This window comes from Panicum virgatum, chromosome 8K, assembly GCF_016808335.1.
Source record: "Panicum virgatum strain AP13 chromosome 8K, P.virgatum_v5, whole genome shotgun sequence".
NCBI lineage: Eukaryota > Viridiplantae > Streptophyta > Magnoliopsida > Poales > Poaceae > Panicum > Panicum virgatum.
Window position 1 is genome coordinate 38,184,287 of NC_053143.1, and position 72,089 is coordinate 38,256,375.

General features: G+C 45.2%; 2 protein-coding genes, 2 long non-coding RNA genes and 1 pseudogene across 4 annotated transcripts; 4 read left to right on the forward strand and 1 right to left on the reverse strand.

Annotated features, from left to right (window-relative positions):
- The first annotated feature begins 1,642 nt into the window (after positions 1-1,642).
- Positions 1,643-3,279, forward strand: LOC120645691. The gene is made up of 2 exons (XM_039922452.1): positions 1,643-2,153; positions 2,236-3,279. Exon 2 carries the CDS (start codon positions 2,401-2,403, stop codon positions 3,277-3,279), a length of 879 nt encoding a protein of 292 aa, XP_039778386.1. The 5' UTR covers positions 1,643-2,153; positions 2,236-2,400.
- An 11,736-nt stretch (positions 3,280-15,015) lies between these two features.
- On the reverse strand, positions 15,016-18,502 carry LOC120644563 (annotated as a pseudogene).
- Positions 18,503-22,353: 3,851 nt separating this feature from the next.
- Positions 22,354-23,254, forward strand: LOC120646296. Its single transcript, XR_005664365.1, has 3 exons — positions 22,354-22,444; positions 22,581-23,054; positions 23,135-23,254. It is a non-coding gene; the product is annotated as an uncharacterized LOC120646296 (long non-coding RNA).
- Positions 23,255-23,945: 691 nt separating this feature from the next.
- Positions 23,946-24,575, forward strand: LOC120646297. The gene is made up of 2 exons (XR_005664366.1): positions 23,946-24,057; positions 24,502-24,575. It is a non-coding gene; the product is annotated as an uncharacterized LOC120646297 (long non-coding RNA).
- A 7,482-nt stretch (positions 24,576-32,057) lies between these two features.
- Positions 32,058-35,443, forward strand: LOC120646298. The gene has a single exon (XM_039922931.1). It carries the CDS (start codon positions 32,070-32,072, stop codon positions 35,400-35,402), a length of 3,333 nt encoding a protein of 1,110 aa, XP_039778865.1. The 5' UTR covers positions 32,058-32,069; the 3' UTR covers positions 35,403-35,443.
- The last annotated feature ends 36,646 nt before the right edge of the window (positions 35,444-72,089 follow it).

Below are 72,089 nucleotides of genomic sequence, written 5' to 3' on the forward strand. Positions count from 1 at the left end.
TCGGCTAGGGACAGAGCAATTCAGGACCGTCCCAGGGCTGGCCAACTCCTGCCCGGTGCGAAGAGCGTCCTTAACGTGTCCACAGCCCAAGAGCTCATGCGACGTAGCCGCGGCCTGGGCCCCGAGAAGAGTACAATGGCTTCCGTAGGAATCCATGACTTCGGGAAAGGCCTAAGCTTCTCCCAAAACCCAGTCCAGGACCCCGCCAGGCTCACCATTAGTGAAGTCTTGATCGGCTGTCTTCGCTCCAACATGGGCCGAAGCAGCCTGAAAGGCATTGGCGCATGCCACAGCCTTCGCATGAAGGCTCAGCTTTAACGCCTACATTTCCTTTTCAAGGGCCTTCATAGCTTTCTCCTTATCGTCCAAGGCCTTCGCCCGGTCCCGAGTAGCCTGATTGGCTTCGACAAGCGAAGCCTCTGGGTTCTCCGCCCTGGCCGTCGGCGTGGACTTCTCCTATTTTAGATCTTCCAGGGACCACCGAAGGGCTGAGTTTTCCTTCTCAAGGTCCACCATGGCTGTCCGTTGCCTAACGATCTCATCCTCGAGAGCAGTCGCGTCCTCGGCTTTTTTCGAATTCCCACGGTCAATGTTAGCTAGCTGCTCCTTCAAGACGCGGGCTTCCTCGATCTGGCTCACCATTTCTGTGGCGTGGCGATCTCGAAGCACCTTCATCAAAAGAAAATGCTGCATAGTCAAAGTATCACAGTTCAGTACATAACTCAAAATATCCGGGCATCAAATCAGAGGGAACAGTCAAGCTAGCGAAGCTACCTTCGTGCTCAGGACATTCAAGCTCTCTACAAGGACCTCAAGAGACGAGGACCGAAGCTTGGCCTCCACGTCAGGCACACACACGCCTCGCCCAAAGCGGTGAGCAACATCAGCATCATCATCGGACACAAAGGCACTCAAATGACCTCGAGGGGCTCCCCCCGAAGCACGCGAAGTTATCCGCATAGCCGAGGTCGGACGTTGAAGCCAGCAAGCGAGTGTTTTCCCCTCCGCCAAGGGGCCCCTCCCAAAGGTTCACGGTGACAACACCACTGGGCCTTTGCGAAGGACGAGACCCACTGGCACCCGCGCTCACCATAGTGAGGGCCGACGAAGTCGCCCCTGGAGCTCGCACAGCCGCCAGCTTCTCTAGCGAAGCCGCCTTCGAGGCCTCCCAGACCGGAGACTTCTCTGGAGGTGTTGCAATGGCTTCGCGACCTGAAGCATACATCCGCCGGATCAGCGCTATCCTTCTCGGGCTATGAGGAGGGGGACTCCTACCTGAGAGAAACGTATCCACCTCCTCCTCTTCGTCATTGCTGATGTTATGCACAGCAGACGGCATGCGCTTAGGGGCAGGTGCAGCAACCTATCAAAACCAGAAGCAAGTCAACTCAGCAAGGTCTCACGCATGGCAAAAACAACAATGCAGATGAAAAGAAATCATAGAAACAACTTAACCTTGGAGGACATCAGCGTGCCCGCTACGGTCGAAGTAGCAGCCGAACCTAATAAAGCAGTGTGGCCACCGCCCCCGGCGGCAGCCGGGGCATCGGTACCAGGAACCTCCGAAGCGTCGGCCTCCCTCTTCGCCGAAGCCGCAACAACGTCTTTGGCAGCCTTGATCAGCTGCAGCGACTTGCTGGCTCGTGTTAGCACTAACCTTGACATGTGCGTGTGTGTCATGCCATGGGTGTTTTCCTGGCATGTGTGAGTGTTCGCGTGTGTCGCGTTGTCGAGTGTGTGGTCGAGTTCAGGCACCTGCAGGGCTGCGCAAGTTCGTTGCGCATGGGCTGCGATGGTGACAGTGTAAGGCGTGTGTCAGCCGTGTCGAGTCGGAGTCACGCGAGAAGCTGTGGCCGTGACAGAGTCAGAGCGCGTTGCGTCGCGTTCTAGACGTCCGGGTCATCCTCGCGAGTGGAGTGCAGGTGTGCTGCCGTGGTAAGCGGTGTCAGTTAGGGGAGTGGCGTGCGTGGCATTGATCTGCATGGATAAGGCCACGACGTGCGGGAGTGCCGGCGTCGTCGTGCGGGTCCTGCGGATCATGGAACGTGGAGGTAAGCTCCATGGCGTTCCAGGCTGATTTATAGCCCCGAGCTCCCCTACGTATGAGGTAGCCGTGTGTGTGTATACAATTTCAATCAAAGGCCAACATACAGGCGTACGTCGCCGGGGCGTTCGTCGCCAAGTTCCAGTGTCTCCTGTTCTTCCTCTTCCTTGGTTCGTCGCCAAAACATACAGGCGTACGTCGCCGGGGCGTTCGTCGCCAAGTTCCAGTGTCTCCTGTTCTTCCTCTTCCTTGGTTCGCTGGCGAGTGTGAGAGCGTGGGCAAGCGAGCAAATCCGAGAGAGAGCTGAGCGCGTGCTCCAGGGACAACCCCAACAATTGGCATCAGAGCCGGAGACGATGGCGAGCTCGTCGAAGATCGTCGCCAACGCCAACGCCGTCGAGCTGCCGCTGCTGACCAAGACGAATTACCATGAGTGGTCGTTGGTCATGCAGGTGTGCTTGGAGGCGATGGTGCTCTGGGACGCTGTGGAGGCCGAGTGCAAGGAGCATGCCAAGGATCGGCGGGCGTTGGCCGCCATCCTGCGCGGGGTGCCGCCGGACATGAAGTCTCGCCTCGCCAAGAAGAAGTCCGCGAAGGAAGCGTGGGCGGCCTTGAAGGAGATGAGGGTCGGCGACAATCGCGTGAAGTCCTCGGTCGTGCAGCGGCTCGTGATGGAGTTTGAGAACATCACGCTCCGCGACAGGGAGTCCGTCGACGACTTCGCGATGCGCGTCATCGGGCTCGTCGACAAGCTAGGCGAGCTTGGCAAGGAGATGGAGGACAGCCGTGTGGTGAAGAAGATGCTGCGCGTGGTCCGGAAGAGGTACAAGCAGGTAGCGGTGTCGATCGAGATGCACTCCGACCTCAACAAGATGTCAGTGGAGGAACTTATCGGCCGGCTGCGAGTGGCGGAGGACGCCGACGCTGAGGAAGCCGCGGACGGCATCGAGAAGGGCATCCAGCAGCTGCTCCTCAACGAGGAGCAGTGGGTGGCACGTCGGCGCCAGCGCGGCGGCAAGGAGCGGGCGCACGGTGGCGGCAGCGGCCATGGAGGCGATCGTGACGAGGACGACCGCAACAGCACGTGCTCGGGGGCAAGCGGGCGTTCGGGGCGCCGCCACCGAGGGAGGTGCTTCAACTGCGGCGAGCGCGGCCATATCGCCAAGTACTGCCCCAAGTCGCGCGGTGGCAAGGCGCTACTGGCAGACGCCGTCGAGGAGCCGGCGCTGCTGTGAGTTGGATGGAGTCGCCATGTCAAGTTTAGGGGGGTGATTGTTAGCACTAACCTTGACATGTGCGTGTGTGTCATGCCATGGGTGTTTTCCTGGCATGTGTGAGTGTTCGCGTGTGTCGCGTTGTAGAGTGTGTGGTCGAGTTCAGGCACCTGCAGGGCTGCGCAAGTTCGTTGCGCATGGGCTGCGATGGTGACAGTGTAAGGCGTGTGTCAGCCGTGTCGAGTTGGAGTCACACGAGAAGCTGTGGCCGTGACAGAGTCAGAGCGCGTTGCGTCGCGTTCTAGACGTCCAGGTCATCCTCGCGAGTGGAGTGCAGGTGTGCTGCCATGGTAAGCGGTGTCAGTTAGGGGAGTGGCGTGCGTGGCATTGATCTGCATGGATAAGGCCACGACGTGCGGGAGTGCCGGCGTCGTCGTGCGGGTCCTGCGGATCATGGAACGTGGAGGTAAGCTCCATGGCGTTCCAGGCCGATTTATAGCCCCGAGCTCCCTTGCATATGAGGTAGCCGCGTGTGTGTTTACAATTTCAATCAAAGGCCAACATACAGGCGTACGTCGCCGGGGCGTTCGTCGCCAAGTTCCAGTGTCTCCTGTTCTTCCTCTTCCTTGGTTCGCTGGCGAGTGTGAGAGCGTGGGCAAGTGAGCAAATCCGAGAGAGAGCTGAGCGCGTGCTCCAGGGACAACCCCAACAGCTCGCAGTTTCACTGTTGTCTGCTTAACGCTCTTCTGCTTCTTGCTAGCTCCCTTCGGCAGCGAGTCGGGGCGCCCTCTCTTGGTGCGCTCGGCTGCGGAGGTCAACTCCTTCGTCATTTTCTGACCTCGGCCGCGCTGAGCACCCCCTGCAGGCTTCACTGAGGGACCCGCTCCTCCTGATTCAACAGCCTCATAGTCAGGATAATTAATGCTAAAGGCATCGAAAAATGAGGAATGTTGAGTACTCTATCCTACTTGTGATGAGTGAATTGTCAACCGTGCGGTGTGATCGTGCGCTTGGTCTTTGGATTGCAGGTACACGGGCATCGAGTGTCGACGGGGAGCTGCCGTGGAGGTGCTGTGGCCGATGGACCGTGCGGTGGACGGCGGTGAAGGGCAGCCGGGACCGGAGCCCGGACCGGGCGGCAGCTGTGGCGTCCACTCCTGGATCGAGGGCGCAAGCGGCGACGGAAGGCGGGTTTCTTGGTTTGCGCCACAAAACCAAGGAGGCGGACGGCGGTTGAAGACGCCAAGTTGTGGAGGCACGGCCGTCGGTCTCGGGACTGACGGAGGTGACGGGCATCGACGGCGTCTAGGGCCTCGCTGCGGGCGAGGAGGTGACGGGCGTCGGGCGGCGTCTAGGGCCGTCAGAAGGCCGAGGCGGGAATGGCGTCTAGGGCCACGGCGTGGAGGCGGGAATCTTCCCGTGCGTGAGATTTTGGCAGTTTTCTTAAAACCGGCCACCTACCCTGGTTTCGCGGACCCTCCAAAACCGCGGACTGGATCTTCATTAAGACGGCGGCATCGTGGAGAAAACTTCGTTCCGAAGAAAGAACCTCGGCTATCGGATGAGATCGTGTACAGGGGGTGATGCAGGCCAACCGGTCTGACCGGTCCCTGGCACCGGTCTGACCGGTCTAACCAACCGGTCTGACCGGTCCAGCGTACCGGTCTGACCGGTCCCGCGAGTATAAATACCCCTTCACTTGTGTTAGGTTTAGTGCGGCTTTTGTATTCTGTTCGTGGACTCATTAATTCTCCAGGCCGCCGCCCCTGTGTCTCCCTCCCTCTCTTCTTCTCTTTAGAGTAGAATTAGTCCATGGATTTGTGAGAGTTTGTATTGGATTTGATTGGGAAAGGAGGCCCCATCCTCCTTGTGCCCTCTGGGCTTTTGAATCAATCCAATCCCCTAGTTTTTGTGCCCTTGTGTGATGGATTTCGATTTCGTTTTTGGTGCACATGATTAATAGGTTTCTACGAGCTCTTTGATGTGATTCTCGTGCTTCTGATCCTGTCCCAAACCCTCTGAAATTAAGAGCTCTTTTGAATTGGATTTCTTGAGTTTTTGAGAAAACCTCAATCCTTCTTGATCTCCCCTCGAATTCTCGAGATTCTTTGATCTTTAGGACGAGATCTCTTGGGGATATGTTCACGGGGTAGGGGCGAAGCAATCCCCCAAGTTTCATCGATTTTCGTGGTCGTTTGGTTGAGATTCATCGTTTGAATCCAAGTTTTCGGGGGTTTTCTGGGTGCCACCGGTCAGACCGGTAGGCAAGACCGGTCAGACCGGTCTGCAAGTTTTTGAACAAGCCGCGACTGGTTAGACCGGTCCAGTGAACCGGTCAGACCGGTCTAGTGAACCGGTCAGACCGGTCCAGGCAGATCAGTTCTGCAGCTTTCCCGATTCGCTTCCGATTTGCTTCGTGGTTTAGCTCGCTCGTTCGAGGCCTTTTGTGTTGGTTTAGCTTTTTCATAGCTATTCCAAACTCTGGTCAGAACGCTTGAGGGCATGGGTGATTTTCGGGATATAGGCCGATGGTTTAAATTTCGAAGAAATTTTGATCGGCTCCCATTCACCCCCCCCCCTCTGGTCGCCGGCTTCGGTCCCTCAATTGGTATCAGAGCTTGGTTGAGGTTTTCAGTACCTTAACCGGTTCGAAAACCACTCAGCGACCATGGCGAGTCTTGATAAGATCCCGGTGTTTTTCGGCGAGGACTATGCCTACTGGAAGGTTCGCATGAGAGCCTTCCTTGAGAGCATGGGAGCCGATGTCTGGGAGATTACCACGAACCACCTTTACGAGGTGCTTGCTGTTCGGACCACACCTCTCCAGGTGACCCAGCATGAGGCTAACGCCAAAGCCATCAATGCCTTGTTCGCTGGCGTTTCTCGTGCGGAGTTCTCATGCGTCTAGGGTTTTCAGGAAGCCCACAAAATTTGGACGTGTCTTGAGAACTACCACGAGGGTACACCTCAGGTGAAGGCCAGACTGTTCGAGACTCACCGGCGTGAGTACGAGAACTTCACACAGGAGCCGGGTGAGAGCATTGACTTGATGTTCAGTCATTTTCAGTCGATTGTGAACAAAGTCAATGCGAACAGATCTACTGATGCCCTTGAGTACACAGAGCACGAGAAGGCCCTTAAGTTGCTTTACGCACTTGATCGCTTTGTGTGGGATCTCAAGGTGAACACCATCATTGAGTCTGCTGGCTATGAGACTCTGACGGTGAACGAGCTTTTCAGCAAGCTCAAGGCCACGGAGGTGGATAATCAGACACGAGCCAAGCTCAATGGTGCCTCTCCTTCGAAGAGCGTTGCTCTTGTGACTGGCCCAGGTGGATCGAGCTCTAACGCTAACTCTGCTCTTGGCTTTTCTCTTGCCTATTTGCCTTCTGTTTCAAATGAGCAGCTGGAGACGCTGGGCGACGACGACTTGTGTCTCCTGATCAGCAAGTTCCAGCGCGTCTACCACAACAGGCAGAGGAAGAAGAACCCCGGGTGCTACAACTGCGACGATCTGAACCACTTCGTCGCCGATTGTCCCAAGAAGTCCGGCGGTAGCCAGAACAACTCCTTCGACTACTACCGCCACCGTGACCGCGATGAGGGAGGCTCCAACAAGGAGCGTCGGCGCCACAAGCACCGCAGTCGTGACCGGCGAGGAGGCTTCGACAAGGAGTCGCTCAAGAAGCGCTTCCAGTACAAGGCCAAGAAGCGGGAGAAGGCCTTCCTGGCGCAGCTCAGCGACCTCGACAAGAGCTCCGACACCGACCGCTCTTCTTCAACGACCTCCGACGACGACTACAAGAAGAAGAAGAAGAAGAAGCGGGACAAGGAAGCCACCGGCTTCATCGGCCTTTGCTTGGCGGACGGTCGGCGTAAGAGCTTCTGGACCATGGCGGGCGAAGCCGATGGTGCTCGTGCGTCTTCGGGTGGACATGCTACACCGACGCACTCCGGCTCTTCTCCTGGATCCGAGAGCAATTCAGAGGTAAACTCCATGATCGACCTGCTTGATACAGAGGTTAGGGAGTTGTACGCCGCTCTCGGCAACCAGAAGAGGCTACTTAAGAAAGCAGCTAGAGAGCGTAGAAAGCTTAGGGCTGAGCTGGCTTGTGCTAGGGAGAAATCTAGTGAGGATGAGTGCGCTGGCTGCATATCTCACATGAATGATCTTGTTGCTCTCCGTGCCAAGCATGATGAGAACGTCGCGAACTTAGATATTGCTAAGACTTCGCTTTCTGACGTGTCTCACGAGCTAGCCAAGGCCAAGCATGAGCTTGAACTTGTCAAGGACGCTCCCATTGTTAGTGATGTGCTTGAATGCGATGAGTGTCCTATCTTCAAGTCTGATCTAGCTTCTTTACAGTCCAAGTTTGCTACTGTTGTTTGTGAACTAGAGGAGCTTAGATCTAGGCCTGCTTTGCTTGGCGCTTGTAAGCTTTGTCCCACGCTTAGGTTGGAGCTAGAGGAGAAGAACGCTTTGATCAAGTCTTTTGGAAAGACTAAGGTCGTAGAGTCTAGCCCACCTATTGACTGCTCTATTTGCCCTGGTTTGATTGCTGATTTAGATAGTCTTGCGGTAGAGAAAGCCAACTTAGAGAACGAGAATACCTATGTTAGGGCAATTCTGAGTTGGGTTTCTAGCAGTGAGCCGCAGTTGGGCATGATGATTAAGCAGTTCAAGCGTGGTGATGGATTTGGGGTCGGTTACACATACATGAAGTTAGACTTTGACAAGTTGTATGGTAAGATTGGCAAGGCTGCTAGAAACACTGCTAGCACGAGCACACAGCCTTCGCTTGTTGACCCCGTGGATGGTGTGCTTAAAGAACCACCGAAAGCACATCCGCAGAAGCAGGTTTGGGTTCCAAAGCCCAATGCGCTGAGGAACCCCATCGACATGCTCCCTGCTGCCACAGCCCAGGTTTCCCAGAAGAAGAGGGCTGCTCCTCCCCGTCCGCAGGCTAGGCCTCCACCTCCCAAGTGTGAGGTGAGGTACCACTGCGAGTTCTGTGACAGGGAAGGTCACCTGGAGGAGTTTTGCTTCAGGAAGAAGCGGGCTGCGAGGAGAGAGACGGAATGCGGACATGTACTCTGCTTGGGTGCGTGGTCCTTCTCGGTGTGGTGGTAGGCAAGATGCTAGGGCGCGCCGTGTAGGTGGAGGTCAGGGAGACGGTGGTGGTTACTGTGCTCCAGTGGGTGGTCGCTTTGCCGGTCGTGCTCCTGGTCGTTTTCAGTATGGCTATGGACCACAGGACCGAGGCTTTGGAGGAGGTTTTGAGGCTCCACACTTTCCTCGCGGTGGTGTTCGTCAGTCATGCGGTAGACGGGACGGGGGATACGCTTTGTCTGGTTTTGCTAACCCTTCTGTAGAGCAAATGGCTCGACACAGGTTTGCTTCTCACTTTGCTAACCCCAGTGTTGAGACATTTGCTCACCCTTTGTCTCACTACTGATGTGCAGGTCGGAGGCTTGGAGAACAAGTGGATCATGGACTCTGGTTGTTCGCGCCACATGACCGGGAATGACAAATGGTTCTCCAGCCTCACCCCGATGCGCTCAAAGGAGTACATTGTGTTCGGGGATAATGGAAGAGGAAAGGTATGTGGACTTGGTGCTGTTCGAGTTTCTGATCGCTTTACCCTGAGAGAAGTTGCTTTGGTTTCGAATGTTGGCTTTAATTTGCTCTCTGTTTCGCAACTTCTTGATGAGGGGTTTGAGGTTCGCTTCAAGGAGGGTTGCTCGCGTGTTTTGGATTCCAGGAGAGATTTGGTTTGCCGGATTACATCTCGCGATTGGGTTTTCTTGGTTGACTTCTCTGGAACTCCTTTTGGCCCTTCTCATTACTTGTTGGCTGGTCCTTCTTCTGATATGTGGAAGTGGCATAGGAGACTGGGACATTTGAGCTTTGACTTGTTGTCTAGACTGAGCTCACTTGGCCTAATCCGAGGATTGCCCAAATTGAAGTTTGAAAAAGACCTTGTTTGCCATCCGTGTCGCCACGAGAAGATGATTGCCACTTCACATCCGCTTGTTAATCAGGTGATGACCTCTCACCCTGGAGAGTTGCTACATATGGACACTGTCGGTCCTTCTCGGTTGATGTCTGTTGGTGGGAAGTGGTACGTTCTTGTGATTGTGGACGACTTTTCTCACTATTATTGGTTCTTTTTCATGAGAACCAAGGATGAGGCTTTCGAGTTTGTTCGAGACTTGATCTTGAGGTTGAAAAACGAGTTACCTCAGGCCATGAGAGCGATCTGCAATGACAATGGCACAGAATTCAAAAACGCTCGTTTTGACGCCTTTTGCAGTGATCAAGGGCTCGAACACCAGTATTCTTCTCCCTACACTCCACAGCAGAATGGAGTTGTAGAGCGGAAGAATCGGACGCTGGTTGAGATGGTGAGGTCGATGCTCGATGAGCATAGGACTCCTCGCAAATACTGGGCTGAGGCAGTTAACACCGCTTGTTACGTGTCCAACCGCATTTTCTTGCGTGCTTTCATGTACAGGACTTCTTATGAGTTGCGGTTTAGACGCCAGCCCTGTGTTGACCATCTCAGAGTTTTCGGTTGCCAGTGCTTTGTGCTGAAAGATGGAAATCTTAATAAATTTGAGTCTCGCTCGTCTGACGGTATTTTTCTCGGTTATGCTTCTCACTCTAGAGCGTACCGTGTGCTGATTATTGATACTAACATCGTCAGAGAGACTTGTGAAGTCACTTTCGACGAGACTGCACCGTGCAATTCTTCTGTCTTTGAAGTTGCAGGAGATGATGAGCTCGGCACCTCCATCTTTGAAGATGAGGAAGAAGAAGCTGCAGATGGCGACGCTGAGGCTACCACGCGTGCTGTGGACCCAGCTATCTCTGCCACGAGCTCGGATGATGACGACGGCCCCGACCCGACTACGTCTACTTCCCGGGGGCTGTTCGAGGAGGTGACTCAGGCTTCACCAGCTGCACCTGAGGAGGCACCAGCTTTGGTTGAGGAGGAGGCGACTTCGACACGGGAAGCACCGCGACACATTCAGCGTCGCCATCCACCTCAACAGATGCTAGGTGATCTCAACGAGCGAGTCACTAGGTCCAAGGTAACAAGTATCGCTGGCTTTGCTCATTCAGTATTTGTTGCCTCTTTTGAGCCCAAGGATATTGGACACGCTCTTTCTGATTCTAATTGGGTCAATGCCATGCATGAGGAACTTGAAAATTTTGAAAGAAACCAAGTTTGGGTTTTAGTCGAGCCTCCACCTGCTTGTAATCCTATCGGAACGAAGTGGGTTTTCAAAAACAAGCAGAGTGAGGATGGTTTGGTTGTTCGGAACAAGGTATTGATTTTGAGGAAACTTTTGCCCCTGTTGCTCGATTAGAAGCTATTCGAATCTTTCTTGCATTTGCTGCTTCCAAGGGTTTTAAGGTTTTCCAAATGGATGTTAAATCTGCCTTCTTGAATGGTTTTATTGAAGAAGAAGTTTATGTGAAGCAACCCCCTGGTTTCGAAAATCCCAAGTTTCCAAACCGAGTTTATAAACTTCAGAAAGCTCTTTACGGTTTGAAACAGGCACCTAGAAAGCTCTTTACGGTTCGAGAACGGAGGGAGTAATAGTTAACTCATATCCCAATCGCGTACATGTTCAATCCTATACATGTTCAATCAGAATGTAGGAGTTTATAATCCGTGCTTAATTCTTAGTTAGAAACTCGGACGGGATGGACAGACTAGTTTTGCTATTTTTCTTTTCTTGTTCCTACATACTGCACATCAGGTGTGTACCTAAACCATGATGATAGGTGTACCTAAACTATAATGATAGGTGTACCTAAACCTTTACAATAATTAAAAATATGGTAGCTCGTAGAACAATACCCGAAAAGGATGACGTATCCTTGATATCATATAGTTTGGCTGTATAATTTTTATGTGTTATTGCCTGTTCGTACTAGATTAGATACTTGTCTTTAACTGTACTTGGTGTCCATTTTTGTTCCCTTGATTGACTGGATATATAGAAAATTAGGAGATAAGCCACGCTAACACCACGCCCATATTAGTGCGAGTCTACATGATGGGTTTGTTGATGCGATCGTGTTTTTGGTTTAGAAGCATATGCTAGAACTAAGTAGGGACACGTAAATTTGAGTGTGCTTGTCACATACAGAGGGGAAAGGCTGAAGCAAAAGAGTAGCAGACATATAAAAAAGTAAAAAAAATTAATGCATCCTATCTTATTGTAGGGTGAACGTGGGGCTATATATTATTTTGTTTCTGGTCTGCTGATGTATAGGACATGTATTTATAAGCATTATTGGAACGAAGTACATACACGTAATTTAAGTGTGCTTATCATGTATCGATGAGGAGAGTCAATGTGTTCCGAGGAAGGGGTGGAGAAAAATAGCAACAAACACATAAAAAAGTAAAAGAGTTAATGAGTCTAATTATCTTATTATAGGGTGAACGTGCGTCTAGGTATTATTCTATTTGTGGGCTGTAGCTGCATCAGCCAGAGTTTATAAGCATTGTTGGAACGATGTATGTAGGCGTAATTGAGTGTGCTTGCCATGCATTGATCGATGAGTACGGTCGACGTGTGGTTTCACAAACAAAGTCTGGAGTAAGAAGAGCACGTACGAAAAGTAAAAGAATTTACTGACATGTTTACCTTGTTACAGGATGAACGTGGGCCTGGATTCTATTTTTGGGCTACCGCTGCATCGAACGTACCTGGCCAAAATGAACGGACAAACTTGAACCAACATAATGGAGAGCATATCCAGTGCAAACCGGGCACATGGTGCAACCGTAAAAACGGCCATCCCTACACACATGATGATGAACATCCAACGGCATGATAGGATCAGCGGAGGAATCTCCTTAAAAAAATAGAATAAGCGAGGGGTTAACTGTAAAATGCTTCTCACCGTAGGATGGGAGTTGGATGCACGAGATGAGTTGTTTTCACGGTTACACCAAAGATGAGTTGTTTTCACGGTTGCACCAAGGACCTAGTTTGCACCTGATATATTCCCAACATAATAACGTATAAGGATATATGTACATGTTTCGATTTATTTGGATCAAAAAGTACAGTTGTACTAAAAATAGCTCAATCGATGGCTGACACGTGGCATGCCTCAGAAGCCACGGAATCCTTCCTCGATAAGGATTTGTATATTTGTATATGAGGGCTGTCTGCCTTCGCCTGTAGTACACATTCGCTCTGAAGGAGCACACGTCTGTAGTACACCATTTTTCGGGTTTTATTTTACTTGGTCATTTCTTAGATCTTTGAAACATCTTGCTCCTATCTAAACTATGTCTTGAATTCCTTTCAGGTAACCACTACTCCATTCACCGAGCAGTTAGGCCGCTGTTTCGCTTTTGCAAGAACGACTGATGACCTTTGTGTAACAAGATCGAGAATTGGAAAGTCGTTCTTGTGGTTGCTGAATCAATTTTGAGGACATTGGAAGCTCAGATCATCAAGAAACCCCATTAAATATTTATAAAAAGAAGTATGTTCATCTTCATATTTCATAAACGAGGAATTAGTCCTTCAATCTCATTTTGGTGTACCTAATCTGCACTCCATATTACAACATAAAATTATTTTTATGTACCTCATCAGTTATGTGGTTGAGTAATGGAGAGAACAATTATTTCCGTGTAGGAAGATTATTCTTATTTACCTAGGAAATAAATTCTACAAGCTGTCAAGGAGTTTTGTCCCTACAATGTTCCTGCCGGTGCATCATGATTTATCATTTACTTTTGACAGGTGTATTGTATTATATTTGTTACATTTGATCTAGTCAAAGTATGACTTGCTGAGAACAAGTTCACTGACATATATTTAGGTGTACAAAAATTTTATGTCATTAGAAAAAATATTGATGTTCTTTAGAAACAAAACAGAGAAAAATTTAGATTTAAGTTAACTATTGTACTTTGTTGTCATAGTAGGCTGTTCTCACATATACTACGTGTGTTTATTTGTGTTGCTAAGTCTGTATTGGGCATGCAGCGTAGAGGCTCCGGTTCAAAATATGCATTAAATAATAAATACATGGTGGGAAAATGTGCCACCTGTCCAATACAATAAAGCATGCAAATAGTCAGCTGTGCAGCATGTGAGGGGTTACATGAAGCATCAAACTTTATGTCTCATGAAAACATCTTTATGTCATGTCATTGTACAGTAGAAGTTGTCAAAAACGCCACCCAGCCCATGGAGCACTGCCTATACCTGACAAAAATGGAAGAAAAAAAATAAAAATACAATGAAATACATATACAAGGACAAATTAGCACATATCCCAATGCAACAGCTTTGTTCTTCTTTCTATGGGACGGTGAGGATAGCAGTTGCATGTGTAACCGTCTTCCGAAATGACTTTTCACAATAGGAGTTAAAAAAAATGGCAATAGGGACTGATCCCCAATTTCTCATGGGGAATTCCTTTATTAGGGGCTAGGTATGGTGGCATTTTACTTCCCACGGCGATCTTCGTGAGGAAATTTCTCCCCCGTCGGGTTTGGCGGGGACGAGGATGGGGGAGCATCCCCCGTACCGTTGGCCGCGGGGATCCCTATTTAATGTGTCACCTATAAAATCTAATAAAATATATCATACATTATACTTCACATTTCCATCCATGTGTCGAATTCTTCCACTAACCAACCATAAAATGTTATAATTAGAGGTAGCCACACTAAGATCATGTCTTCTTATCTTTATTTGAGATGAAGTGGTGATGACAATGAGTAAAACGAGACAGGGATGGAAAATCACCACGGAAATGGGGATGAGAAGAATGTTGTCTCCGTTGCTGTTTGTGGGGACGGGGACGGAGAATTTTTCTCCCTACGGGGACGGGGATGGGGAGGCATTCCCTGACGGGGAATTCTTCCTTGCCAGCACATGGCAGTTCAGTTCTATCTAACTCTAGGAGATAGAGATTCCAAGCTTCCAGTGGACATCGACGATGACGAGTGCGTGGGTGATGGCAGGCCGCACATCGAGAAGTTCTACTATCTTTTTCTAGGTACAAGCTGAATTTTTCCACATGCGGAGGATGCTGCAGCCTGTAGGGGACCTTATGGAGTCATTGTCGCTCTTTACTTGCTCGGTACTGTAGTCCTCAACACAAGTGACAAGGATGAGATTTATTGTTCCTACAAATTAAAGAGCCAGCTAATGTTGATGGCTGAAGTACGCAATTTCAAAGCAACTACTCTTAACCAATTCAATTTTAGAGGCCGGTTACGCATTAGTTTAGAGGCCGTTTGGTGTGGCTCAAAGAGCAAGATTTGTCTGGTTATGATGAAAGTTAGTTATCAGTTACTCAATATGCTTTTTCCATATATGGTCATAGTTCTCCCTTTTTCATAGGACCAGTACCCTTCATATATAACATAGTCAATTACAATCCTGTTATGGTAGAAAAAAGTCACGAGCCATATGGCATTTAATATTTATTTTTGAAGAGCTTTAGTCAACGATGAACCGACAAAGAGGCCTCATGCTTTGTTTGGGATAGCTCCAGCTATATAAATTTTTTGGAGGTGGAGCTGGTTACTATAAGCTTAGAAAATCGTAGAGTTGAAGTTATGACTATGTAGAAGATATTTAGATGAGTTATTTTCTTCAAAGTTTAGATTAAAATAATTTTTGAAACTATTTAAAAATGATCTTAGTGGAGCTATAAGTCCTCTCTGGGCTGTATGCATGCATGGTGCACGCGGAACAAACTTGTTTTAAAGCATATCTTGTCCAAATTATACGAACAACACAACACAATCAACATTATTACATTGTCGCAATACCAAAAGATGTGGGCTTAAGAAAAAGATGTACATGACGCATGAAGAAAACCTCAAGGACTGCATAGCTTATTCCCTCCATTCAAAGAGAGTAGGAGTGTAATATAATAATGTAACGCGCGTAAGAACGTCATAATCATGTTACTAGTAATTCAGCGGCGTGCTAGCCCCAGGGCCAGCGTGAACGTCCACCAAGAACTTGCCAAACGCCGCGCGAGACGATCCACCATCCTTCCACGCCATGTCTGCAGCCTCTTTGTGTGCCATCACCTGTGCCCTGAGCTGCTCCCCTTTCTCGGACTCCATCACAAGCCTTACCTTTGCCTCTACCTCCTCCGCCGTGACCAGGCCCTGCTGCCACCCCACCATCTCCACGCCAACCCCGTACTCCTCCACCATGAACACCTTGTTCATCTTCTGCTCCGCATACAGAGGCCAGCAGAGCATCGGCACGCCCGCAGTGATCCCCTCCAGCACCGAGTTCCACCCGCAGTGCGTCACGAACGCCCCCGTCGCCCGGTGGTGGAGCACCTCCACCTGCGGTGCCCATAGCTTGACTACGCGACCACGGCTATTGGTTCTCCCCAAGAAGCCCTCGGGCAGAAGGGCATCAAGGTCTGGGTCAGCGGAGGGGTCTGATGGTTTCTCTAGGTCATCGTGGGAAGGGGCTCTCACCACCCATAGGAACCGGTGGCCGGACCTCTCGAGGCCAGCGGCGATCTCCTTGAGCTGCGCCTCGGAGTGGTTGCCTGTCCCTACGCTCCCAAAGCAGAGGAACACAACACTGTGATCTGGTTGCTCGTCGAGCCATTTCAGGCACTCGTGCCTTTCTGTGGCCTCGCTGTACCCGGCGACCAATGGCCCGACGCAGTACAGCGGAGGCATCGTGGGGAACCACCGTGGATCCCCAAGAGCTTTCACCGCACGAGCCTCGAGCGACACGAACGTGTTCGCTAGAATTCCTTTGGTTTCTTGGATTCTGCGCATCATGTTCAGTCCTACCTTTTTTGCCTCGCTCCCTGGATTCCCAAGCAACTTATCAGAGAGGTGAGAGGGCGGCAGGGGTGGGACGCCATAGAAAATTTGGGGCGTGTCTCCTTCCTCTTCGAAACCAGCTGGCTGGCCTTCAGCACGGGTCGATGAAACCAGCTGAACGGACACGGCGAGGACAGAGGCATTCATGGGGAAGAAGCAAATACTGGGATCCCGAGCTTGTCGGTGACATCAAGTACCTCTATGGACATCATGTCCACGATCAAGCAGTGAATGCTGCCAGGAGCCATGGAGACGAGGAGGTCGTGCAGGTGACCGTGGTGGCGCGCCACGAGCTCCAAGTACCTGACGATGAAATTTTCGTCGTGGACAATGGTGGGAGGGTCCTGGATCCGTGGCAGCTTGTGGAAGACGACGGACGGCTTGGAGCAGGACACGCGGTCGATCACCGCGGCCAAGGCGATGTCTCCTTTCAGGCTGGGGTCGATGAGGGCCACGGTGACGGCATAGCCCGCCTCCAGGAGGGCGTTGGCGAGCTGCATGAAAGGATCGTGGTCCAAGAAAGGGGGGTTGAATTGAGATTTTTTCGAATTTCTAACTAGTCCTTAACCTAGACTAGTATTGCCCAATCTATAAATTCGAAACCTAAGTCACTAGAGCATGCTAGCAAAGGGTCCTTAGGTAGGTAAACACACTATCATGATCATTTTGGCTAGATGGATGCACACTAGCAAGATCAAATCCTAAGTAAGAGCTCACGCTAACAAGCAAGTTGTCCTAGTCAAACTACAAGCAAGAAAAGCAACAGAAGGAATTAAATGCTTGAAGTAAAAGTAAAGGACACGAGACAACCAGATTTTTTCCCGTGGTATCGAAGAGTTGACGCTCCCCCCTAATCCACGTTGGAGCACCCACACAAGGGTATAGCTCCCTTGCTCCACCAAGAAGCAAGTGATCACTAAGAATGCTCCTTCTCCATCTCCGGAACGGCGAGCTTCACACCGTGTACAAACTTCTCGTCTTGGGGCTCCCACAAACTCCAAGAGCTCACCAAGAACCTCCCGATCACCAAGACCGGCTAGGTGCCGTTAAACACCAAGAGTAACAAGCTCCTAAGCCTTCACTTGACCTACACTCAGTTGGCCCTAACTCAAGCACACTTGCTACACTTGCAAAGGATGGATTCTTCAAGGTTGAAGCACAAACAAAATGCTAGATCTTCTCTTGTTTGCTCAAAGCACTTTCTCTTCTTCTCAAGGGTGGCCTCAAGTATTTAGGGTGTCAAAGGCAACTGAAATGAGCCATGGGGTGCCCTTATATAGAGTGGAAGGAGTTACATAGCCGTTGGAAGTCCACTGCAGAAAAACCGTGAGCACCGGAAGAACCGATGGGTGTCAGTTTTGAGGCGTCAGTTCAACCGGTCTCTCTGTGTCCAAATTGTAGCCGTTGGGGTTCTGACACAGTGTCCAGGCTTGCTTCAATGCACCGGTGCATGCTCCGTAGGGGCATCGGTTCAACCGGTGCTGAAGAGGTTCACTGATCAATCCAAACAAGCTCTCTGGAACATAGGACGTTCAATGCACCGGTGCTTTGATTTCGAAGCGTCGGTTCAACCGGTGCTGAAGAGAAGTTGAAGTCCACCAAAACATGCTCTCTGGAACAAAGAACTTTCATTGCACCGGTGCTTACTTTTCTGACCATCGGTTCAACTGGTGCTATACTGGATTTCAGCCTTCATCCAGAGGAGATAGACCGACAGGGCATCGGTCCTTCCGCCAAGCATCGGATGCTCCGACGCTAGGGCACCGGTTCAACCAGTGCTGCTGTTTTTCCTGGTTTTCAGCTGAATTGACTTGGATTTCAATGTAACTTCGATTGTTTCTTCTTCCAAGTGTTGTGTTAACTTCTATTGGCTATCTTGAGCTGTTTTTGAGCGAGTGTGCAAGATTTCTAAGGCCAACTCAATTTTGATCAAGGTACTAACTCATGTACCCCTCTTAATAGTACGGTCAAGAACTAAAAACTATAAACCCTATCTAAATCAAGTGTCCTTCATCTCCTTGTGACACTTGAGACTAGAAAGGTCCTTAATCTTTGAAATTGAGTCCTTGGCACGCATGATTGTTCCGAATTGAGGGGTCTCTTTTCACATTTCATATGGGACTAAATCAATCATTAATTTTTCCTTCAAAACACACGTTAGTCGCATACGGTTGTCATTAATCACCGAAACTTACCATTACATCTATCGGCCTAAATGCACTTCACTGCAGCATGGGGACGAAGTGGCTGACGGAGAGGCCCGGGTACAGCACGACGGTCTTCTTCATGGTTTTCGTGGCTCGCTCAGTCGTAGCAGTATGTATGCCCCTGCAGCTGCAGGCCCTGCTGCGCAGTTGCCCAAGACCCCAAGTTCTTGCGTTGCGGTGTGGGAGAATAATGTTATGGACGCGATGATCTGAAGAAATACAGGATGCCCCTAATGTAGTGGAGGCAAACACACAGTGGCAATTATTGCATCTCGAATTAGCTAGCACCACCGCTTGTGTATTAAGCTATTCGTACAGTAATAATGCTATCTAGACACCGTCTTCAAAATGAAGTAGCAAGTGGCGCGTAACTTGCCCGGCTAGATCGCCATAATATATTTTTGTATTGAATTCTATTTCATTGCCGGGCTAGATCGCATAACAAGCCTTTTATATTTTAATTTAAGAATTAGGTCTATTTATTAATGAATTTTTTCATTTAGTCAGGTGCATGTATAGTTGGGAAATAGTTATAGCCAAAGTGCTCAAATTTGAACAAAAATGATAGCTTGCTCTATAAAATTATTTAACTAATTTTTTTTGCTGTAGATAATTGAGCAATACTTCATAACCTTTATCTATAATGTTTTGACTTATTAATATTTTTCTTTCATTTATATGTGTTAACAATTATTTTTCACGTTACATATATTTTCTTTCACGATATAAATACGGATATAGTTACAACAAGTTGGTAATTTGCCCCAAAATGCTATTTTCACAAGGAAAGCTAAAATTAGAAATCTATATATGCTTTGTAGCTTGTATTACCATATTGTTTTTATAACTTATTGTTGTTCTTAAGGGGAAAAAAGAGGTCATTTTCATCTTAGATGGATGCAATTGGGGTTGCGGCCCTGTCATTAGTGCCGGTTTTCATTTATCCTCTCCACTTCATGCTCATATGTGATGAAAAGTATCATATGTTTCGTAGACGTGAATGCTGCAACTGTGGACCAGACCACTTGCCGGGCTGGCCCTGCTCTACCTGTCTCCTATTCTTCTTCCTGATTTTCATAAACCTCCATGTACTAGTACTATCCAAAGGCTGAGTCCAGATGCCGTGCATAACGTTGTTTGAACACTTTGGATACACCGTACGTAGGGTGGAATTTAAATATAAACGGTGAGATAGACGATCTGCTAAAGTCGGCAGAAATGGATACATTTTCTTAATAATCTCACAGTCTCCCAATAAGCTTTTTTTTTGCCAAAAAATCCTCACTGTATCCCCCAAGTAAAAGGAGGGTCAGGCCTTTCTCAGCTACGTGTCTGTTTGGTTTGAGGTCAAACTTTAGCCGGTCATATTTAGACTAATTTTGACCATATTTAAATTTAAATTTAGCTAACTATTTTTTTTTCTCATTCACACGACTTATTGGGGCCCTAAACAAACCATGTGATTGAGAAAAATATGTTGTTTGGCTGAAAAACTTTTAGACTCAATTGTGGTTAAAATTAGTATAAATTTGGCCAGCCAAAGGCCTCAAACCAAACAGCCTATGTCAAGCCCGTGCAGTATTGGCGGAGCCAAGGCCTGGTCGGGCCCATCAAACATGTAGTAGATATGTTAGTAACAGTGCAATTCTAAACATTCGTTTGAGCTAATTACACTTTTGAGTCTCTAGAAAAATAAACTCATGATTAAAGTATATTATATGATAAAAATCATCTCATGATTAAAGTATATTATATGATAAACTAAATCGTAATAAAAAAATAATGATTTGTTTAAATAAGACAACTGGGTCAAATTTGGTGTAAAAAAGTCACACTCCTTACAATTAGAAGCAGATGGAGTATTTATCAGTTACCGGTTTGAGTTGAACTTTTTTTTATATGGTATTAATGGCGGAATTGGGTGGTTTATTGAAATATATATAAATGTAATTTTATTTATAATGTTTTGTAATAATATATGTCGATGATGTGGATGCAGATTTGAGCGACAGTTTTTATTTGACCAATTATAAAGGTGGGTAATTTACATCAAACTTACATAACTGGCCTTAATAGAAACCATATAGATATTTGAATCACATTTTAGATGAAGGATGTGTATGCATCATAGACCATACCAATGGCGTCTTCGCAAAATCCTCTGTGCCACAGCCCCCACGATCCTGTGCATCAGCCAAGCGTCAAGCCCGATCTAACATTGCGCACATCTGACAAGAACTGGCCAAACGCGCCATTCTGGACGAACCACCATCCTTCCACGCCATGGCCGCGGCCTCTTTGTACGTTGTCACCCTCTCTCTAAGGCGCTCCCCTGCCTTGCACTGCATCACTAGTCTCACCTTGACCTCCACCTCTTCAGCCCTAACAGACCCATGTCGCCACCCATCCAGCTCCATGCCGAATTGCCGATATCGGCTTCCTCCACCATAAACGTCTTATTCACCTTTTGATCCGCATATAAAAGGCCAACACAACATTGCGAAGTCCATTAGTTTGTGATCTACTCCAGCACCGAGTTCCACCCGCAGCGTGTCAAGAACGCGCCGGTCGTCTTGTGATGATAGAGCACGTCCACCTGCGGCGCCAGCTTGACAATCAGGCAGGAGATGAATTGAAGATTAAAGGCAAGGGGTAGCGTCTCTGAGACGATACACCAGTGTGCATGGATTGCATTACATGCTGCTACCACATCCAAGCCTTTGTCAAACTACGGATCAACAAACGATGGGTGAGGCACCGATGCCATGCATTGCTGTTGTGGACCAGACCACTTGCCCTGCTGGCCCTGGTGTCGCTACTTTGTTGTGCTTGCTTGTCGAGCATCTGTAGCTATCTCCTATTCTCCTTCCTAATTTTCGTAGACCTCTATGTATCTTATTATTATGAGAGTACCTTTTCTTAATCCTGCGGTCTCCCGATAAGCTTTTTTTTTTGGCCAAAAAAAACTCACCATATGCCCCAAATAAAAGGAAGGTTGGGCCTTTCCCACTTATGTGGCTGTTTGGTTTGAGGTCTAAATTTGGCCAATCAAATCTTACTATTACTAATTAAATATTCCAAACAGACGCGCTAGAAAAAAAATATTAAAAAATTCTCACAAAAATAGTAAGGTTCATAACATGCGTAGCTTTCTCGCCCTGTGATACGTTTTGCGCTACTGTACGTCCATCGCAGCATCACACTCCTCAGCTCCTCTGACCGTAGCGTCGGTTCCACGCGAAACCGTGTTGCACTGTTCATCATGGGCTTTTATGTTTTATGACCCGCCGTCAGCTCGGTCGCGGGGCTCGCGGACTCCTCTCCAGTTGCGGGGGTCTGGACACCCGTCGTCGCCGCCACCAGCCGCCGCCGACATCTGCCACTCCGGCTCCATTCTACACCATAGCTCTACCGGCTCCTCCGAACTCATGCGGCCCTGTAAGCCTCTTCATCTTCCCTGCCGAAAGGATGCTGTCCTGTTGCTTGGGAAGGCGCCGGTGCCGCCCCCCGGCGTCGCTCTGGGGCCGCTACCGTTTCCCCTGCTCTAGGGCCTTGCCGACAGGATACGCTGTCGCTCGCCTTCTTCTCCTGTTGTGCCCATAGCTGCACCGGCCTGGCTGCCCCCGCTCCTCCATTCTTCCACTGGACACCATGTCTCTGCCAACTGCACTGCACCGCGTGCCGCTTCGTAGGCCTCACGCAGTCAACCAACCGAAGCACATGTGGGGGGGGGGGGATAAAATCGGTGCGCAATCCCCTTGCCGCCTCCGCTGTCTCTATCGCCACGTCTTCCCCCATCTCCGAGATCTGACCATGAGCACAGCAGGTCGGCAACAACAACCACCGGAGCTTGGGAGGGCAAGGCTGATCGAGTCCCCATGAGTTGACCAGAGCACATAGCGCCCCTGCCTTCTCCCTCGCTAGCTCAAGCCCCTGGCCTACATGCTCAGCCGGCGGCATAACGTCAGATTCTCTCATGACCTGTTCATCCGCTCCCTCTTTCCAGTCGATCCTAACCCTATTCTATTATGTGGTAGGAGACGCGGCACCGGCACCGTGCGAGGACGACTGCGAGATACGGCATACGCCGGTTGTATGCAGGTTGGGAAGTCCAAGGTAAAAAGGATCTCATGGACGAGACCATCCTCACCGAGCACCAGAGCCACTGTAGCTGATGCTAATATGACACGGCATGTGTTCATCCTGTCAAGACCAATTCGTCTTCAATTTATGCCATGACATCATGTTGCAGATCATATCCCTGCTCCTTGATAAGCGAACAAGAACCTCTGTTTCTCTTGCCACACTAGCAAGATCCATCATGGTCGTCGTCCACCACATCTGACATGTTCAAGTGTTCAACCTTTTACTCGCCCCTTGGTTTGTCTTCAGCATTAGCTCCTGCTGTGAAACATGTGACGGCACACTAAAGAGCCACAAGCATATATGGCTTCAGAGATGTGGATGACGTGTTCGAGGTAATGCTCAACAGGTTGTAGTAAAGATAGGCATGATGTAGTAAAGCTGCTTCCCTGCTCTGACTTCATGCTCTTTTGCTCCAACCATTAATTTAAGACGTTAATTCAGCAGTGTCACATAACAAGTCGATGAATTCTCTTCATCGCGTTTACAGTAGTGGTGGGTGCCTGCCCCCACTATCTTGGAGTAGACCAATCCTAGCACAGGCTGCACACAAGACAAGTCCACACCAATCACTTTGTGAGAGGTGGCCAAATCTAACTACCCCTGTTTCTCATGTAAGTCATATATCCATGGTTGTTGTCTTAAAACTCTCCTTCATTTCAGGCCGATTAGTTGCCTTAGGCCCTGAATACACGGATAAATTAAGCAGGTTCTTCAGGTGAGCTCAGAGTTCCATAGAGCAGAATACATTTTTTCCTAAACTATTTCAAGACCAAAAATACAATTATCTCTTAACAGGATACTATTGTACTACATAAATTAAATGCATTTTATGTCAAAGTATTCTTTTCTACTAATTTCAGTTTCATAGTATGATATGCTTTGAAACAATAACTGATTAGAAGGATGTACATTATAAGACATTATCTATCTTTGTGCCAAGGGATGAAACCTGTAACCCAGTATATTTGGTGTACCCAGAAGCTGATTTGAGAACATGTGTCACAATATAAAATGGTCAACAAATAGATCTCACTGTTAAGAAAACTATAAAAGATCGGTGGTACAACATTTTGTATAGTGCATCATCCTAGCGATTATGCTCCCATAGATTTTGCAACTCTGTAGCTTCATATTTAAATTTGATTTTCCAAAGTATCTAGGATAGCAAAAAGACTGGCCTTTAATTTAGCTTCTATTAGGCAACATGCTGATTATATTCCATGCTATGAATGTTTTGCTCGCAAGAGTTAAAATGTGTTATATATTGTTTGTAGTCGCAATTTAGAGGTCCTCTCTTAATTGACTTGGTTTCTGAGCACAAGACTTTTTTCTTCTTCTAAAGAAATAGGTACATCTCTGCTTTTTTTCTTCGTCTTCCTTTGTCCTGTTTCCTTTTTTGTGCTATGCATCATAAATTCAAATTCTCTCATCAAGGTGGAATATGGTTCATGTACCATGCAGATGGCTAATATGAGGAACCCGCACAAACAGTTGTCTTCACCATATGAGGAGAGAATTTCTGCATTTCATTTTCTATTGCCTGTCGCAAAATGCCACTACACGGTCATCAAGATGCACCATCGGTATGTATACCTAATGGTCAATATCTCACACTAAAGTAAATTACTTTTGCATGGAGTCCATAAAACAAAAAACAAAGCAAGCCAGTCATGGTCTAAAATTTTTCCGATCTTTTGTTCTGCTAAAAATAAAAATTGCCTTCATAACGACATCGCTATGAACCAACTCATTTTTTCCTTCAAATAATTAAAGTCATCTATTAACCCCAAGATGCTTCACAGTGCCCATCTTTATATTTCAAAGCAGGGCTTTGTTTAATTTTGGACTTAAGAATGTGTACTTCATGAAATAATTCTACTCCAAATTTAATTGTAACCATGATACAACTTCGAATAACTTCTTATCTGTTGTCATTTATTTTACCATGTGCTATTGTTACATATTTATATGATCTCTTTATTTTGGTGTCATCAGTAGACTAAATTCAACAGGTACTTATGATGCAGATTTTGGATGCATGTAACTTGCTCAAGATATACTGATCTTCAATAAAATATGTGCTTTGTGCTTTCCCTTTCCATGGCAACCATCTGACTTCTCACTTCTGTATTTATTTTTGTGCCAATTTTAGTACCTAACGCAGAGCCCTCGGTTCAATATGAATTGTTTGATTAGGTGTGAAAACGTACTGCTACAGTTCCGCTACGGCCTACTGTATGGTCACATGAATAAAAACATCAAAGACATTGGTAAAGCTTCTATTGTTCCATATTAGTTTAATATATACAATGGTTTGTGATGTACTACATATTTCACGCAATGTTGTACCGCTTATATGAAATAAATGGCACCACATTCATTTTGCTGGTTCAAGCATGTTAGGGCTCTTGGCAATTGGCATGTATACCTTATCATCGTCAGCATCAGTAGACATAGCAAAGGAGGGCGCAGCAAAGCGCGCCACCCCGTCCTAGTTAGAAACATCCACCATCCATCCGGTAGCCTAAACAAACAATAGACGTTAGATCTATTCTATTTTCTTAAAAATTACGCACCATGCCTTTACAAAAGAGGAGTTGAATTAACCCCCTAAGTTTATACATATAAATTACCCACCATGCCATCATGAAATATAATTTAAAGTAACCTCCTAAATTTACATATAAATTACACACCATGCTAATTATAAAATATAATTTAAAGTAATCCCTTGAATTTACATATAAATTACCAACATGCCATTATGAATATTTCTAGATAACCTCCTAAATTTACATGGTAACTACAAATATACGTAACTATGAAAGATTGTCCTAAATTAATCCTCTAAATTACCCATTATGCTATTACGTAATATGACTTACAACGACTACATAAATCTACATTTAAACTACACACATATGCATTAAGAGAGATAGTATAATATAAGTTATAATTCAAACTAAATTGATATAATCAATTTAATATATAATGTGTTTAACCCTTAAGTTGTATGTAAATACCGGTTCTTAAAAAAGAAATCTAACGTTAAATCTGTATTTAAATTACCAAATTATACTATTTAAAATTAGATAAACAAAAGTGCATCTATATTTTTATAAAAAGTTATATCACTATCAATTTAGCTACCAACGTTAAGTTTAATACATGTAAAGACTCTAACCCGTGCGAGAGCACGAGTTGATGTATTAGCTTTAACTAATTTTGACCCCATTTAAACTTAAATTAAAATTTAGCCAAATGAAATTATTCTCATTCGTTCACATGGCTTATTTACCCTAAATAAACTGTGTGGATAAGACAAAAATTATTTAACCAATTTTAATTTAGATTCAAATATTATCAAAATTAGTCTAGATTTCACCAATCAAATTAGATCTCAAACAAAATAACCCCATAATATCTACACAACTGTGTACGACCCCTTTGTTGCTCCATTCTTCCCATCCTGCCTTTAATTTCCAGTCGTCCGCTCTCCGGACACAGCAAGCCATCTTGCCCGGCCTTTGCATGTCGCCACACCCTATCCATCCTCTATGCACCCCTTGGCAGCGGCATAGTGTGGCAGAGGGGCGTGCGACAATATTGCCGTACTATGTCACAGACTCACAGGGAGAGTTTGGAGGGGGGAGGGGCATGTATATAGAGGTTAAAAAGAATAAGAATTAAGTGAGGCAAGATGCGTGAAGCTTAAGCAGGAGTGTTCGATTGGTTCACTATTTCTAGACAACCATTTTAACCATAGGGTCCATATTCAACTCCCTCAGCCTAAGTAGTTGTGTATTGATGCTAGAATCTACTATATTCGAGAGATTTCAAAATATGGGACTAAGTTCGCATGCCTTTCAGAAATTGACACCCACATTACAACGACATGTGGGTCAGGGTGTCAAATTCCGAAAGGCATGCAAACTTATTCCCAAATTCTGAAATAACTCACTTTATCTGTCTCAAAATATAGGGCCTTTTAGAGTTTGTCCTAAGTTAAACTATTATAAATGTCACAAAGTTTATTAAAAACGCATTTCAAGACGGTGGGAGTAGGTTACTAGTAAGTGAATTTTTTTTGTTTTATTAGAAGCACATGAAAATTGATAAAAAATATATTTTTTCTACTAGAAAAGAAGTTGTTTTTATTTCCATATATAAGTTTCATCCTTCTTATTATTAAAAAGTTATAAATATTATTTATTATTTATGATTTTGTTTATAATCATAAGTATTTTAAATATACCTTATATTTTTTAAGATTTGTATTATTTTTTAAATAACACAAGCGAGTAGCGACCAAACTTATACACAGAAATAAAAAACTACTTTTTCCTATAATCAGGGAGTATTAAACGTGACACCCCTTCCTCGGACTCCATTACAAGCATTACCTTAGGTTCCTTCCACCTCATCGGCCATGACTAGCCCTTGCTGCCACCCGACCATCTCAACAGGGCCTGCTAATTAGCGGTCAGCCGCCAGGAACGAACCTAGCAGTTGATCCGATAGGCCGCATGCCACTCCATTCAAGGTTAACAATCCCTTATAAAAAAAACAATCCCGGTGGAAATTCGGTGAAAAATTTCGTTTTCGCTATTGGCCGGGAACCGAATTTCGGTAAAAATTCGTGCCAAATTTAAAAAATTCAAAAAAAATTATATTAATTTTGGGAAAATTTATGATAAAAAACTAGAGGTTCATCTGATCTTATTGGTGTCGTGTATGATCAAAAACATGGAGATTTGGTCAGTGAAATAAATTTTTTTCCGCAGGGAGTAGAGCAGCCCGGCGTGGCATCGTGACAACTCGAAAAATTTGAACACGAAAGTTGATCGTCATTTAAAACTCTACAATATTGGTTTTGGGCAAAAGTTCATTTGAGCCACGGTTTGCAATTTATTTTTTTAAAGCCCTGTGTATTAGAATAAATTAATATTTGAAACCAATAAATTAATATTTGAAACCGTAATTTGAATGACTCGTCATTTCATGTGCAAAAATTTGTTTTCTCCCCTCGACTTCAACTGGACTTTGGTTTATCATGATGTTGGTGAGGTACCTATTCAATTTTATATGCATACCTACATCGGTTTAAAAGTTATTTAAAGTTTCTGATTTTATACACACACACACACACATGCATCTTTTTAGATTATTAATAGTGCACGATGACAGGATTAAATCCTATAGCTTAGCATTTTAATTGCAAACCAACATCATTTTCCCATACCTATTGTTCGACATATGTAGATATGGGACTTATGTGGTCATGTTTGCTATGTAATATGTGTGTGCTTGCCTAATTTGGACATGGATTGCTATTAGAACATGATGTATCCTATATTTGTGGACTATAGACTATGCACTTGTATTATTTGGACATTTGGAGTGTTGTGGATGCTATGTGGTCATGCTTATATGGTTTTGTGTTGGATATATTGTGTGTGAAATATATAATATGCACTTTGACCTATGATATGCGCAACATGTCAAAATTTTCAATTTTTTCTGTTATTCCCTCTCAAAACAAGATTTTTCGGTTCACAAACAGCGAATTTCGCCCTCTGGGCACCGAATTTCGGTCCGGGATTACCGGATTTTGTTCCGAGATTACCGGATTTCGTTTTTTGAATTTGAAAAGGGATTCCGGTCGGATTTTGCGAAATTTGGTCCGAAATTTTGTTTCCGCTAATCACCGAAATTAATTCTAAAAACGGAATTGTTAATCTTGACTCCATACGGATGCATGTGCGTTCTCTTTCCACATGCAACTTTCTTGTCTTTTAGCACCCTACAACTTCGCACGTTTCTTTGTCTTTTTGCACGTTACAACTCCATCCCGTTGCATTCTCTTTTAGCGTGCTGCACGTTTTGCCACGCATTAATCATCATTCGAGACGTGGAGGATATGGGGTTCCATGCACGCTAGCTTCTGCTGGTTTCAGCATTGCAGCTACTGTACCAACGTCATCATTGCATGCGTTCATTCCCTGCTGGGATGGTTAGGCTTCCTCTTTAGTTTAATCATTGATACTTCTTTTCTCTTTGTATTTTATAAAAAATATTTTATTTTTATTTCATCTTATATAGATTAAACTTATCATATGATGTTATGTTAATGTAAGTTATGACTATAAAAATATATATAGTTTATATATATAAACTCGAACATCTAAGTCATGTTCATAAGTTATCGACATATAGTTTTATATATTTTTTGTTTAAAAAGTTATACACACATAATTTATAAGTTATGTGGTGCAAGTTAAGCGAGAATATATTGTATAGAAATAATAAGTTATATGCATGACTTATAAAGTTATAGAAGAAGGTATAAGTTATGCATAGAAAATATATAAGATATAAGTTATGGGTAGAGAGTATACAGGATATAAGAGATTAGTTATGCGTACTGTATGGAAAAGCATAAGTTATGTACACAAGTTATAAATTATGTGGCATAACTTATAAGTTATAAAAGAAGGTATAAATTATATGGTATAAGTTTTGTATAGAATGCTTATGAGATATAAGTTATTCTATACAAGTTATGCTTAGAAAATATAAATTGTGTGAAGAAGGTATAAATTGTACTGTATAATTTATGGTAAGAAGACGCAGCTAGTATAAATGATTATATATTTTATAATATTATATATATGTATTATGTGCATATAATTTACATATAAATGTGAATTTTATTTTATTCCTCTCAACCATTTATTTCCTCCCATGTTTCTCAATATCACCGAATGAATAATAAACATGTAAAAAAAAGCGATTAGTTAATCAATAAGGAAAAAGAAAAAAGGAAACGTATGCACGTGGCCATATACAACAGAGGGGAGCATGCGGGAGTAATTAGCCACCGCAGGACCAGCACATGTGGGTGGGACCTGAACGGTTACACCACCACGTGTGTCGCGTCGATCGCTCGTTTCAGATTCTACGGTCAACCGTAGAACTGGAATTCTGCACCTCAACGCAGACCCCAGCCCTCGACCAAGAAAACCTTGTTCATCTCTTCTGCTCCAAATACAACAGCCAACAAAGCATTGGAACGCCTGCCACGGTCCCCTCCAAGCCGAGTTCCATCCACAGCGTCACATCGCACCAGTTGATATAGTGGTAGGGATGTTTTCGTATTTGCAGAAAAAATACAAAAATAGGACGGAAACGGTTGAGGATGTTTCTCGCCTATTTTTGTATATCCCATTTTTAAACGGGATAAACCTGTATTTATCCTGTTTTTAACTTATATACGTGATAGATCTACAAACACATCGACACATATATAACTTAATTAAGGAGGAAATGTGTGAACTAAACCCTTTAGTTCTATTTATTATATTTAGCAACCATTATATCTACAATATTTAAGTTAATCTACGGAACTATATTAAGGTGATTACTTTAACTTTATGTCACGTCATCCGTTAAAATTCTGGCTCCCGTTCGTTTCCGCATACATGTATATCCCATTTCCGTTCTCGTTCCTGACTTTTTTGATCCCGCTCTCATTTTCCGTAATAAAATGTAGAAACGGAAACGGTTGAGAGGTTTTCCTGCCCGTTCCGTTCGTTTTCATCCCTATATAGTGGTGGACGTCCACCTGTGACGCCCACTGCACAGCTTGACGACGAGGCCGCGACCTTTTGTCCTCTCCAAGAATCCCTTGGGGAGGGCAGGAGCACGTCGAGCTCTGGGTTGGAGCAGCAGCCATTATTCGAACGGCATCTTTGGGTCTTGGGTCATCGTGGGCAGGGGCGCGCACCCGGCCCCCACAGGAACCATTGGCCGGACCTCTCAAGCCCAATGGTGATCTGCTTCGGCTGCTCCTTTGAGTGCTTGACTTCCCAGGCTCCTAGCCTCCAACGCAGAGGAACAGGATGCTGTGCTGTCGCTGCTCATCAAGCCACGCGATGCACTTGCACTACTACAAAACAGGCCTTTGTTCCTGGCCATTTGTCCCGGCAGCCTTTGGGCCCGGGACAATAGGTGGCTTTTGTCCCGGGTCCAACGGCTAGCCGGGCCAGCGGGGGGGACGGGGGCCTTTTGTCCCGGTTGGAGACACCAACCGGGACAAAATGGGAGCCTTTTGTCCCGGTTGGTGGTTCCAACCGGGACAAAAGGCCCGCGTAGCCTTTTGTCCCGGTTGGAACCACCAACCGGGACAAAAGTCCCTCCTTTTGTCCCGGTTCGTGCCTCCAACCGGGACAAAAGGCCTTGCGCCCCTTATCCCCTTCCCTCTCCCCCCGCCCGAGCCATTCAGCTCACTTGTTTTCTCTGTTCTTGGCTCGGGATAGAGGAGTTTTGCTCATTTCTTCACCACATTTGTGAAGATCTTTGATTCCCCGTCCATCCATCTGCTCTAAAGGTTTGGGGCTTGTTTTTCTCTTCTTCCTTGGCTTGTATAGCTCATTTCATATTTTAGAAATAGAGAAAATGTGTAGCTAGCTCATTTCTTGGACATTATTTTGCTAGCTAGATTGCATATGTAGGCGTAATTTTCTTTTAGATTTAGATGAGTATATGGATAGTAGAAATTTTTAGAATGAGTGTAGATACTTCATGTGATGTACTTGTATATATGACCATATTGTGGATAGTTGATTTTTTTATTCGTGAATGAATTAATGAAATGAGTATATTATAGAATTTTTTGTATTATGAATGGATTATTTTGACACTCTAGTGATGTATTTAATCAGGCTCACATTGAAACCATCTAGAAGCTAAAAAAATCTTTATTTCGAAACAAGTATACGTCGTTAATCTCCATCCAACGGTGATGGCACTACCTTTCAGGGATACACGATGCGCTATAAGGACGTCGCAAATCGGTTGGTCGCATCACCAGCACTTCCGAATGATAAGAAGACAGCATTTGACGCAGTCAGCATGCCGTTGTTGTACTGAGAGCATATGAACGAGCATGCTGCCTGTGCCAAGTGCTGTGCCTATTAATCGTAAATGTTGGTGCTGCGACTAGCCGATTGGTGACATCCTTGTACCGCACCGTGTCCCCCCGAAAGGCAGTGTCATCACCGCAGGGTTGAGGTTACTGACATATACATTTTCAGAAATAAAGGTTTATTTTTCTTCTAGAGGGTTTCTGGATATTGAAAAGAGTGTACTCCTGGAACTGAAGGGTGTCAAAGTAATTAGAAGTTATAGAGATTTCTTTCAATTAATTAGAGATTTCTTGAGGATTAATGATACATTTCGTCTTTTTTTATATAATTTCATTGTTATTTGCAAGAGTTATTAATCTGATCATTGTAATTGTAATAGTAAATAATTTTTGCTTTGTAATGGTAAGAATTTATAATTTTGTGGAAAATAAAGGTATTTTTCAGTAAAATATGGCTTCAACAGCTGGAGGGAGTGGCGCCGGTGGGGGTGATCGTTGTCCTTCTGGAGAGAAGGGCACAACTCGAGTAGGTCGTCGGTCCAAAAAACCTAGTGCAGATGGACCGGCAATGGATGTACAATGCTCATTTAGGTTTGATATATTTTATTTATTCGATACGTGTAAAGAATTCAAATCGATTTATTTAAAATGCAGATGGACCGGCAATGGATGTACAATGCTGACCGACGTTCGAAAGAATTCATTGATGGCCTGCATTATTTTTTGTCTGTGGCTGAGGCAAACAAGCAGAATGGTTTTATGTGCTGCCCGTGTGTTCATTGCAACAATAACAAGGATTACTCATCTTCAAGAATCCTACACAGCCACATTTTCGCAAATGGTTTCATGAAAAAGTATGTTTGTTGGACGAAGCACGGAGAACAGGGGGTTACCATGGAAGACAATGAAGAAGAAGATTTTGACGACCACTTTCCCGGGAATGCTGGAATCGGTGCATTCGATGACGATATTCCCATGGAAGAGCCCGAAGTAGATGTAGCAGAAAATGATCCCAGCGACGATCTGGGGCAAGCATTGCACAATGTGCAGGCAGACTGTGAGAGTGAAACGGAGAGGTTGAAGTTCCAGAAGTTGTTAGAGGACCACCATAAGTTGTTGTACCCAGATTGTCAAAATGGATTTAAGAAACTTGGCACCACCTTGGAGTTGCTGCAATGGAAGGCGACAAATGGTGTATCCGACAAGGGATTTGGTGAATTACTCAAACTTGTTAAAAAAATGCTTCCTAAGGACAATGAATTGCCTGCCACAACGTATGAAGCCAAACAACTTGTTTGCCCTTTGGGACTGGAAGTGCAAAAGATACATGCATGCCCCAACGACTGCATCCTCTACCGAGGCGAGTACGAGAATTTGGATGCATGTCCCGTATGCAGTGCATTGCGTTACAAGATTAGAAAAGATGATCCTGGAGATGTCGAGGGAGAGCCTCCCCGGAAGAGAGTTCCTGCGAAGGTCATGTGGTATTTGCCTATAATACCACGTTTGAAGCGTCTGTTTAGAAATAAAGATAATGCTAAGTTGATGCGATGGCACAAAGAGGAACGCAAGAAAGACTCGATGTTGAGACACCCCGCTGATGGGTCGCAGTGGAGAAAAATAGATAGAACGTACCCTAAATTTGATTTGGATGCGAGAAACATAAGGTTCGGTTTGAGTACGGATGGCATGAATCCTTTTGGTGAGATGAGCAGTGGTCATAGCACTTGGCCTGTGACTCTTTGTCTGTACAATCTTCCACCATGGCTCTGCATGAAACGAAAGTTCATCATGATGCCAGTGCTTATCCCGGGTCCAAAGCAGCCCGGAAATGACATTGATGTGTACCTAAGACCATTGGTCGAAGAACTCTTATTGCTCTGGGGCGATGAAGGTGTACGGATGTGGGATGAATACAAACAGGAAAACTTCAACCTACGAGCATTGCTGTTCGTAACGATCAATGACTGGCCTGCTCTTAGTAACTTGTCAGGACATTCGAACAAGGGATACAAAGCATGCACACACTGTTTAGATGATACCGATAATATATGGTTGACTCACTGTAAGAAGGTTGTATACATGGGTCATCGTCGGTTTCTTCCCATCAGGCATGCGGTACGAAAGAAGGGCAAGCATTTCAAAGGCCAAGCGGACCACCGAACAAAACCGATGCACCGTAGTGGTAAAGACGTCTTCAACATGGTAAAAGATCTAGAAGTTGTTTTTGGAAAGGGATCTGGTAGCCAACCTGTTCCGAACGAAAATGGAATGGCGCCCATGTGGAAGAAGAAATCTATATTTTGGGAGCTACCATATTGGGAAGTCTTAGATGTTCGTCATGCAATTGATGTGATGCACCTCACGAAGAATTTTTGCGTCAACCTGATAGCATTCTTGGGAGTGTACGGAAAGACAAAAGATACAGTAGAAGCACGTCAAGAATTGCAACGTATGGAAGAACGAGATGCCTTACATCCACAACAGCGAGATAATGGACGACAATACTTAAGTCCTGCCAGCTATACTCTTAGCAAGGAAGAGAAAGAAACCATGTTTGACTGCTTGAGCAGTATAAAGGTTCCATCTGGATACTCATCCAATATAAAAGGAATCTTAAATTTGGCAGAGAAGAAATTTACAAATCTCAAGTCCCATGACTGCCATGTGCTTATGACCGAACTTCTTCCGGTTGTGCTGCGGGGGATTCTGCCTGATAACGTCCGGTTAACCATCGTGAAGATATGTGCCTTCCTCAACGCAGTTTCTCAGAAGATAATTGACCCGGAGAATTTGATAAAGCTGCAAAACGATGTGGTGCAATGTCTTGTTGGCTTTGAGCTGATATTTCCACCATCTTTCTTCAACATCATGACACATCTTCTAGTGCACCTTGTCAAAGAGATTGATATTCTCGGACCAGTATTTCTACACAACATGTTCCCATTCGAAAGGTTCATGGGGGTACTCAAGAAATGTGTTCGTAATAGAGCTCGTCCAGAAGGAAGCATCGCCAGTGCCTACGGAACTGAGGAGGTCATTGACTTTTGTGTTGACTTTATTGATGACCTTAAACTGATTGGAGTCCCTGAATCGCGATATGAGGGGAGACTATCTGGAAAGGGTACATTAGGAAAGAAATCTTATGTCTGCACAGATGATTTCTCATTCAAGAAAGCGCATTATACGGTTCTTCAACAATCATCCTTGGTTGACCCATATATCGAGGAACACAAGAAAATTCTGCTCTCCAATTTCCCGGAAAAGTCTGAGGCATGGATTACACGTGAGCACATGAACACTTTCTGTAGCTGGTTGCGGAAGCATCTAATGCATAACATGGATATAAGTGAACAACTGTTCTTATTGGCTAGGGGACCATCTTGGAATATCTTAACATACCAAGGGTACGAGATAAATGGAAACACATTTTATACGATAGCCCAAGATAAAAAGAGTACCAACCAAAACAGCGGTGTTCGTATGGATGCCACGGACAATAATGGAAAAAAAGACACATATTACGGCTACATTGAAGAGATATGGGAGCTGGATTACGGTCCCAATTTCAAGGTGCCTCTATTTCGTTGCCAATGGGTTAAGCTATCTGGAGGAGGGGTAACAAAAGATGAGTATGGGATGACAATAGTTGATCTCAACAATCTTGGGTATAGAGACGAGCCATTTGTCCTAGCCCAGGATGTCGCTCAGGTTTTCTACATTAAGGACATGTCCAGCAAGCCAAAGAAGGGGATCAACAAGCAAAAGGATGAGCCTAAGCGACACATAGTTCTATCAGGAAAGAGAAACATCGTTGGAGTGGAGGACAAGACAGACTTTTCAGAAGAATATAATAATTTTGTTGCCATTCCAGCTTTCGAAGTAAATGCTGATCCATGCATCCTGCTAGCCAATGATGATGCTCCATACTTGCGCCGTGATCATAATCAAGGGACATTTGTGAAGAGAAAGTCTGTTACCGCTAATCCTTCATGTACTTGAATCATTTTATATTATTGTATAAAAACATAATCGCAATTCGAATACTTTTATTATATATGTCCTGTACAATTATATTTTATGTGTTCTTTATATTATTTTATATATTTTTCACTTAATTACTAGACTCAATTATAATTTTCATTCAATAATGGATTACTCAACTAATTTTATTTATTTCATGAAATTACATTCACATTAACACACTATACTCTTTCACTAACACACACAATCTCACTAACACACACTATCTCTCAAACTCACACACACTACTCATTAATATCATGAAATTGCTTAATTTTATCTAAAATTCACTTTTTAAACGTTAATATCGTGATAGAATCCACTTTCTATCGAAAAGCAACAGTTTGAAAAAAAATTTCACCTAATATATTTTTGCATGGTCAAAATAACAAATATGATTTCAAAAAAGTTAGATATTTCATTGACCCAATCACTTGAATGAAAATTAATTATTTTTGTTGCGTGTATCAAGTTTATATAGAGATAAGAAATTTTGTTCCATAATTTTTGGAATCATAATTTTATTAACTGAATTAACAAATGAAAGCCAATTTTAAAAGAGAAGTTAAAAGAAACAAAAACAAACATAACATTAGGCGGGAACGAGGGAAAACGGGCCCCTTTTGTCCCGGGTGGTAGATCCACCCGGGACTAAAGGTGGGCCGCGGGCTGGGAATTTTCCCGGCCCGCCCAAAAACCCCTTTTGTCCCGGGTGAATCCACCACCCGGGACAAAAGGTCCTTTTGTCCCGGGTGGTGGATTCACCCGGGACAAAAGGGGGGGCCTTTTGTCCCGGGTGAAGCCACCACCCGGGACAAAAGGTCATTTTGTCCCGGGTGGTGGCTTCACCCGGGACAAAAGGCCCCCCCCCCCATATATTTCCTAGCTCCCTCCCTCCTTCGCCCTTCCTCCCTCCCGCCGTCCGTTCCCCTGCTCCCCCCACCGCTCGAGCTCCCCGAGCACCGCCGCCGACGACGTCGCCGCCCAGAGCCCCGCCGCGCGAGCCCACGTCACCGAGCGCCGTCGTCCCTGCGAGCGCCGCCCCCGGCCTCCACTCCGCGCGCACGCCCTCGTCGGCGGCCTCCACTGCACGCCGCCGCGCCGCCGCCCTGTTGTGTGCGTGGGTATTCTTCTGTTCTTTTACAGATCGGGAGTTCGTTTGATTTGAGTATGAATATAGTGATGTATTTTGACATGGAGAGAGTATAATTAGTATTGCTTTAATTATATGTATTTTGTCCCACAAAGAATGTATTTTTGTAAAAAAATCTGCTTCCTGAAGGTTTAGAATTTTAGCAAGGGTACTGATCTATCGACTATGCGTGCAAGGATCAATTTTGTTTTTTTTAAAGATTCGTGCAGGGATCAATAAGGGAGGAAAGAAAGAAGAGAAAATCATAACACAAGCAGAGAAGAGCTTTCTGTTGAGATTTTCTTTTTAATGTTGGTCTCCTCTCATATATTGTTTGAGCTGATTCTATCGAGTGGACCAACCCCTTAAAACATACTGAGAGTGTAGTTTCTAAATTAAAGAAACGTTGGAGAGAAAAAAATGAATGTGTAGTTCCTAAAAAAAGGTTTTTAGAGTGTATTTTTTTCATATTGTAAAGATATATGTAAATCTATAAAATTTAGGGCGTGTTTAGTTTCCAATTTTTTTTTGGGTTTGGCTACTATAATATTTTCGTTTTTATTTGGTAACTAGTGTCCAATCATGAACTAATTAGGCTCAGAAGATTCATCTCGTTATTTACAGCTAAGCTATGCAATTAGTTATTTTTTAAACTCCATTTAATACTTCATACATGTGTTAAAAATTTGATGTGACGGTGAATCTTAAAGATTTTTGAGAACTAAACATGACCTTACTATTAACACCTTCTTCAGCGGACTAGAAGGCGAGTTGTTTTCATCTCATTCTTGATGTGTCCATTTACATTATTGCCTGGCTGGGCTTCTGGTCCAAACAGTGTTGATAAGCTCTCTGCAGCATGGGATGAGGAGCCTGAGCTGTGCTGGTATGCTGGAGACTGATGTATTTTACAAAAAAATCATATAGGAAAAAAACTATACTTATTTTGACATGGAGAGAGTATAATTAGTATTGCTTTAATTAGATGAATCTCATTACAAGCTAAAACTACATTCTTTGTGGGACAAAATTTGGATGCAAAAAACTATACTTATTTTGACATGGAGAGAGTATCATATATGGACCCAATTCAATAAAGCCTAGCAAGGAAGCCCCAAATGCAAAAGAATCATTCTCTCCGTCTCTGCTCATAGCTCGCCCTGAGCCCACGTCCCCCCCGCTCCGCGTTCGCCCCAGTGTGCCTCCGGCCCTCGGCTTTGAGCCCTTCGCCTTCGGCCCTCGGCCCTCCGCCTATCCCTAGCCGCAAATTTCTGGAGTGGATTATTTAGATAATTTTTAAGGGTTTTATTTGTATTCATATTTTAGTTACGATGGACCCGCGACACACAGACGCGGAAGACGAACAGTTCCTGTTGAATATGATTGGCGAAGGTCAAGGAGATGTCGCTGAACAAGCTGATGATGGCAGCAATACCGACATATATTTGAATATGTCCGGTGATGGAATTGAGGCACCATCTATTCAGGATGACGCTGCTGCTGAACAAAGTGCTAATGTACATATCAAAACTATACTTATTTGTAGTGACAATCATATTTTCATCTGAATCTATATGAATACTATGAATGTTTTTTTTATAGCCGTCTGGATCATCGTCGCAGCAGAAAAAGACGAAGCGAGGCCCAACAAAAAAACTGGAAGGGCGGTTCATTATAACGGAAGTTGGTCCAGATGGCGAACCGATCGCTCCAGAAGCTGCCGCCAAAAAATTCATAAGACAATCCGGATGTATTGTCAGGGACCACATCCCGATCAGCTTTAGGCTCTGGAAAGCTTCCAATCCAAGCGAGAAACGGGATGCGGTACCCGAAAGAGAAAAAGAATGGTGCTAGCGGGAGCTTAAGAAAAACTTCACGGTTCCAGCTGAATCCGAAGAGATATGCAAGCGCTGGACCCTGAGTAAGATGGCCGAACAACTGCGATCATTCAAGAAAATTTTGACGAAGAAATATATCAAGACCGGGACCACACCCGTATTTACCGGCGAGCTCGAAAAGCTCAGGGGTCACTGGGATGCATTTGTGGAATACAAGTCTTCAGAGCTTGGGCTTCAAAAGGTGCAGAAGGCCAAAGACAACGCCTCGAAGAAAGTGTACCATCACACTCTAGGCCAAGGAGGCTACAAGCTTGCAGTACCCAAATGGGAGAAGATGGAGCAGGATCTGCTTGACAGAGGCATCCGACCTGCGACCATGAACTGGCCTGAAAGGTCAAGGACCTGGTTTTATGGTCACGGGGGAAGCTTGGACCCAATGACTGGTGACTGCATCTATGGGCCAAACATCCAGCGAGCAGCCCAGAGACTACAGGAGGCCATACAAGCAGCGGCCGAGGGAACATTCCAGCCAGATAGAGAGAGGGACGAGCTGACTTACGCCCTTGGGAATCCAGAGCATCCGGGCCGCACAAGAGGCAAAGGCGTGGTTCCGTGGAAGTATGGGTTCAGGGATTACATTGATTCATATAGAAGCCGGCAAAGAAGAAAGAATGATGAGCGGGAGCACCTGCGAAGGCTAGAGGAACGGCTCATGTCACACGATCAAAGACTGGAGGAAGAGGTACAACGCCAAGTGGCCGTAGCAATGAGCCAGCAACAGCAAGCGCAAACGTTGCCTCCAGAGCCTAGTGTCGCAGCCGATCACCTGTCTCAGCGGAAAAGTAGCTGCGCTTCCACAGACGTCGCCGCTGCCGAGCCCACGGGGATCCAGGCCGCAGTTGAAGCGTCGGCCCCGCAGCGATTTCCAGTGGATGAGATCACCCACCGGACACCTTGTGACCTGCAGACTGCCGTTAAGAACTTAATGTTCACTGTTGCGTACGGTACCGCCATGCCAACCGAACCAGGCGACGTGTACCACGGGCAGCAAATTCCGCCTAGATACACAAGAGTTGGCGTGGAGCAGGTGTGCCAGGGTTGGGAGACGCTCGAGCTTGATATTCCTGGAGGCGATGGGGAGAGGACACTAGCACAAGCCATTCATGGCTACATCCTATGGGATAAGCGCTACATTGTCCTAAAGTCGGATGATCAAACACCAAGACCGGCATCTCAGCATGCCTCTCCAAGACCGGCATCTCCGCAAAACTCCCCAAGGGCAGCACTGTCTCGGCAAGGTTCACCGGCACATTCTCCATCACCATCATCTCATGCGCCGATGAACACTCAAGCGTCACCGTCGCCTCCATGGTCACCCCCTCCGCCGCCGGCAAAGAAGCAGAAACGGCCGCCGGCAAAGAAGGTAGCTGCACCGGCTAGGGAGCCTCCAAAGAAGAAGGAAAAGAAGAAGAAAACCAAGGAGGCTCCTATTAAACCCTGGGACATGAGCCTTGAAGAATGCGATCGGATAACTCAAGAAAGAGTTAAAGAGCACTTCAAGCCGAAGCCGAAGCCGGAGCCCGAGAAAGTGATAAATCCGATAGATTTGAAATTTTTTAAGGGAATGTGCGAAGCAAATAAGAGAAAATTCATTCCGAGAGACCCCCCTTCAGACTACGAACGCACAATTATCAAAACTACTGAGAAAAAGAAGAGACAATCAAAGTCGTCGTCGTCCGACGTTCCACAGCTCGGAGCCCAAAAGAAACAATCAATAGAGCCTCTCGTAGTGGGACAGACGACGCAAGAACAAGACTTTGTTACATTTCTGAAAGAATCAAACCTGACGGCGGCTCAGATTGCAGGGGGAGAAGATATTCCAAAGGCCGATGTGGTCGTCAAATGGACGTTTGAGATCGGCAAAACTCTTGTACCCCCCGAAGTAGTGTCTGTGCTTCCAACGCAAATGTATAAGCTGCACCAGCACTACATGGGTGCGATGGCCGATTGCATCTTCATGCAGGGCGCAAAGATTAAAGATGATGATTTCTTACGGGGGGAGGCCATTCTATGGATAAACTGGGAAGAAATTTACCAACTATTCCATCAGGAGGCCCTCGACATCTCTATGGTCGCCTTGTGGGTTCTGTAAGTATTTTACTCTCCTTACGTATTGTTTTGCATGATCTCAACATACTGATCTCTTGATTTATTCGGTATCATGTAGAATGGAGATACATACTTGCAGAAGAAAGGGATACTCTCACCTCGGCTTCATCGACCCAATTACTTGTAATTGGAGGCTTCTACGCGACAATACCGATGAGATATTCCAAATGTTGTTCAAGTACATAAGCGTTTATCACAACAAGCAAATGATATTGTTTCCTTACAACTTTGCGTGAGTGATTCCTTCCGTCTAACTCTTTCTATTCTGTAATCGAATTGTTTAAACCTTAACTACCAAGAACTGCCTCCGTATAATCTTGCAGTGAACACTGGATCCTAATTGTCATAATTCCCGAGAAGAGCCTACTCGTGGTTATGGACTCATTGAGGAGACCTCCAGAACAATACGAAAATCTTCTTAACATGATGAAAAAGTAAATCTACCACTACTCCGTCGGTGACTGATAATTTGAATCACTTTGTTACTTGACTATAATTGTTCTAATCATGCACAGGGTTTGGAAAGAATTCGCTAAAAATCATCCAGGCAAATTTGACAAGGAATTGAAGATCAAGACAGATTTTCCGGTACGCGCTTGGATGATTCGTTGCACGATTCATTAGTTTTATTATATATTCATGTAAATACCTGATAATTTCTTCTCTCTTAAAGTGTATGAGGCAGAAACCAGGCACTGTATTGTGCGCATACTATGTATGCGAGAACATCCATGGTCTGGTAGGTCCTCCAAAGGGCTGGACAGATTGGGAGGAGGAAGTAAGTAAAAAAACTTGTTAATATTTGAACTCGTATTTTAATTAGTCGAAATTAATTATCCCCTTTTTCCATAGGTCGGGGAGATGCGCGATAAACTCATACCGGAGGAAAAGGTTATGGCGATTCAAGAACAATTCTCCGGATTTATTGTTGAGCAAGTCCTCGATCCAAAAGGCGAATTCTACTATGATGGAATATCTAATATTGACAATCACAGTAAATATGACAATATACGCGTATATATGTAATTAAGAACGAATATAACTATGTAAATATATATGTGTGTCTATGTATTAAATTTCTATTTATGAGTATGTATGTATGTATTAAATTTCCAAAAGGCAAATTCTACTATGTAATTAAGAACGAATATACCTATGCAAATATGATGGAGTATGTATGTATTATATATATAAGCACTCCAATAATATATATGTGTATATATATATATTTATATAATATTGGTCCTAGACATTTTCATATGTAAAGGAATTCACATGTATAGATATGTGTATACATATATATATAAGTGAATTAATTTATATATGAAAACTATCTAGGACAAATATTATATAAGTAACTATATATATATGTATATATTAGTGGAGATCATACACACTGAATTCCAATACATAAGTTTAATTGAAATGCAAAAGTATAATTGAAATAGAAAAAGAATTGAGAAAAGAAAAACATGAAAAAAAAAAGAGACCTTTTGTCCCGGTTGGTAACACCAACCGGGACAAAAGGGTGCGCCAGCCACGTGGGCGCTGGCTGCACCTTTTGTCCCGGTTGGTGTTACCAACCGGGACAAAAGGTCCTCTTTTGTCCCGGTTGCCACAACCGGGACAAAAGGGCACCCCCTTTTGTCCCGGACAGGCGTTCCCGGTTGGGAAACCGGGACAACAGCGGTTTCCCAACCGGGACAAATCAACGTTTTTGTAGTAGTGTTGTGCCCTTCTTTTGTCACGCTGGCTCCCATGACCAGTGGCCGGCCCGACGACAGAAAACGCTGGCAGCATCGTGGACTCACTCTCACTGGGTAGGTGCCTAGGACTAGGGGGAGCCGTTGAGGCGTTGATCCCCAAGAGCTGCCTCCGATCGCCCGAGGCTCCAGCGAAGCGAACGTGTTCACCAGGATGCCGTGAGAACCCCGTTCGTCATGAACTTGTATATCTCACTGCATGCCTGGGGCCTCGAGCATTTCGGCCATGAGATAAGAAGCCGGCAGGGGTGGAACGCCATGGAAATCGATTAAGGCATCTTCTAGTTCCTTGAATCTTGGCTGGCCGTCTGAGCAGATCGAAGGAAACTGCAAGAATACAGCGAGGCTGGAGGCTGTTCATGGGGTAGAAGACTAGAAGGTGTAAAGGGGGATCCAGAGCTTCTTGGCGCGCGACGCAGAACGGGTCGATGCCTGCCTCGATGGACCCGGTGCCCACGAGGCCACGACCAGTCGACCACGGCCTGGACGCTGCCCGGCCCGGAGCCATTGGCTGATGAAGTCGTGGAGGCGCTGGTTGTAGCACTTCACGAGGGCAATGTACCCGAGGAGGAACTCCATGGCGTTGGCGTAAACAATGCTGGATCGGAGGGTCTTGGATTCGAGAGAGCTTGTATGGAAGGTGACTCATGGCCATGGCTTGGAGGAGGCGACGCGTGGTCGATGGCAACAGCGAAGGCGGTAAGATGTCTGCCTCCGTGGTGACGTCGATGAGCGCGACCACAACGGAGTAGGCCTCCTCCAGGACCAGGAGGGCGTCGGCGAGCTGCATCATGGCGACGAAGTGGCTTACGAGAAGGACCGGGTACAGGACTTCTGTCTCCTTCATGACGGGCCTGGTTTTGGAGAGAATAACGTTGTGGACGCGAAGAGCATCGTATCCATGCCACTAAAGAATGCCATTAAAGGCTCTGTCTGACACGAGATAGATATTCCAACGGACATCGACGACGAGGGCGTGGGCGACGGCAGGCCGCACACCCGCCCGGCTCTGTTCGCCCATCGAGATGTGCTACCATCTTTTTGTACGTACAAGCTGAATTATTTCACACTAGTACTCTTAAAATATATATCTGTTTAGGTAAAATTATTGCAATATAAGTTGATGATTTAAAAATAAAATAGACATAATTTAGCTTAACTATTTTTTAAATAATATAATTTAGAAATTTTAATGTAGATTTAAAGGGGAGTTTTTTAAATAATAACATATGTTGGTATTTACATGACATATATTATAATAGTGACCACGTCGATTTAGTGTAAAAAATTATAACTTGTATTAAACTATTTCACATCATACATACGTGGGTAATTTAAGCGTAAATTTATATGGTTGTTGTTAGTCATCTTTCACAATAGCGTAGTGGGTAATTTAGATGTTAATTTAAGATTATGAGGTGTTTTACAGTGATTGAAAAGTACTAAAAATAATTATAGAAAGTAGTAACACAGCTTTTAGTATTTTTAGAGTATTGTTTCATTTAAGTGAAGTACTGAATAGAATTTAAGAAAATAATTATTTTTTCAATGAATGATAAGATGGACCCATGTCGTATTACTACTGGATCCACCCTATTTGAGTACCGGACCCACCCTATTTTAACACTAGACTCATTTTATTTTATTACCGGGTCCACATATCCTTCTATTCCACACGATGGACGGTCCATATTAATCACAACCATCGTAAAAGTTGTATAAGAATATTTCATAGTGACGTATTCGTGATTACTATATACATTTTAGAAGATTATCTAGTTATTTTTATAATAGCATTATACATAATTTATATGTAAATTTAGGGGGTTATTTTAATTTATATTTTATAATGGCATGGTGGTTATATATAAATTTGGAGGTTAATTTAATTTACATTTTATAATGGTATGGTGGATAATTTATATGTAAATTTAGGGGGTTATTTTTTAACTCATCTTTTATAATGGTATAGCGGGTAATTTTTTAGAAAACATAATAGATCCAACGTCTGATATTGTTTTGGCTACCAGATGGATGGTTGGATGGATGTTTTGCTTTTTCGTGAGAATTTCTAGAATTTATCTTTTTTTCCTAGAACATCTCGCTAGGATTAATCTGGAGGTCCGAAAATAGTAAGATATGTACCGAGTACGCTGCAGCCTGCAGTGAACCTTGTTGAGTCATTGTCGCTCTTTTCTTGATCGGTTATGTAGTCCTCAAGTGACAAGGATCAGAGTTATTGTTCCTACAAATTAAGAGCCCGCTAATATTGACGGCGGAACTAACTTCAAAGCAACTACTCTTGATCAATACTCCCCCCGTTTACAAATGTATGACACGATTGACTTTTTTTAAACTTATATTTATTTAAATATTTGTGCAAACATGTATAAATTCTAGTCATACTCAAACTGACTCTAACGATAAAATAAATAACAACAAAATAAACAATAACTAATATATTTTTTGAATAAGACAAATGATTAAATATATAAAAAAAATCAACGACGTCATACATTTGTGAATGGGTGTAGTACTAAGCATTGGCTTAGCGCCTGTTGGTCTAGCTCCAAGAGCAAGATTTATCTGATTGTGATGAAAGTTGGTTATAAGTTATGTTGGGGAGAAGGCTCTCGGTGACAAACAACACTGACGATCGGATCCTGAAAATTCCTTGCAGGAATAGGTGCTTCGAAGGCCCAGCAACCTCGGGTTGTCTCGGGCGGCTCGAAGGGGGCTTCGCCGCAAAGAGCGTGCGAAGGCCCGGTGTCGTCGCACCAAGCCAGAACAGAATGCGTGAAGGGAAAAAATGAGATGTCTCTCCCGAAGAAGTGCCGAAGGCGACCGGGAGCGAAGCCTCGAGGCGTCGAAGGTGCCAAGGGCCGAACTACGAAGTACACGAGCCAGGGGTGGTTCCCCCCAAAGGCCAACCACTCCCCCGTGTAAATTACGGTTAGGGGTACGGGTTCATGTGAGAGCACTCTCTGGTTGTAAAGAAGGGGTAGGGCAGTAAATGACACCCCTTCTAGAAGGGTGGTAGGTAGGCTGGTATAAATAGAGGGGAGGCCAACCGTCGAGAGGAGGTTGGTCCCCGGTCACGTCATTGTAACTGCACGTCTGACCGCACCGTAATACAAAGCTGGGAGGCTTCAGCCTACTCGATCCGTTATTCCCTGTCCGCCCGCTTCGCTCAAAACTAAGAATCACCGTTCCCTTCACCTCAACCCAGGACCTCACCAAGCGAAGGGTACACGCGCACTTCGACCCTGCTTTCCCGAAGCTTGCATGCAGTATCCCCTTCACGAGCTACATCCATTCCCATCTGGTGTTGCCCTACAGTTGCACACCTATATACCTGCAGACCCCCAACATCTGGCACCCACCCGCGGTGTTCCCACGCGAACAAGTCCAAGATACCATGGCACCTGCAAAGAAGGCGAACTCGAAGTCGGTGGCCGTGGGAACATCGGTACCACCCCACAGGAGATGGCACTTCGGTCTAGCCGACTTCCACCAACGATGAAACCACACAAAATGGAGTAACCGGTCAAACCAACACGGACGAAGGCTTCAAACTGCAGCTGGTAGAGCAAAAGAAGAGAGCACTACAGCAGCTTGATGTCATTCTAGACATCAGCGAGGAAGAAATACAAGAGCTGGACTCAATCAACAACGCCTTGCAAGAAAAGAGGCGAAGGCTCTAGCGGATCATGCAGCTCAGGAAAGACATCGATGACGCAGAAACGGACATATACAACAAGGGCCAGCCACAAGACCACGAAGGCCAAGCTGACCACATGGACGCCCAGCAACGTCAGCAGCAAAGTGACAACCAGCACCGTACTCAAGAGGAAGTACCCTAGCGACCCCAGTACGAAGCCATCGTAGACAACGCTTCGCCACTGTCATGTGACCTTCAGGCTGCGCCATGGCCAGCAAGTTATAAACCAGCGCCGCTGCCAACATACGACGGACAGTACATCCCACCCGATGCCCTTCCTGATGAGTTATGAAGCCATGATATCAGCCCTCAGGGGAGACACCAACGTGCTAGCAAAGTCACTTGTTATGACATTGTAGGGCGCATCACAAAGGTGGTACACTTCGCAACCACCAGGCTCCTTCCGGTCATGGGCACAACTGAAAGAAGCCTTAATGGAAAACTTTCAAGACTACCAGGAGCAGCTAGTCACCTCTCAATCACTCTTCAACTGTAAGCAAGAAGCAAATGAGTACTTCCCGGACATTGTTGTCATCGAAGCAGCCATCAACGGGCTTCGAATCGGGGTCATGTGCGGAGTACTTCGCGAGGAAGTCCCCGCGGACCATTCAAGAGCTCTATAGCAAGATAATCGAGTACTCCCATGTGGACAATAACCTTCGCCAGAAACGGGATGAACAGAACAAGACCAAGGCCATGGCAAGCCCGTCGCCAAGGCAGCCACATGAGCACTTCGGCGGTTCAACACAGAGAAACTACTTCAGCAATTCAGGGTAGTCAAGGCCAGTCATGAGCGTAGATCAACAGCAGCAGCCTCCTAGGGAAGCCACCCAAACACCATACACAAAGAACAACTCATACAGAGGGGGGTACACTTCGAGAGGAAGAGGCAGGAGCTTTGCTGGAAGAGTCAACAACACCTCCAGAAGACAGCTTTACTGCACCTTTTGTGGTGTCGACAAGGGGCATACGACCACGAATTGTGGGCATACCAAGGCGAAGTTGAAGGAATCGAACGATGCCAAGCTAAAAGCACAAGACCCAAAACCGAGAGAAGTGAACAACATACCCCAGTACTGCCCCATGAACTACGGCATCCCAGACTTACAGCATCCCAACTACACCATCCACCAAACCAATGCCGAGCCTTTGAACCAGCAAAAAATACAGCGGCACCAACATCCACAACAGCAGTTACCAGCGCCACCAGTATACCCAGCGGTGTCTCCGCCACCGAGAGAGCAACCCAAAACTGAAGATGTTACCAAAGTACAGCCCATAAACAACAAAGTTCCGCGTGCCAACCACATATTCCCTATCATGGGGGCTCCACCCTTGAACTAGAAATCAAGAAGCAGAAAAGAGAGCACAATCGAAGGGTACATCACATTGGGGTCAGAGGCCCATACCAGCGAACGAGGTGGTCCCACATACCAATCACCTTTAACCAGAGCGATCTCTGCTTGAGAGATTACACCCACAACGATGCAATGGTCATCTCGTGCAAAATTGCCGGCTTTGTCGTTCATGATGTCCTGGTCGATAATGGAAGCTCAGCGGACATCCTCTTCAACAAGGCATATAAACAGATGCAGTTCCCCGACACCGTGCTTGACGAAGCCCGCAATCCCCTGTGCGGCTTCGGAGGCAAAAGGGTCAACATCCTGGGAAAAACGAAACTACTGGTATCCTTCGGCTACGTGGGGAACCTAAGAACTGAGAAAAGCGAAACTACTGGTATCCTTCGGCTACGTGGGGAACCTAAGAACTGAGCGTATCACATTCGACGTCGTTGAACTGGAATACCCATACAATGCCATTCTAGGGAGAGGGACCGTCAACGCCCTTGAAGCCGCAACACACTCCGCCTACCTATGTATGAAGATACCCGGACCAAGGGGAGTTTTATCCGTCTTCGAAAGCCAAGACAACGCGCGAAGAGTGGAAAATAACTTCTTTCAGGGCTACCAGACAGTGACCAACATTGAGGCTGACGAAGGCCACGCAGAGCCAGAGAAAGAGAAGATCGTAGCAGAAAAGGCAGGACCAGCAGAGCAGCCGAAGCAGGTAGTCCTGGACGAAGACTTCCTCGATCAGAAAGTTCTCATTGGCACGCAGCTTGAAGAGACAGAATAGACCAACCTAGTAGACTTCCTGAAGAAAAACAATGATGTCTTCACATGGTCAGCAAAGGATCTCTGCGGTGTCAGCCGAAGCATAAATTGAACATGCTCTAAACGTTGATCCAACCATGAAACCTAAGAAGCAGAAACAATGGAAAATGTCAAAAGACAGGGCTGAAGGAGCCAAGGCTGAAGTCAACAGATTGCTCGAAGCCAGCGTGATACGACCAATCAAGTACCCAGAGTGGCTAGCTAACGTGGTATTGGTCAGGAAGCACATTGGGAAATGGAGAATGTGTATTGATTTCACAGATCTCAACAAAGCGTGCCCAAAAGACGAGTTCCCACTTCCCAGAATTGATTCATTGGTGGATGCTGCTGCCAGCTCCGAGATGATGTCCCTGTTAGACTGTTACTCAGGATACCACCAGATCTGGCTTCACAAAGAGGACGAGCCCAAAACAAGTTTCACAGCCCCATTCGAAACATATTGCTACGTTCGCATGCTTCAGGGACTCAAAAATACTGGGGGGAGCTTTAACATTATGACCTCGAAGGTCGTAGAAGACCAACTTGGAAGAAATGTCCTTACATATGTTCATGACATTATCGTTCGAAGTGTCTAAAGAGAAGATCACATCAGTGATCTGAGAGAAACGTTCAACAATATCCGAAAGGTAGGCTTGAAACTTATACCAGCCAAGAGCGTCTTTGGAATCACGAAGGGAAAGTTCCTGGGATAGCTTGTCTCAAAAAGGGGCATCGAAGCGAACCCCTCAAAGATCGACGCTATACTTCGCATGCAACCACCCACAACCAACAAATCCGTGCAAAAGTTGATAGGCAGACTGGCCACGCTTAGTAGATTCATATCGCGTTCCGCAGAGAAGATCCTGCCGTTCTTCGAAGTCCTTAAAGGAACAAACCCCTTCTAATGGGGACCCAAGCAACAGAAGGCATTTGAAGAGCTCAAGAGTTACCTTATCAATCTCACGACACTGTCACCACCGGAACACGGAGCCACTCTATTGCTCTACGCAGCAGCGGCCCCTTCAGCAGTCAACGCAGTGCTGGTGCAGGAGAAGCAAGTCGATGGGCAGAAGAAGTAGTTGCCCGTATACTTCGTATCTAAAGCATTGACACCCACGAAGTCCAATTATTCAGAGATTGAGAAAATAGCATACGTCGTGGTTATGGCTTCGCGTAAGCTTCGGCATTACTTCCAGGCACACAAAATAATGGTGCCGTCCTCCCAGCCGTTGAACGACGTGCTCAGAAATAGGGAAGCAAGTGGAAGAATTGGAAAATGGGCATCAGAGCTGAATGAATTTGTGCTAGACTTCATTCACATATGTACAAATATTTTATATCATTTTGCGTGTTTTTCACTATTTTTATGCGTCAACTTTATCTTTTACAAACAATTATCACCAATTATTGTGGATTTTGCAATATTGTCTTGGAATCTAGTAGAAGGCTAGAACCTCATATAATTTGGGACGTAGGGAGTAATAGTTAAATCTTAAACATTCGTTTGAGCTAATTACACTATTGAGTCTCGAATTGCAGCATTCTAGCAAAGGAACGCCGAAACTTTGACCCTCACGCCGTCCCTGGTGGTGACTCAGGGGTGACCTGTCGCCTCCTCCCCAACCTCGCCCCTAGACCTTGTCGGCCGCCGAGCCCCAGGGCCTCAGGTGGCAATAGTGCCCCCTCTCCCCTCCTTCCTTTTCTCCCTCTTCCGCTTTCTTCCTCCCTACCGGTCCTTCTAGGACTTGGCTTGATGGCGGCGATAGTCTTCTTCTGTCACACCCTGAAATTTTTGAATTTCAGGATGTGATTAAAATTAAAAATAAAACAACAATTTTCTCACAATTTTAAAATTTTCTCAACATTTATTTTTCTTCACAGAGAATTTAGTGTAAAAGAAAATAAATATTGGTTGTTTTTCAAATTAAATGATGTTGTTCTTCTGGTGATGCATTCATGTCACATGCATAGTGTTGTTGAGTGTGAAAACCTTTCAAAATGTGTTCTTGTAACGAACATGGCACCATTGATGCCATTTCGAGTGATTTTGGTGATCGAATGACAACACAACACTTGGACTAATATGATTGTTAAGATGATCATTCTCAGGCTTTTAGGTTCAAGTGATGACAAAGAGAAAGAGAAGATAGGCGTAGCAAGGCCCGATGGACTGCCCCTACAAGGCCCTGAAAGCTCTTCGATTCAGGAGCACCGGAAGAACCGACGCCAGGGCATCGGAGCATCCGATGGTAGTCGGAAGAACCGACGCCTTGATACTTTGGTGCAGAAGGGAATCGAAGCCAAGTCAGCCTATAGGCACCGGTTGAACCGACGGTCCAAAATAGGGCATCGGTGCAATGGCCGTCCTTTGTACCAGAGACGATGTCAAGTGCCCAGAAGAAGTTTCTTCAGCACCGGTTAAACCGACGGTGCATCGGTGCATACCACCGGTGTAATGACGTCAGCATCCAGGAGAAGATTCTTTCAGCACCGGTTGAACCGGTGAGGCATCGGTGCATTGCATCGGTTCAACCGGTGGTCTCTGCGTCAGCTGTCAGGACTTCAACGGCTACTTCATGTTGTGAGTGACCGGAAGAACCGACGCTACCCTACCAAGAGGCATCGGTTCTTCCGGTGATACGCAGATTTTCAGCTAACCGTTGGAGCAACGGCTACAAGACTTGGTGGCCTATATATATGCCTCACCCCGGCCATTTGAAGTGTGCTGGAGTTGCTGAACATCCCAAACACACCCAAGAACATCTCCAACCACCATAGAGCTTCATTGTACATCATATAGGCTTAAGCACACTTGTGAGAGTGCTTAGTGCTTGTTTAGGGATTAGTTCTTGCGAGAGCTCCCTTGAGAGAAGTCTTGCTGCGGCAAGCAACTTGTGATCCGTCGTGTGACCCTCCGTCTTGGTGTGGAGTGGCAACGACACTTTGTGCGGGGGAAGAGGAGGCCCCCTCCTTGGTGGAGAAGCTCCGTAGTGGATTTCGGCCGGGTGACCGAGAGAGACGGTGGCAGTGCACTAGACTCGGTGTCTTGTGCGCACTTGCCTTTGCTTGCCGGCATCGCCTTGGTGGCGTAGTGCAAGACGGTGATCGGAAGAGCCTCGGTGTCCCGTGGACGTAGGCGTTTGTGCCGAACCACGTTACATGACCGTGTCTACTCGGGAGTTTGCATCCCTCTTGCACTTACCTCTTTACTTACCGCTTTACGTTTCCGCATTTACTCTATCTTGCGTACCTTTACTTTCCTAGTTAGTTTGATTAGGATTGGCTAGGTTGCAAGTCCTTTAGGGGTAAGTAGAGAGTAGCATAGATAAACCTTAGTCATAACTAGCATGTATAGGACGTGTTAGGTTTATCTTATGCAAGTAGTTTGAGCCCTAGGTTAAAAAGCGATTAGCGACCCTATTCACCCCCTCCCCCTCTAGGGTCGGACACCCCGGTGATCCTTACAGTTCTATCATCAAAAGTTCTTCCCGGGAATTTTCCGGATTTTTCAGGAATCTTTTCCCATTTTTCCCTAGAGTAAACTCTAATTTTTAGAGGCTCTTCCAAATCTTCTCATGAGCTCCAAATATTTTATTTGAGTTCGTTAGGTCCCAATATATTTCTATGATTTTTCCTAGAATTTTTGGGTCATTTGGAATATTTTTTGGACTTTAAATATGAATTCTAGATTTTTCTAGAATTATTTTAATTTCGAAAATAATTAATTCCGAATTTTAAATGGGTTAAGTCTATCAAAAGTACATAAATCTCTAATGTACCTCAAGGGCCCATTCGTGTGTTCACTAATGGTCTAAAAGCACGTAAAGCCCATTAGCATGGGAGGGAGGTTTTGTATCACATTGCTAGTTGATGTGGGATGGTGAGACTTTTCTCCCTATATATTAAACCAACCTCTCATGGCAACTTCACACAAAAATATAGACTACCCATAGGGAGGCTCCTTGTTTGGGAATCCCTAAAATAATATTTTCCCCAAAATCCCACCATCCTCCGCATCCGTGCATCTCCGGTGAAATCCGACACCACCCTAGTGCTCAGCTCGTCGTCCTATTTGTCGTGGTGTCTTCCTTCTCGCGAGTCGTCGCCATTTCGCCGTCGACCCTGTGCCTTCTCCTCGACAAGTTCACCGCCCCAGAGTTTAGCAAGGTAGCTCCTGCGCGCGCGCCCGCGCCCGCCGGCTCTGCTCCGCCGCCGCTCGCCACAGAGCCGCCTCCTACCGCGCGCAAAACCCTATCCCCCGCCGCCGCGCCGATTGGAGCTCGGAGCCGCCGCCGCGTGGCCGTTCTGTCGCACCCCCGCCGTCTTCGAACCATCTCGAGCTTCGCATCGAGGTAGAGGAACTCGCCGGCCCGTTTCCCCCTCCCTCGCGCTTGTTTCCGCCCGGTCCTGCTCACCGTCGCCGTCGCCCTGCCATGAGCCGCCGCGAGCTCCATTGCGGCCATGAGAGCCCGCGCCGCTGCCCTAGATCACTTTCCCACCCCGCGCGTTTGCTCCCCGGCCTAGTCGCGCTCGATTTCGGGCCCCGGACGGCCGTTTTCGGCGAAGTTCGGAGACTCTCTGCCGTGCGCCGCTGCCAGCCTAACCCAATCCACTCCCGCCATCCGATTTAGATCCAGCGGCCCAGATCTAATATGACCCGAGTCAACTAAATCAAATACCGGTCAACCGTGGTCATTTTTGCAAATAAACCCCTCTGTTTTTCCAAAATCAACCCTCCGTCCATCGCAGTTCAAAACTATTTCTGTTTTAGTCCAAATCTTTACGAAAAACACCCTGAGCTTTTCCAAAATAGAACCCGCCATCCTTAGTGCGTAGTATTGCAAGCTAGCCCCTGTAGTTTAGGTTTAATCTCGTTTTAGTCCTTGGTTTCTTTATAGCTAGCCAGTTTTCTTTCAAATCTATCGCAGATAAGTCCCTAGAACCATGTTTTAGCCATAACTTCTTCGTTTTAGCTCCGTTTTTATCGATTCTTGCGCTCACGTGATCCTTGTGATGTGTGCAATAGCTTTATCACCTTGTTATCCTTTGTGAGCCCTTTGTGTCCGTAGTTAATCGTGACTAGATCCCTGAAGCACCATTTAGTCTATAGAATCGCCGTTTTAGTTCCGTTTTCCGCGTTTCTTGTGCTCTCGTAACCATAGCAGCGAGCCCTATCCTTTAGTATGTTCTTTTAAAGCCTTTCTTTGTTTTGGTGTATTGTTCTTAGTTGTATCTTTTGTTTGTTGCTTTGTATGTTTGCTCATTAATTGCCTCGAGTAGAAGGATCGTCGTTTGAAGATTGAAGATCAAGTTCTCCGAGTGAGCAAAAGCTGAAGAGCAGTAAGAGTAGCTTTTCATTGGTGAAAGGAAAGTGACCCTAACCATCATTCTATCTATGCTTATTTACAAGAGTATTATGATGATTTAATTGGAACATGGAGAACCACCCAAGAAAACCGTACAACCACAATACTATATGGCTCTGGTCTTGGCTGATTAATTAGAGACTCTAGCTTGTGATAGTCTTACCGAAAGGGCAAGAGGGGATGCATCGACGGGGTATAGCTCGCTCCTCTTGGGGCAATTGGTATTGTTTAATGGTCCTTTGGCAAGGTACCACCTCATTAGGACAGTGTTATGACCGCTTTGGCTTGAAACCTTAGCAGATTGTCATAGGTTAGGGAATCTTTGTAAAGGCCTCGTAGCGTCCCTATGCAATCACACCTCGGAAGTGTGGTATTGTGCCTAGCTAGCACATTGCGTGGTTGGGTTCAAAGTTCTTCGGAACTTTTACGCGAATTGTGGTGAAGGTGTACAACCTCTGCAGAGTGTAAAACTGATATATCAGCCGTGCTCACGGTCATGAGCGGCTTGGACCCTCACATGATTAATAAACTTAAAGATGGATTTAAATCACTTTCTGGTTATTTCTTGTGGCCTTGCTGAGTACCAACCATAAGTGTACTCACCCTTGCTTACTGCTGCTCAGAAGGAGAAAGTTATGGTGGAGTCTATTGAAGATGTTGCTGAGTTCTAGGCGTACGCAACCCCCAGTCGATTGCCTGTGAAGTTTGGAGTCTGCGTTTCCAGAATAGGCTGTATAACTCTGATAGTCTTTTATTTGTTGTTTTTATTCTCTTTTACGTGATACTGTTACTGATTATTCACTTATGATGTCTCTATATGTATGAAACTTGATCCTGGCATACATATAGCTATGCATTCAGTTTTCTTCTTAAAACCAGGTGTGACACTCCCTCTGTCTTGGTCATTCATATGGCTGGCGGCAGCCCAGACTGGTGGCGGTGGGCTGGCTGTTGGCTTGCGTCGGTGCAGACCGGGATCCGCGGCGGCGGCCTCCCCTCCCTCCTTAGATCTGGCAGCAGTGGCTTGGCGCCCGCAGCGGCGCTCCCTCCCTCCCTCTCTACCGGGGGCTCATGGAACGGGTGGCTCGGCCTGTCCCTCCTTCCTCCCCCTCTACTGGGGTCCGTGGATCGGGTGGCTTGGCCTAATAGCGGCAGCACCCGAGGCCCGCAATGACGCTCTCTCCCTCGTTCCTCCTGCTCCATCAGGGTCCATGGCACGGGTGGCTCGGCCTAACACCGGAGCCGACTAAACCCCCCTCTCTCCCTTCTTCCCTCTTCTCTCTTTGGTCGTCCATGGAGGTGTGGTCTCGACGTTGGTGGCTCTTGGCGGCAGATGGCCAGGTCATGGGAAGCAGCGCCCTTGGGTCATGTTGAGGTGCGCTCGGTGCCCTCTCCCTCCTCGGCATGGAGTAGGCCTGCTAGCACTGGGCGCGCTCCCTTGTGTCCTGGGGGTCCTTGGTGTGGGCTCCCAGGCACTGTTGCATCCTCAGTCGCCTCCTTGCGTTATTCTCCTACCTTCTGCCGCCTTTCAAGCTTGGTCGATGCCCTCTCGCCTCGCTCGGTAGCTTCTTTGGTCATTGTAACGCCCGAAAAATCACTCCCGATAATTTTCTCTATCTTTGTCCTAAATTCAAAATGAGTGAATTTAAAATGTTTGTGTACAAGTTTGAGCTCTACAAGATTCTGTGGTCAACATTGCACAAAAATATTTCTCAAAATTCTATCCCGATATATCCCAAAATCATCTCCAAATAATTCCCTAAATCTAGAGCATTTACTCCCTCTGAAAATCCTTCTCTAGAAATCCCCAAAAATATTCTCCAAATACATTTGGCCTGAAAGTCATCTCCAAAATATACCCTAAAGTTCCCCCAAAATATTCTAAAATTATTTCTACAAAGAATTCCTCCCAAAAATCTCAAGAAAAATCATTTCCTTTCCTTCATCTTTTCCCTCTCTACAACCTGTCATCTTCTTCCTTCCTCCTCCTCCCTCCTCTGTGCTACATGATAGCACGCATGCTGGCTCAGCCCTGTCACGTCCCCCTCGGAGTAGCCTCCTCGTTGTGACCTTTCCGTTTCCGTCCTCCCCGTCGCCACCTCCCTGCGAACATCACTGTTCACCGTCGCCCCCTCACCGCCTATAAATACCACCCTAGGGCATTCTCCTCCTCTACGCTGAGCTTGCCGAGCCGTCCCGCTTCGCCGCTCGCCTTCTACCTCCTCCAATTGCTCGCCCGAGCAGCTCACGTACTTCACCGGTATCCATGGCCGTGGAGCAAAACACTACACTCACAAGCCACCATAATCCAATTCCTCTGATAGGGAGCACCTCCACCACCTCCTCTACCTTTGCCCCCACTTCTTTCCCCATCCCGGAGCCCGTCCCGAGCTCTCCACGGAGCTCCTAGGCAGCGTCAATGGCTACCCATGTCCGACTCAGCTCCGTCCCTCCCCGCATGCCTGGAAACCTTAGGATGGATTCACGTCATCATCCTCTTTCTCCCAGTATCCTTAGATTTGAAATTGGTGGCCGGGAGCTCCATTCCGGCGAAGCTCCGGTGAGCTTATGCTGTCTCGCGGCGTCGCCGACGCCCGACACCGAGCGCCCACGCCTGGGCCCCTTTCTGCCCGCTCCCTCCATCTCTTTCTGTTATGAAAGGTGGGCCATAGCACCCCAAGGCCCACCACTCATACTCCCTTCCTCTCTCTTAGGCTGACCACAATGGATCGAGCAAATGGACGAGCAAAGGACGGAATCACGCTGTAGATGCACTATAGATAGAGTGGGTGGTGGGGTAGGGAATAGGGATGGGGGAGAGGATGCTCCCCTGCTGTGGTCAGCCTAATCTTACATGTGGGCCCGAGGCCTCCACTTGGCTCACATGTCGGTGACTATGAAGTTCTATCCAGAAAACCTAAATAACCCCCAGACTATTACCATAGGTCTATTTTCACCCCTTAGCCACTGGAATAAAATCAGCCCACCAGCAGTCTTTTGAAAAGTCTAAATGTACCCTTGAACTTTCGCAGAAAGAATAAAACTACCCCTAGGCCATATAAATTTCATATCTTCTCCGTTTAAACTCCGATTTTGATAATTTTGTTCCTAAATTCCTCTAAATTTGTCCTCTACACAACCATACACTTTATTAAGCTGACCACATATTCTGAAATTCTAGAATTGCCCTTGCCCCTCTTTTTATTCATAGCTCCGCCATCCGAACCCCGATTCGAGCGATTCTTCCGCCAAACTTTACCTCATCACAAGACCTATCTACCTAGACCCACTCCAACAGGCTCACCCCATCTATAAATATACCTCTTGAGTTACCACCCCATTCTCACACACTGACACCACTCACACTCTCTCGCCCGATCTCGGCAAGCATTAGGCTTCCCAAGTGCCCTATTCGTTCCACTCCTCACATCGAGCTTCAAGTTGGTTGTTGGTTGACCACTGGTAAGCATCCCCATTCTGTCCCAAGAATAAGCCAGACTCATATCCTAGTGGAAGCTCCCATCCATCCTCCATGAACACTGGATTGCATTATTGATATGCTCGCTTGTATGTGTATTTGCTTGTTGTGCTTCGTTGAGCATCAAGAAGACATTCCTCAAAGCTAGTACCACAAGATGGAGGCTGGTGTGTTCGTGTTCATGGTCAAGAAGCTGGTTCCGCAAGTCCTCACTCTTTACCGGACAAAGCAACGACAAGTCCACTAGATCCTTTGATGCATAAAATACCCAGTTTTATAAACACAACCACGAGCCATTTAAATATATCTCTATTGCATTATTTTGTTGAAAAGTTAAAACATGGTAGGATAACCACCCTAGCTCAGCTTAGACTTTGCTACGCTTAGGAAAAGATATTATTTACTGTTTCATGTAAATGTTTATGAAAAATGATTTGAGAAACTTGTGTGGGTTTTTCAAAAGGGAAAAATGTTTATGAAACGGAAATGCGAGCGGTTATTATCGACGCTACATGTGAGCAGGATGGTGTTACGGTCCCTGGTTTGGTATGCCTGAATGGCTATGGTTTCGGCGTGAAATGCCTAGGGAAACGACTAAGCTATGTTGGTTTATCCGTCCTCTCTCGTTTAAGGACCGAGTTGCTGTTTCATCTTGCCTAACGCTTTAAGTGCAACCACACGATATTTTATGTGGCAATATTTAATCTGAACTTGCAAGGAATGGCCAGGCAGTTACTTGGTGGCTGGGGAGCATCGGACGACCAGGGAAGGGGAAAATGTTTTAGCCCGGGTTAGGGCGAGGTGGTGGCCCTAGGGTCTCTGTAGTAACTGCCAGGTGAATGATTTCATGTTTCGGGTTAAGAGAGGATCAAACATGCAAGCTACATGTCATGAGATCCGAACTGGGGTAGGTAAAGTGCACAACTCTGTGTAGAGTCTAAAATTTATTTAAAAAAGATTTGGTCCGATAGGTGATGCTATGAGGCAGGATGGAAGGGAAGTCCAGTGGTAAGTTTTTAAGAAAAAGGAAAAAGAAAGTGGGATATCTAAAGCTTCTCTTGGATGAGAGGATGCTTTTACAAAAGAAAAATGTTTATAAATTAACCCCTGCATCTAAAATACTTTTGCTGCAAATTACCTAAGCTCCACTGACTTAATGCATTTATTTCATCTCCCTGTCCATGGGAGAAGGTGGACTTACTGAGTACATTGTACTCAATCATTTCTTTGTTGTTGTTTTTTAGAGAAGAAGACCAGATCGAGTAAGGGTTATGCCTGCACCAAAATTGCCTATGGCATTTGGGCCGTTGTGATGTTCCCGCTGCATATATTGGACTTTGCACTACAAGTCCTTCTATTGTTTTTCCTTATCGAGTGTGTCGTGGACCAACTCTTAAAGTTGATTGCCGCATTAGGTCCGTCTCCAATCTGTAACTATCTGATGTATAAATGTGAGTACTAGCCTCCTGAGACTAGTATTTGTACACATTTGAGTCTCCAAAGGACTGGGGTGCTTCAGTCATGTTGGTGTCGGTCTCCTCTTCGGTGGTCGCTGCCATTGCGGCTTGCTGGGTCCTGCTGGGAGGTTGGTTAGCGAGTGAAAGCTTCGCTTGGCTTGTGCCAAGCCGATAGTGGTTGCGTTATGCGTAGTTCTCCCTCCTGAGGGCACTATCGGTGCTACCCATGCTTCCAGGGCTCCTCGGTTGAAAACTCAGTTCCTCCTGAGTTGTTCTCGGAAGGACGGATGATGACATCACTGCTGGCATCATTCCCCCTCCTAAGGGCGTCACTTTGTTGGAGCTGCCTTCAATTCTCTATCCGTTCGGCTTCGGATTGCTTAGAGTGGAGTTTGATGTCCGGCCGCGTCCTTAGTTAGCTTGCTGAGTTGTACCCGGTTTCTCTCTTCCCCTCTGCTTTCTCTAGTTGGTTATTTATGCTCTTGTGTGTTGTTTGTTTTCTTTTGTCTTTGTTGTAATCCCTTCTACTTAATGAAAAATGTGCTCTCCATACGTTTAAAAAATGATCGCTTACATATATATGGTTCAGTGAGCATTAGTAGCGTACATCTAGGCTGGCTCCGCCACAACTGTGCATGGCCCCATTCACTGCTCCATTCTTGCCAGCCCATCCCGCCTTTGTGTGCCTGCCGCCCGGTCTCTGGACGCCACAAGCCATCTTGCCTAGCTTCTACATGTTGCTGCACCCTAACCATCCTCCTTGCACACCTTTGAAGTGGCATAGTACGGCGGAGGGGCTTGTGGCAGCCACACTATGATGCAGGGAGAGTTTGGGGGTTGAGGGGATGTAGAGGTTAAAAGGAAGGGATAAGAGGTGAGATGCCTGGAGGTTAAGCAGGAGCCATTGATTGGTAAACTATAATCTGTCTCTAGAGTCTAGACAATCATAAACTTCATTTTAAGCTATAGGGTCCATATTAAAGTCTTTCAACCTAAGTAGTTGTGTGTTGATGCTAGAATCTACTACATTTGTGTCGAAATATAAGGCGTGGACGCTCCCCGGAGCCATGGAGAAGATGAAGTCATGGATGCATTGGTTGTAGCGCTTCACAAGGCAATGTACCCGAGGAGGACCTCCACACAGTGGGTGATGCTCGAAGCAGGGGCGGAGACACAGAGGGGGCAGGCATGGGCCTAGCCCCCTACTACTGATAATTTTGTACTAAAAAAATTTTAAATTCAAATGAAATTTAAAAAATTAGTACTATTGGCCCCTCCTAACGATGAAAAATTCAAGTTTCTGGCTTCCCCTGGCTCGAAGGGTCTCCTGGATTTGAGGGAGAAGGTGACTAATAGCTTGTAGGAGGCAACATGGTCGATGGCATGACGAAGGCGGTACGATGTCTGCCTCCGTGCTGACGTTGATGAGTGTGACCACAGCGGCCGAGTAGCCCTCGTCCTGCCAGGAGGGTGTCGACGAGTTACATCTATCATGGCGACGAAGTGACTGATGACAGGAAGGCCGAGGTACAGGACAACTGTCTCCTTCATGGCAGGCCTGATTTTGGAGAGAATAATGTTGTGGATGCGAAGAGCATCATATCAATGCCACCAAAAGATGCCATTATTATAGGGCGACGGGACAGACACTTACAAATTGTATACCACTACACATATAGTGCTTATCTAGACCATCCAAGGAGTAGTAACCATGAACATTGAGATGTGTACCAAGGACAGATGATAGACATTTACATAAAATTATATACCATATATGTATTTCATACATATACATCGAAAGGATATATATATCACATGCACGGGCCTCTCTGGGAATTCAAAATCATTTGAATCCCAACCTCCTCCACTTGATTTTTACTGTTCATCTATCTCGATCTCCTGCTCTCCGTGCTCCTATCGGTCCACCTCGTTCATTGCCCCTGCTACTGCGGTCACTCTAGGGCCGCCGCCTCCTCCACCTCCACCATCCAATGCTGACGACGACAAAGGAGGACAACAGGCGCTGCCGTATCCACAATCCTCACCCACGTGAGCGCTGCCGCCTCCTCCTCATCGACACGGGTGTCGCCGCCGCCTCCTCACCTGCACAGTCACCACTGCCGCTGCCTCTGAGAGGTCAAGTTGACAAGTACCTTGACCTCATATATTATGATGAGCGATTGTCTTTTGATGATTTGGAGGTTTTGCAGGTTTAGCATTCTTTGGTTGTGTGCTTAATCGGTTAAGGCTAATCGGAGGGTTGTGCTGCGTGTGTTGGTGCTGTGTGTGGTGTGTTCTTGTCACGTAGGTGGCATGTGGTGCTTAGGGTGGTAAGTTGGGTGGATTAACCTATGCATTCCGAGAAGATGTGTGTTTTCTTAGTCTGTGGTTGTGTAGGTACACGGGCGTCACGTGTCGACGGAGAGTTGCCGCGGTGGAGTCGTACCGATGGACTGTGTGGCGGTGGAGGGAGACCGGGACTGGGACTCGGGCCGGGCGATGCCGTTGGGCATCCAATCCTGGGCCAAGATGCAAGCACATGTGGAATGCGGGTTTGGTTGGTTTGGGCCTCAAAACCAACAAGAGGAGATGGCGGCGACATCGGTGAAGTCGAAGAGGAATGGGCCCTATGGCCTTGGGAAGCCGAGGAGGAATGGGCATCTAGGGCCTCAGAAGAAGCCAAGGAGGTATGGGCGTCTAGGGCCTCAGGACGCTGAGGAGGGACGGGCGTCTAGGGCCTCGGGAACTTCACTGAGGAGGAACGGGCGTCTAGGGTCTTGGGAAGCCTAGGAGGGATGGTGTCTAGGGCTTCAGCATGGAGTCTGGACATGCATCGTGCATCAAAGGTTTTGGCGGTTTTCTCAAAACTGCCACCGGAGACGGTTTCACGGTTTCCCCAAAACTGTGACTTGGTGGCTCGAGGAGTCGGTGTATGTGGTGTCATCGTGAAGCTTGCATCGAGACGAAGCAAAGTCGTAAAGGCGTCGTGTCCGTCTGATGAGAGATAGAAAAGTTGGACGGAATTACCCCCAGAGGGTATTTGGGTTGAGTTCTTCATGTAAGGGCACTTTGGTCTTTTGGCTGAGGCCTATATATATGTGTGGGCTGCTTGTGGCAGCCACTTCTCCTTCCCCCTTTGGAGAGGTCCTCTCATTTCGATTTGTGAGAGTTAGGCTAGGGTTTGGTGAGCAAGAGAGGGAGAGGCTCTTTGCTTGAGCTTTTTGCCATCCATGCTTCGATTGCTACAAGGAGTGGCTTGTAATCTCACATCATAAAGTAATTCAAAGTCCAATTTCCTTCTCAATTTGTCTCCCTTCTCTATGTGCTGAAATTTATCCTTTTTGCCATTTTTGGAGCCATTTTCTTGTGATTTTCGAGTTCAATCTTTGGCTGGAAGTTAGGGCAAGTTTGTGGTGGATTTGGGGTGCTAGATCTTGTGCAAAATCATCAAGACAAGTCCTCCATATCTGCTGCACAAGATCTTCCCTGAAATTCCCTATTTTCCATTTGATCTTGAGCTCTTTTGGTGATTTCTTCAAATCTAAGTTTGAGCTCGTCAGTGCTGGTTAGAGACCTTGATATGAGGTGGTATAACATATTCCAATCATGCATTGACCCCAGAAACCACTAGCAAGTGTTTGATTTCGTTTTCCCAAAATCAGTCAAAATCTGTCCCCTTCTCTTGTGTGATTCATTTTGAGGTCAATCTGAGATCTTTTTCAGTGGATCTTTTTGTATTACCTCGTTCTTGTGATAGATATTGTTTCCCCAAAGTTTCACATTTTCTAGACAAGATTTCATTAAGTTTTGAGTCGATTTTGTGCAAGATCTGCTGCTGATTCTGCTCTCTGTTTTTACTGTTAATCTCCAAACGCCGGATGGTCTGGCATCCAAACCAACTTCAAATGAGCCCAAAATTTGTGGAGATGTTCACTGACATGTTATGAAGCTCCAGTTAAAATTGCAAAATTTTTGGAGCTCATTTGCTTAGGGTTTGAGATTTTTATTGAGGAGTTGCTCAGGCTGTCAGTAGCGCCGGATGGTCCAGCGCTTCGTCCGGTGTTCCGTCCGGTGATTATTTGGTGGCTCAAATCTCATCCAAATGATATGAAAATTTGTGGAGGTGTTCCACAGTGGGTCCTGAAGCTTTAGTATTTTTTTTTCAGAATTTATGGAATTTTCCAGTTTGGGGTTTTGCTCTTCCTTTTGGAGAACTTTCTGCAGTTAATGCCGGACTGTCCTGCGCTAAAAGGCGGGCCGTCCGGCATACCAAACTTAATCCAATTGAGCTTATTTTTCCTGAGCTCGGTCCCAACTCCCTGGTGAAGCTTTGGTAATTTCTGAGGAATGTTTGGAGGTCTTTTACTTAGGTTTTGGCTTCAATCTTTGCAACTTTGTCACGCTGTGTCTGCTATCTCCGGTTGGCAAGTCCATTCAAGTTGGCTTTGGTTTTTGTGCATCCGTTGGTGTGAGTTTGAGTTCAAGAGCTTCCACCCTTGCCTTTCTAGCCGTATCCTAGGTAAGTAGCCTTTCTGTACTATGTTACCTTGCACGTTTGCTAGGAGAGAGGTTCGAGGTCGAATTGGGGCATAGGCCACGTTCTTGTTTGCAAGAATTTATATTGGCTCCCTATTCACCCCCTCTAGGTCGCCATTTCGGTCCTTTAGCCTCGCCATGACCGCCGCTGCCTTCCCTCCTCCTTTAGGTTGTCAGTATCGGAATACTGGATAGGATCGTTTTTGGTTGAATAGAATCGTAAGATCAGGATTCTACCATAGTATGGGGATCCTATGAAACATATTTTTTTAATTTAATTTGACAAATATACCATATGAAAATTAATTTAGTAAATTACTCTTACTTAGCAGTTAATACGTGCATATACGACTTCAAGTAGTCCTTCATTAGTTTGGATCTCATGGTTGACTTTTATACGGGGCTAGGCTTCAGTGACGTACTGCTCTACCAGCGGTGACTTGAAAGGCTATATACTAGCCCCACAAGACCTGTACCAAATGACACGATGCTTTGTCGAGTACCTGTACCACTTGGTAGTCCACAACCTAGCTCCACAATTGATGCTACAAAGGCATATAACTTGCTTTTCTAGTATCGCACTTGTATCGGGATACTAAGGATACTAAGATACGTATCGGGATCCTACTTAGATACTACCAAAAAAGATACTACGTGCGTATCATTTAGTCTAAGTAGTATCGTAAGATACCACGATACGTATCGAGATACTGACAATCGTGCTCCTCCTTTGCTATCGGATTCGGTGCTGCATCGCCTCCCTACGCCAGATCCAGCCACATGCCATGGTTGGTCACCTCCGCCGCTGGATCCTAGTGCTCCGTAGGCTCACTCCACCAGATCTAGTGCCGCGTGGGCTTCCTTCGCCAGATCCAGTGCCTGCACCATGGCCAGCTGCCTCCGCTGCAGGACTCCATGTCCGGATGCCTCCGCCTCCAGTTCCCGCTGCCTGAGCATATACGCTCGCTCACCCTGCAGTCAACAGAGGAGTTCAGGAAGGTGGTGTTCGGGGGGCAGGTCACTGAGGAGGTCGACGACCCCAGGAAGATGTAAGTGAGATAGCCTCCGCGTTTCATGTTCATTACTGCTGTTAGACCTTAGCTGCATCCTCCTGCATGCTACATTTTTACTAGAAGTAAATTTTCTTTCAGTGTTTGCAAGCCCTGATAGTGGATTCTATTTAGCAAAGTGGAACTGCAAATTTGATAGACTAAACAGTATCTAGAGGTTCAGCATTGTCGCCACATGATCATTTCATTGGAAATACAGTTAATCTCGTCTTGTGTTCTTCTGCATTCTTAAACAACTTTTCGTGAATCAAAATGTGTGAGGATCATAATTCTTGTGATCTTCTTTCTTAGCTATTCAGTAGTACAAAATGTAGATCTAGCATTTGAGGAGAGTGTCAATGCTCACAACTCACAGCGAGAACAATGTGAGATTGAATTCTTTTTTTTCAAAAATAGTTTGACTCGGTTGGGGTTCTCAAAAGTTCAGATGCCCAACTTTATATACCATGAATCAATTTAGTTTTAACCATAAGTGTACTTAATTATTTCTTAGTTCGTATTTTACCTTACCAAATACCAATTCTTCACATGGCATGCTTGGTACTGGTACAAATACTCCGGCCTGACAGGTTGAGGGCACGCTAGCGGCTGGAAGAGTAGGGGCGGAGCTGCGCTCAGCGGCCTGATGAGGATGGGCTGCGTCATTGGCTCCTGACCCGGCAATGACGCAAGGAAGCAGCAAAGGGGAGGACAGGTGCTCGCTCTACTTCCCTTTTTCTTTCCATTTTGGTGAAGAAGAAGACAAGGGTATGCATCCATGCTTACATGTGAGATTTAGACGGCACTCAATTAATTGTTCCATGCTTCCATTTAGTTTAGTTTTTCCCTTTGTAAGTTAGACAAAGTGACAAACCATATGCTTAGCTTGAACTTTGGTAATAGTACGAACTGTATTTGTGTGGTTCTTGGTTCTCCCAAGGGTAAGCATAAGCATACATGCTTACCCTTTTGGTGAACTATGTTGTATGGCTGCTTTGTTACTTATTCCTACCCATGGTTGATGCCTTTTTGTTGCACATTGAGAATGAATTGATTCAGAGATAAGATATGGGTACTCATGTCTCCTTTGCTGATTTATTCAGTGCTTGGTGCTACTGATTTGTCAAAAAAAAAGGTATGGCTGATAGTAAGAGGAAAATTGTATGCTCTCATTTCTCATTTCCATTAGGCCTGATTGGTTAATTCAGGTGTGTACTGATTCCTGAAACAGCGTGTTAGAAACGATATATTTGTTCCAGGACGAATTAGAATGCACCAAAGCAAGTATATATATGTTCTGCAAATAGGTACAGATCAAAATTTCATGTAATTTCCTGCATCTGGGAAACTAACTAAATTTCCCTTGAAAACTAAGGAGGTTAAAGTATAACTGGTTTCCATTGTGCTAGCTACTAACAAATGAAAGACGGTACAGAATGCACTCACAAGTCACAACTCCATATGGATGTTCTTATTTTGCAATTATTTGTAGGGTGTTGAAAGGTACACAATATTATTCTAATTAACAAATAAACCACCCACATGATCAGGTTGTAGATTGTGGATGAATACTGTGCCAGTTGATATTTGCCATTGTACATTAAAGAACAGAGTGATGTGAACAGATAGCTACATCTGTTCATATCTAGAATGATATGAGTAGAGTTGTTTGTCATTTAAAAATCAAATTTACCAATGCTTAATATTTAACATTGCTAGGGTTGTAGAGTTGATCCTGTACCTAGAGTTGTGTCTGATCTCTATGGATAAAGTATGGTTTAATTGGATGATTTGTACTATCAATAATTCTCAATATTTCTGGTGAATGCGTGAACACTTGTGGCTGAGTGGCTGTCCTGAATCAGGTAATTGCAAATCACCACCCTTACAAATTCACATAATTAGCTCCTATTGTACTTGCCAAATCAATTATGTACTTTGTTCTTGATTTGTCCATGTCATTGTGTAGCAAAAATAGCTGGTTTTCGATTTTCGCTATGAAGTTTTAACTTTCCAAAAATCAAATATTAGTTGTTGTACGGAATGATTGAGGCTAGTTGCATGACTTGAGATTTCTCTGGATGTACTTGTTATGCGGTTGCTATATGGAAGACATATTCTAGTTGTATGTTATTGGAACTATTGTTTGTACTTAAGTGTACATATTAATCTATCCATAATCTATATGCTGGACAAATTGTAGGTGTATGCTCTGCTCAGTCTGTCTGAACCATGGAATGAATGTTCTGATCTATTGTTTTTGGGAGCAATGTGTATGATGAGTTTTCACTGAGATTGATCAAGAAACTAAGAAGGGATATTATAAAAACCCTTGTTTAATCATGAGGTTCTTGTTTTGTGAAATACAGAATCTGAGATGGAAAAATAGTCAAACTGAATCAATACTTGCCTTCTTTAATCATGTCTGCACTTGAATCAGATGCAACACAAGGATAAAGTTAGCATAATGCAATATCTCTAAGCTTCATGTGTTGACATGTGGTATTCTGATGGTACTATGTAGTTAGAAAAATACTTGTGCTGTCGAACTTAATATTTTGTGCCTCTGCCAGCCTGTTCACTATTGTTTTTCTTCGTTGGCATTGGAATACTTATACTTCATTTTGATTGTGATTATGCCTATCTATGCGGATCCGGCGGACTGTCGACGCCATGGTCACCGCAGGTGCACGTGGGCAAGTATGTGCGGTACACTCCGAAGCAAGTGAAGATGCTGGAGCGCGTCTATAGTGAATGCCCCAAGCCTAGCTGGCAAGCAGCAACACATCAGGGACTGCCCCATCCTCAGCAGCATCAAGCCCAAGCAGATTAAGGTATGGTCCCTGCTCGATTTGTGAGCTTCCTCACCTATTCTGCAAGTTCCTCGCCTGGTCCGTACCAAAGTTGTAGAAAAAGCATGCATACAGTTCCAAGTGTATTAGTACATCGCTTAAATGTTATCAAATTGAGAAGGCAACCACTACTGGAATACCCCCATCACTGCCGGGTCAAAAACACATTCACTGTTGGTTTTGGCGCCGGTAGAGCGTAATGGACAGTGATGGGGCTTGGTCATCACTGCCGGCTTACACAACCAGCAGTGATAACTATATATCACTGCCAGTTCTGTACCCCAACTGGCAGTGTTACTCGGAATATCACTGCCGGTTTAGTTCACAAACCGGCAGTGTCATTCCTTGTATTACTGTCGGTTCTTGCTTCTAACCGACAGTGATAATCTAGGTGTCACTGCCTGCTCAGGAACCTAACCAGCAGTGATATTGCTGGTATCACGCCCTATTAGTATTACCGGTAGTGATGGTAGGACTATCACTGCCTGTTTTGTCCTGATGAGGTAATGATTGGCTATTGTTGCTTATCAATACGTCACATATATCTAACTGGCACTAATATTGTACGACTGTATCAAATTGAGTATCACAGTTACATACTACAATTATTACATAGACAAAAATGCACATATAACAATTACATCACTTAAATGTACAATTATATTAATCTTGAGGTGGCAGAGCATGTATAATGTTGAACTATGCCGCGAGGCCCGCCACCAGCACGAGACTGAGGAGGGAGAGCGGCGGTCGGCGCACGCGCACGAACTGGAGGGAACGGCGACCGGTGCGCGCATGTGCAGAGGGGGCGGAGGAGTATAGGGCAGCGGGGGAGGAGCAGAGGGAGCGGCGGAGAAAATGAGAGGACGAGAGAGCCGGGGAAAAAGAGAAAAAGGGAGACTATTCGATATGAAAACAACTCTATTTTGCTTATTTCTACTACCTTGCTGGATGCTTCAAAGCCTCACAGGTGACTATTCGATGTTAACAAAGACGTGATCATGATCTAATCTCATATATTCAGTGTTCAGACGTTCAATATTCAGTTATTCACACATCACAGAATGACAGAATCATAGTGAGTATCTCAACATTTCATTACGTGTTTCATTGCTTGTTTCATGCTTTCTGGATGTATAGAGTAATATTTGTTTTTTATTTATAAAAATAAAAATAAATTGATATATTTGCCGAGTCCCCGAATCCTATTTTTTAGGATTTGCCGAATCGGACACCCGCACCCGTGTCCGACACCGACACCCGCACCCGTGTCCATGTAACACAGGTGTCAAGTTCATTACGTTGTCATTAAAGTGAAAACATTTGTGATTATTATTCATAAATATATATTCCCTCTGTTCTCGAATGTTTGTCACGGTTGACTTCTTTTCAAAAGTTTAAACACTTGTCTTATTCAAAAAATTTATAGAAATATGCAAAATTACAAGTCATACTTAAACTACTATCAATGATATAAAGCAAATCCTAATTAGATAAATGACAATTCATTAAATTTTTTGAATAAGACAAAGGATGAAAGTTTTGAAAAAAAGTCAACCGTGACAAACATTTGAGAACGGAGGGAGTAATAGTTAACTCATATCCCAATCGCGTACATGTTCAATCCTATACATGTTCAATCAGAATGTAGGAGTTTATAATCCGTTCTTAATTCTTAGTTAGAAACTCGGACGGGATGGACAGATTAGTTTTGCTATTTTTCTTTTCTTGTTCCTACATACTGCACATCAGGTGTGTACCTAAAGCATGATGATAGGTGTACCTAAACCTTTACGATAATTAAAAATATGGTAGCTCGTAGAACAATACCCGAAAAAGATGACGTATCCTTGATATCATATAGTGTGGCTGTATAATTTTTATGTGTTATTGCCTGTTCGTACTAGATTAGATACATGTCTTTAACTGTACTTGGTGTCCATTTTTGTTCCCTTGATTGACTGGATATATAGAAAATTAGGAGATAAGCCACGCTAACACCACGCCCATATTAGTGCGAGTCTACATGATGGGTTTGTTGATGCGATCGTGTTTTTGGTTTAGAAGCATATGCTAGAACTAAGTATGGACACGTAAATTTGAGTGTGCTTGTCACATACAGAGGGGAAAGGCTGAAGCAAAAGAGTAGCAGACATATAAAAAAGTAAAAAAAAATAATGCATCCTATCTTATTGTAGGGTGAACGTGGGGCTATATATTATTTTGTTTCTGGTCTGCTGATGTATAGGACATGTATTTATAAGCATTATTGGAACAAAGTACATACACGTAATTTAAGTGTGCTTATCATGTATCGATGAGGAGAGTCAATGTGTTCCGAGGAAGGGGTGGAGAAAAATAACAACAAACACATAAAAAAGTAAAAGAGTTAATGAGTCTAATTATCTTATTATAGGGTGAACGTGCGTCTAGGTATTATTCTATTTGTGGGCTGTTGCTGCATCAGCCAGAGTTTATAAGCATTGTTGGAACGATGTATGTAGATGTAATTTGAGTGTGCTTGCCATGCATTGATCGATGAGTACGGTCGATGTGTGGTTTCACAAACAAAGTCTGGAGTAAGAAGAGCACGTATGAAAAGTAAAAGAATTTATAGACATGTTTACCTTGTTACAGGATGAACGTGGGTCTGGATATTATTCTATTTTTGGGCTACCGCTGCATCGAACGTACGTGGCCAAAATGAACGGACAAACTTGAACCAACATAAATGGAGAGCATATCCAGTGCAAACCGGGCACATGGTGCAACCGTAAAAACGGCCATCCCTACACACATGATGATGAACATCCAACGACATGATAGGATCAGCGGAGGAATCTCTTTAAAAAAATAGAATAAGCGAGGGGTTAACTGTAAAATGCTTCTCACTGTAGGATGGGTGTTGGATGCACGAGATGAGTTGTTTTCACGGTTACACCAAAGATGAGTTGTTTTCACAGTTGCACCAAGGACCTAGTTTGCACCTGATATATTCTCAACATAATAACGTATAAGGATATATGTACATGTTTCGATTTATTTGGATCAAAAAGTACAGTTGTACTAAAAATAGCTCAATCAATGGCTGACACGTGGCATGCCTCAGAAGCCACGGAATCCTTCCTCGATAAGGATTTGTATATTTGTATATGAGGGCTGTCTGCCTTCGCCTGTAGTACACATTCGCTCTGAAGGAGCACACGTCTGTAGTACACCATTTTTTGGGTTTTATTTTACTTGGTCATTTCTTAGATCTTTGTAACATCTTGCTCCTATCTAAACTATGTCTTGAATTCCTTTCAGGTAACCAATACTCCATTCATCGAGCAGTTAGGCCGCTGTTTCGCTTTTGCAAGAACGACTGATGACCTTTGTGTAACAAGATCGAGAATTGGAAAGTCGTTCTTGTGGTTGCTGATTCAATTTTGAGGACATTGGAAGCTCAGATCATCAAGAAACCCCATTAAATATTTATAAAAAGAAGTATGTTCATCTTCATATTTCATAAACGAGGAATTGTCCTTCAATCTCATTTTGGTGTACCTAATCTGCACTCCATATTACAACATAAAATTATTTTTATGTACCTCATCAGTTATGTGGTTGAGTAATGGAGAGAACAATTATTTCCGTGTAGGAAGATTATTCTTATTTACCTAGGAAATAAATTGTACAAGCTGTCAAGGAGTTTTGTCCCTGCAATGTTCCTGCCGGTGCATCATGATTTATCATTTACTTTTGACAGGTGTATTGTATTATATTTGTTACATTTGATCTAGTCAAAGTATGACTTGCTGAGAACAAGTTCATTGACATATATTTAGGTGTACAAAAATTTTATGTCATTACAAAAAATATTGATGTTCTTTAGAAACAAAACAGAGAAAAATTTAGATTTAAGTTAACTATTGTACTTTGTGTTTATTTGTGTTGCTAAGTCTGTATATAGTAGGCTGTTCTCACATGTACTACGTGTGTTTATTTGTGTTGCTAAGTCTGTATTGGGCATGCAGCGTAGAGGCTCCGGTTCAAAATATGCATTAAATAATAAATACATGGTGGGAAAATGTGCCACCTGTCCAGTACAATAAAGCATGCAAATAGTCACCTGTGCAGCATGTGAGGGGTACATGAAGCATCAAACTTTATGTCTCATGAAAACATCTTGATGTCTTGTCATTGTACAGTAGAAGTTGTCAAAAATGCTACCCAGCCCATGAAGCACTGCCTATACCTAAAAAAAATGGAAGAAAAAAATAAAAATACAATGAAATACATATACAAGGTACAAAATAGCACATATCCCAACACAACAGCTTTGTTCTTCTTTCTATGGGACGGTCAGGATAGCAGTTGCATGTGTAACCGTCTTCCGAAATGATTTTTCACAATAGGAGTTAAAAAATGGCAATAGGGACCGATCCCCAATTTCTCATGGGGAATTCATTTATTAGGGGCTAGGTATGGGGGCATTTTACTTCCCACGGCGATCTTCGTGAGGAAATTTCTCCCCCGTCGGGTTTGGCGGGGACGAGGATGGGGAGCATCCCCCGTACCGTTGGCCGCGGGGATCCCTATTTAATGTGTCACCTATAAAATCTAATAAAATATATCATACATTATACTTCACATTTCCATCCATGTGTCCAATTCTTCCACTAACCAACCATAAAATGTTATAATTAGAGGTAGCCACACTAAGATCATGTCTTCTTATCTTTATTTGAGACGAAGTGGTGATGACAATGAGTAAAACGAGACAGGGACGGAAAATCCCCACGGAAATGGGGATGAGAAGAATGTTGTCTCCGTTGCTGTTTGTGGGAACGGGGACGGATAATTTTTTTTCCCTATGGGGACGGGGATGGGGAGGCATTCCCTGATGGGGAATTCTTCATTGCCAGCACATGGCAGTTCAGTTCTATCTAACTCTAGGAGATAGAGATTCCAAGCTTCCAGTGGACATCGACGATGACGAGTGCGTGGGTGATGGCAGGCCGCACATCGAGAAGTTCTACTATCTTTTTCTACGTACAAGCTGAATTTTTCCACATGCGGAGGATGCTGCAGCCTGTAGGGGACCTTATGGAATCATTGTCGCTCTTTACTTGCTCGGTACTGTAGTCCTCAACACAAGTGACAAGGATGA

Coding starts and splice junctions, on each gene's coding strand:
- LOC120645691 (XM_039922452.1), top strand. CDS start 2,401: ATGGCGAGCTCGTCGAAGATCGTCGCCAACGCCAACGCCGTCGAGCTG.
- LOC120646298 (XM_039922931.1), top strand. CDS start 32,070: ATGTACAATGCTGACCGACGTTCGAAAGAATTCATTGATGGCCTGCAT.